This window comes from Thamnophis elegans, chromosome 1 (assembly GCF_009769535.1).
Source record: "Thamnophis elegans isolate rThaEle1 chromosome 1, rThaEle1.pri, whole genome shotgun sequence".
In the NCBI taxonomy this organism is placed as follows: Eukaryota; Metazoa; Chordata; class Lepidosauria; order Squamata; family Colubridae; genus Thamnophis; species Thamnophis elegans.
The window spans coordinates 166,318,327-166,389,771 of record NC_045541.1 but is presented as its reverse complement, the minus strand read 5'-3'; the positions used below and the strand labels follow the sequence as shown (position 1 = coordinate 166,389,771).

At 41.7% G+C, this 71,445-nt stretch overlaps 3 protein-coding genes across 4 annotated transcripts in view; 1 reads left to right on the top strand and 2 right to left on the bottom strand.

Moving 5' to 3' along the window:
- The window catches only part of LOC116523460 (zinc finger protein 414-like), a gene marked incomplete at its 5' end in the record, with an annotated part of 26,450 nt that extends 10,230 nt beyond the window's left edge, over nt 1-16,220 (bottom strand). Inside the window, 3 exons of the mRNA XM_032238580.1 lie at nt 225-332; nt 524-665; nt 16,089-16,220. Of these exons, the coding sequence (XP_032094471.1) occupies nt 225-332; nt 524-665; nt 16,089-16,220 (382 nt within the window). The remainder of the gene's footprint in view (nt 1-224; nt 333-523; nt 666-16,088) is intronic.
- A 5,772-nt stretch (nt 16,221-21,992) lies between these two features.
- Nucleotides 21,993-62,614, top strand: RANBP3 (RAN binding protein 3). Of its 2 annotated transcripts, XM_032238481.1 has the most exons (16): nt 22,001-22,192; nt 26,298-26,353; nt 38,655-38,691; nt 39,771-39,857; nt 40,812-40,877; nt 41,015-41,107; nt 42,911-43,017; nt 43,523-43,639; nt 46,896-46,999; nt 47,147-47,225; nt 49,021-49,123; nt 51,165-51,289; nt 53,693-53,813; nt 55,142-55,284; nt 57,842-58,022; nt 59,637-62,614. In XM_032238481.1, the coding sequence occupies exons 1-16, from the start codon at nt 22,171-22,173 to the stop codon at nt 59,678-59,680; spliced, it is 1,485 nt and encodes a 494-aa protein (XP_032094372.1). In that variant the 5' UTR covers nt 22,001-22,170; the 3' UTR covers nt 59,681-62,614. The 2 variants fall into 2 exon arrangements, with proteins under 2 accessions (XP_032094381.1, XP_032094372.1); XM_032238490.1 differs by lacking the exon at nt 43,523-43,639 and having other exon boundaries at nt 21,993-22,192.
- A 2,489-nt stretch (nt 62,615-65,103) lies between these two features.
- CAPS (calcyphosine) lies at nt 65,104-70,259 on the bottom strand. The gene is made up of 5 exons (XM_032220227.1): nt 70,106-70,259; nt 68,546-68,663; nt 67,906-68,083; nt 66,762-66,971; nt 65,104-65,750 (listed from the first exon to the last, which is right to left on the bottom strand). Exons 2-5 carry the CDS (start codon nt 68,629-68,631, stop codon nt 65,649-65,651), a joined length of 576 nt encoding a protein of 191 aa, XP_032076118.1. The 5' UTR covers nt 68,632-68,663; nt 70,106-70,259; the 3' UTR covers nt 65,104-65,648.
- Nucleotides 70,260-71,445: the final 1,186 nt, after the last annotated feature.

The window sequence follows — 71,445 nt, the reverse complement described above, 5'->3', positions numbered from 1 at the left end:
ACGAGATGAGCACTGCCCCCTAGAGTTGGCAATGACTAGCACATATGTGCGAGGGGAACCTTTACCTTAAGGAAACAATTTCACAACCAAACAAAGGCAGTCCCCTCTGGAGGCTGCCATTCGTGTCGTCAGGAGCCAAGAATCCTTCTCACCCTTTCAATGTCTCCCTACCAAAACAAGAGAGAGTGAAAATGACCGTAACAGAAGCGCAGCCACAAACGTACCTGTGGTAGGTCTGCGCTTTGGGAGCTGCAGATCCTGGTTTCGAATACTGCTACCCGCACTCCACGCTGGCTGTGTCTGGCTGCCCAAAAGCCCTGGATTGTTAGAACCTGGGGATGAAGAAAAGCAAAATAGAATAAGAGGAGGGCATTTTAAGCAAGGGGGTTGCAGCATCTTAAAAACTAGCCAGGTTTTACAAACCGCAATCGCCAGCTAAGGCTTTGAACCCACCATATTCTCTTATAGTAGCAGCTCAGTTCAGCCCTTTGTCTCTTTCCTTCCCTCTCCAACCGGTATTTACCCTCCGATGAAGACGCGGGAGATCTCACCGACGGCACTTCCTCCTTCTCAGCCAAGCTGTGGATGTGAGGGGGTGAATCTCTGAGCACATGGTTGGGCAGGGGAAGAGCAGTTAGGGCAGGCAGCGTTGAGGGTGGCTTCTCCTAGCAAGCGAGGAGGAGATGAAAACCTGTCAGCAAAGAACGTTACAGAAAAGCTCTGGTCTTTCAGCCTCGGGTTCCCCACTGGAAGAAGAAAATTTGAGAACACGTTGCTAAAGAACCCGGTTGTGGCTTGCATGGCCAAATCTCTGGTTTGTGCACTGATCTCTCACTGCAACTACCTCAACTTCCTTTGGTTCTCCTCTTCCACCCTTCCATTCTGATGGCAAAGTCATGCCTCTTGTAAAACGTTTGAAGAACGGCTGCAGGATTTGGGTTTGGCTGGTCTAAAGAAAAGAAGAATTAGGGGCGACATGATAACAGTATTCCAGTATTTGAGGGGCTGCTACAAAGAAGGGGGGGGGGAATGTCAAATTATTCTATAAAGTACTAGAAGGCAAGACAGGAAACAATGGTTGGAAACCAACCATAGAGAGAAGCAACCTGGAATTAAGGAGGAACTTCTAACAGTGAGGACAATTAATCAGTGGAATAGCTTGCCTCCTGAAATCGTGGGTTCTCCATCAGTGGAGGCTTTTAAGAAGAGACTAGACTGTCACTTATCTGACATAGTATAGATTCTCCTGCTTGAGCAGGGGGCTGGACTAGAAGACCTCCAAGGTCGCTTCCAGCTCTGCTCTATTCTATTCTACTCTACCCCTCTTTTTCTCTCCAATCCTTCCGTACTGAGACAAGCCATGTCCTATAACCTTTGTTCCTCTGGCTGCACCACCCACACTGTCACAACTAACTCTACTTCCAGAGATATTATCTCTTGCTGGTTCCCAGAATACAGGTGGTCCTCACCTAACGACCAACTACTTGGCCAACCATTCAAAGTTATGACAGACCCGAAAACAATACTTATGACCCAGACTTGGAAGTTCCAACATCTGCCCCTCCTCCTGGTCATGTGACTGCATTTTGGGCATTCAGCAATCAGCCTGCATTTAGGCTGTAGTGGGACCTGTAGTGTCCCAGAGTCATGTGACCATGATTTATGACATTCCCTCTCCGAAACAAGCACTTAATTCCAGTTTCCAGCAAAAAACACCCACTGCCAAAAAAGGTGCTAACATCAGGCACAGTCATGTGACAACCTGCTTAATGACTTGTGTGACATGACCACAATTACGGGCTCAATTATGGTTGTAAGTCAAAGACTGCCTGCATTTGCAAATATCTCCTAGAATATGTCTGTGAGGCTGCCTTTGTCCTGCGAAATCATTCCTCTGAATTTATCTTTTATTTTTATTATGTTAATTTAATAGCTGTTTGAGTGCAAAAGAAAGAGAGAATGGGCAGGAATGAGCAAAAAGAGATTTATGACTGTAAATTATGCAGCTCTACTGTATAAGCAAAAACATGTTTTATTCAAGGCTTTTGGCTCCTGCACTCTAAAAGAACTCGGCTGACAGCTGAACCTTGACATCGACAATGAAACAAGTCGGCTTCTTCCTAATTTACCATTCTTTTTCAACTTTCCTTCCTCTCTTGATCTCCCAAATCAAATGTTAGGTGGTTACGATCCTGAGGAAAAGCACTTGGATAATAAATAACACAAATTTATGCCATGTATATTATATAAATAGATTTACAAATGTTAATATTAATACCCACCCAATTAACTTGATAGGTACAAGATCCTTTGGGACTATTGTTGTCACTTCAAAGTTACTGAGTATTTTTCAGAGCTAAGGCTATAAAACACACACACACACACACACACACACACCTCTTAAGAAGAAATTGGAAATATATCCATAATCTCCTCTCTAGACCCAAGTCCCTTGTCTAGCATTGCTTCTCCAGATGCTTTACAGAAGCTCAGAAACAGAAGGGGGAAAAAGGGCTATAGCTTCAAGCAAAAATAGCGTCCATTTACATTTGTAAAATTATTTTACAATCCACAGCAAGGCACATCTAAATATGTGCAGCGTGGTTTGTAAAGTTTGTTATACCAAAGGTTAAGACAGGAGGAGGAGCTTTGTAAGATCTTCTGCAGACTACAGAAAAAACCAAAATGTTTTAAATCCGTTCTAATAGTAAAATAAATAAATATTGCAGCAGAGTGTCCCTTGTTTGGGCCTTTCATTAATTGGTAAGGTTTCGATTAGATCACAAATCTCAGAGCAAAGTCTAATCTACAAGGAAGAAGGCAGATGGCTGGATGTTTGGGGGGGTGGGTGTTATAAATTAAAATGCTCACAAGAGCAAAGCAGAGTATCCATCAATTGACTGGCTGGCTGCAAGGAAAGGGAGGGAAAGACAATGCGCTATTCATTTGGGTACCATTTCTATGCTCGCCTTCCAATAAATACATGACTGTAAGCAGACAGGTGGGAAAAGGGTGACTGACATACAGGCTTTCTGAATTCATTGATGGAAGGAAGGAAATGGAAGGTCCTAACAAGGCCTCCCTAATTCAAGTGCATTCACCAATATTCTATTTTGCGTTTTCCTGAGTGGATGCTGCCTCTGCATTACATTCTCGGGATCTTCTGGTATTGGCTACTATTGGGTTAAGGCCTCTTCTTGTTGTGTTTGGAGTATGTTCCTTTGGACTGATTTCTTCCAGATTTACATTCCATCCCCTTGACTCATAACCTACTTGGGGGTGATGGACACCATCCCTATGCGGGGATAGAGGAAAGCCAAACCATCCAGTTTTGAGGAACACCATGAACTGGGACTGACTACTATAACTCTTTCTCACAGGCAGTACCCACCGTCAGGGCAAAAGAGTGAGGCTTCCCTGCCTTGCTTCTGAAAATCTTCATCCAAAACAGTATCAAGATATGGGCTCCTGAGCTTGAAGCTCTTTTCTACCTGCTTGCCAAAAGTCCATGAAGCCTACTTCCTTCCTTGCCTTTGGTCTATATAGCAGGGGTGGGCAATTAATTTTCCCAAGGGGAGACTTGAATTGTTGTGGAAAGCCGAACCAATAGGCTTGTGAAGGTGTGTAAGCGTGCAAGTACATACCTAAACTGGGGGGGGGGGGGGGAGGAAGCAGCTGCCTTCAAAATAAAAGCAGTGTAGTTGTATTGCGTGCATAGTGTACACCTATTTACATTTGATTTCTAATTTCAAATTACCTCACGTGGGCCGGACAAGGATATTGTGGCCGAGGGGCTGTAAAAGAGCCTTCCCTATTCTTTAAAACAAAGTGTATCCTGCAAACTGCAAATTGTACCCCACATAAAATATTGAAGACTGCAATCAAAATTAGAAAATCTAATTTCAAGAAAGAAATTAGAAAAGAAATCCAGTTTGAGGTAGTAATTAAGGCAGGGGTGTCAAACTCGATTTCATTGAGGGGCACATCAGAGCTGTATTTGACCGGGGGGGGGGGGGTTGGGGGGGCATGGCCAGCATGACTTCACTCATGTCGGAGGGGAGGGTGACCCAAGTGCTCTGCCAGCAAAAATGGGCTCCTAGCCCACCTTTTCAGCCATGATGACCTCCCGCAGCCTTCTGCCAGCGAAAATGGAGCTTGGGAGCACCACTACCCTGAGCTCCGTTTTCGCAAGCAGAGAGCTGCAGGAGGCTGTCATGGCTAAAAACGGAGCCTGGAATAGCTGTGTGCAGCCCTCCCAAGCTCCATTTTTGTTGGCAGAGGCACCGCAGGCCGGTCCTTTGCTGTCTCCCCGTGAGCCAGGTTTACGCACCCCATGGGGTGGATGCGGCTCACAAGCCTTGAGTGATGCCCTGAGTTAAGGCATCAGTCTAGATTAGAACTTGAGTGACTATGGGTTCTAATCCCAGTTAAGGCACAAAGCTGGTTTAGTGATCCTGGGCCAATCATTTTCTCTCAGCCCTAGGAAAGAAGCAGTCTTTCTGCCAAAATCTTGCCAAAAATGCAGTACTTATCCAGACTATCAAGAATTAAGACTGACTGGAAGGCATGAATCAATTCAAGAAAACTCTAAATGAGGTATTCTCTGATCTACTGTATGTTAGCTATAGGGAGAAACGAAGAAGGGGAGAATAAACTTGCTTTTAACAACGGCTAATCCTAACCACATCAAGTAAGCTTCTGAAGGCATGGAAACAAGTAATGAAGGAGTTCAGAAAGAAAAAAACAAATCCTAATGCCATCCATCATTATTATTTTACAGTGGTACCTGGCTACTCATAGTTAATTGGTTCCAAGAGGCGGGATGAGTATCAAAAACGATGATGCTTCCCACAAGGAATAATGTAGTGAGTCACCAGTTCTAGCTGATATGTTGAGTACCAGACAAACTTTTTGCGTCAAAGTGCACCGAGTACCAAATTCAAGCAGTTTCAAAGCAGTTGAGTACCAAGGCACCACTGAATTTAGACTTTGTGCTTCACTGGGGTTTATAATTCAGTTTTGAAAATGTTGCACATTGCCCAGAATCCTTTGGGACTAGGTGGGTTACAAATGCTGTTTACAATGAATAAGAATTTAAATAATTCATCTAAGGCGCAGGCAGGGAGACAAGCAAATAGCAACACAGGATTCTTTCATATTGTGTGCCTGGGTTATTCCCCTTCATCTCTCTCTGTGCTTCCTCTTTTTGGGAGCCATGTAAACAAAGCAAAGCCCAACAGCAAAACACAGCACCTTCCCTCTCTCCCCATATCTTTAACAAAACTAGGACTAGAATTACCTCTGATCCTTAACCCGTAGATGGTTAGATTAACAAAAGGCAATATTGTAAGGTTACAACAGCAGAAGAAAACACAGCAAAGGTTAGATTTTATTCCTTGCTTACTTCCTTCAGTCATTCTGTTCTTCATGCTTTTTTAATTTTTATTTATTTATTTGGTGTTTTCAAGTTAACATTGTCTACTAGCAACTGGCTGGACTAGTTTCCTTGGCAAGGTTTTTCAGAAGTGCTTTACCATTGCTCTCTTTCTAGGGTTGAAAGAGGGCGACTGGCCCAGGTCATTCCACCCCACCCCAATGCTCTATGCCTTCAGGCACAACTCAGAGTTTCCCAATGTCTAGTCTGATGCCTCAACCATTGGACCAACCTGGATCTGTAGTTTCAGCTAGATAAAGGTTTCCCCAAAAATAGGAAATTTTAGTTGCATTGAAATTAAAACACCAATCTGCTCCTAGTTGTAAACTGCTCCTAATCTTGCAATACATTAAAATGAACAAATCAAAACTTAAGGACTTTCCTCTCTTTCCCATTCTTTTAAAATTTATTATCTATAACAGTTCTTTTCTTGACAAGACACTGAAAAAGTCATCTTTAAAAAAAGATTAAACATACAGATCACTTCTTGTAGTCAGTGGTATAGTAGAAACTTTGTCAGATTAATATCTATTTCCCTGTTATTACATCGGCATGTCTGAGTATAGAAAATAAGGTGAAGACCATATTTAATGCTACATCCACAGAATAGTTCAGTTTGAGTTTAAATATAAACAACATAAGCAAAATGGTTCTACCACAAAACTGCGGACGACAAAATCGCGGTTGACAAAAGCGCGTATGTGACATCATCACAGCGCGACGAAAAAGATTGAAAAAGATCGAAAAATGTAAAAATAAAGCTAAAACCTTCCCCTAACCCCCCCAAACCTAACCCTAAACCTAACCCTAAACCTAACCCTTAACCTAACCCTAAACCTAACCCTAAACCTAACCCTTAACGTAATGAAAAACCTAACGCTAACCCTTAACCTAACGCTAAACGTAACGCTAACGCTAACGCTCTAACCCTAACCCTAACCCTTAACCTAACCCTAACCCTAACCCTTACCTTTATGTGAATCGGCTTGCTGTAATTTAATTTTTATTTCAATTTTTCGATCTTTTTCGTCGCGTTGTGATGACGTCACACACGCGATTTCGTCGACCGCGCTTTTGTGGAACGCGCTTTTGACGGGTCACGAAGCAAAATGGCCATTTAGTGCTTAAAAATACTTGACAACATAATAATCTGGTTATGTAAGTTAATATTTAAAGTCCCCTCCCTCCAAAAAGCATAATCTCTATTTAGTTCCAAATTATTAGAATAAAACAGCTATTTCACCCTGGCACTTTGCTTTGCAATTCCTCCAGCAGGCAATGGCATTTTCCAGGTCAGCAATAAAGCAATTGAACATGTTCTCTTATTGGAATCTGCATAATGCTGTTTTGGTACTGGGCTGCATTATTATATGACACAACTCTGCATCTGGAGCAGTAGGGTTGGTAAAAGCATGTGTTTGTCTGTGTAAATATATACCACACCTCTCTGGGTGTGAATATAGGAACTAAAAAAAGATTTCCTGCCAAGTTGCCTGAACTCTCCAATTAAGCTTTAAGTTAAGTAGGTTAGATTTCATCAACCTGATGCCAACCAAATACATTGGACTTCAACTCCCATAAGCTTTAATGCAGTATGGCCAATGATGCAGAGTATAATGGGATTAATCAATACAGATGGAGGACACCCCATTGGACAAGGTTGCACATATTTATCCATAGTGATTGTCCAAGGAATTTTACATCATAAAACTCAAGCTAGGGTCAATAAAATGTCAAAAAACAAAACAAACCCAGCATCAGTAAGGGAAGAAAAAATGGCTCAGCAAATGATGACCAGAACTTTACAATTAGCAAAAGCGAATTAAAATTTCTATTGGCCTCTGGAGTCAAAGGAGCAGCACTCAAAGCCAGGCCAACTCTTCCACGGAAAGGAATGGAAGAAACACTGTGGCTAGTCGTTTATTCCCATCATTCAAATCAGTTCCAGCCACAAAGCTGTCTGCAAGCTGTTTCCTGAATTATTCAACTTGGAAAAGATTAAAGGGGGAAAAAACCCTCTTAACATCTTCCTGTTAACTCCTTATACCACAGACAAAGCTTTGCAAATTGTGATGAGTGTACCCCTATTGTCTCAACAGATTTCCCAAGATAAAAATTAAACGGAGCACAAATACAAATTTTTCACCAGCATGCAAAAACATTTTTTTAAAAAAAGCAAGCTGACCACCACCTTGTGAGATAAGAGGGCACATTCAGACACCAGCCGTGTTAAAAAAGGACAACTAATGTTGAATTTAGTCTCTAATAATTCAATGTTTCCTAACCTTGGTCCCTTTCAGATGGGTGGACTTCAACTCTTGGAAGAGTTTTCAGGCTGGGGAACTCTGGGAGTTGAAGTCCACCCATCTGAAAGGGACCAAGGTTAGGAAACATTGCTCTAATCTGGGCTATCCACACAAATGTAAATATCCTCCAACTGTTGCATCTGACTTCAGGGGAAGATCTCTCTTCTCTTCCGCCCTACCCCAGCGCGGCGAAACCTCCGAAGCCTTTTCTAGCCCAGCAATGTGCACCGAATCGGACCGAAAGAAGAAACAAGCCTGTTTCCGAAGCCGCCGCCGCGACCCTCTCCTCTTCCGGGCCTTTCAGGCAAATTTCCCCACGCAACAACTGCAAAAACCCCTGCCATACGATCGGGGCGAAATATGGGAAGCGTAGCTTGAATTTCAAATAAACAAACCAACCAAAATACACACACAAACACACACACACTTACACACAACCACAATGAAATGGGAGTTATGCTAGACCCAAGGAGGGACCTGGAGGGAGAGAGAGAAACCCTAAAAGACTACGGTCTTTTAAAAAGAATCACAAAACACGCACACGCACACAGACACACACACACCCCTTCGGCTTTGCCAAGAGCCCACCTACCATTTCTCCAGGGGGGAAGGGAGAGCTGTGCCGGGGTCTCGCTCAGACGTGGCTGCTTTTCCGAAAGAAGGATTAGATCTTGGAAGGGGGGAGGGGTTCAAAAGAAATCCTGGGGTCGGGGAAGGGGAGGGGGGGAGAGATCCGCCGCGACTCCAGCAGCATCAAAGGCGGAAAGAGGGTTACACTGTAGCCATTTTAACGCGGTCGCAGCTGTCGCGAGATCGGAAGTGCGGGGGGGGGAGAGAGAAAGGGGGGGAAGGGAGGGACGGGTTTTTTTTTCAAAGGGGAGGGAGCCGGCGTTAGAGGCTCCCCCTCCCCAGCGGTGCGAGAGGGGGGAGGGGGGAGAGAGTGTGGAGGATGAGAGTGACAGAGAGAAAGAGAGAGACACACAGAGAGTGTGACAGAGAAAGAGACAGAGTGGAGAGAGAGAGAGAAAGAGAGAAGGGAAGAGAAGGGGGAGAGAGAGGGACAGGGAGAGAGCAAAAGAGATAGAGGGGAAGAGAGATAAGAGAGACAGAGGGGGGAGAGACACAGAGAAAGAGACAGAGGGGAAAGAGAGAGGGGGGAGAGAAAGTGACAGAGGGAGAGAGAGGGACAGGGAGAGAGCAAAAGAGAGAGAAGGGAAGAGAGAGAGAGAGAGACTCAGAGGGGGGGAAGGACACAGAGAGAGTGACAGAGAAACGGGAGAGTGTGGGAGAAGAGAGAGACAGAGAGAGGGGAAGAGAGACAGAGGGGGGAAGAGAGACAATGCAGAAAGAGAGAGGGGAGAGAAAGAGGGAGGGACAGAGGGGAAGAAAGAAGGCCAAGGAGAGAGAGAAGAGACAGGGAGAGAGGGGGAGAGAAGGGGGGAGAGGGACAGAGAGACAGAGGGAGAGGGCAAAGGGACAGGGAGAGGGGGAAAGAGGGTAAAGGGGGAAAGAGTGACAGAGTGAGAGAGAGGGACACAGGGGGGAGAGAGGGAGGTACGGGAGAGGGAGAGAGACAGAGGTGAAGAGAGAAAGAGTGACAAGAGAGAGAGGGAGAGAGGCAGGGACGAAGGAGAGATAGAGCAACAGAGTGATAGAGACAGAAAAAAAGAGACAGAAGGGAGACAGAGAGGGGGAAAGAGAGAGAGAGACAGAGAGACAGGCGGTGGGGGGGGAGTGTCACCAGAAGCGGAGTTTTTAAGAATGAAGCTTCTTGAAACCTCCCTTGGCATGTCCTAAATATGCTTTGCTCAAACTTGGCAAAATAGATAAAATCCACACAGCCTATGACCACGCTCACAATCTCAGAAGCAGCCACACAAGAAAGGCATGTAAGAATCCATGTACTTCCACAGTGGGGAATGGAGATAGGATAGATATCCCAAAAGTTCTTTTTTTCCAAGAGGCAACGGATGGGGAATGGAAGGATTTATATTCCTTGCAGACAGCTGTCATTTGCATTCTTTTAGAGTGCAACATCCTGCAGAAAGCACAGCGCCACAACACAATCTTTTCAGCAGTTCCCAGAAGCTCCACACCCATTTGCATTGGGGGTGACCCTGAGGACACAGATAAACCTCCAAGTGGCTTTCTAAAAGAATCCAAATGTCCAGCTGTCTGCAAGGAATATAAACCATTCCCCACCATCCAGTCGGAGCTGAATAAGTTTCTTGGATGAGAAGCAAAATGTCTTCAAGGATAAAAACAAGGAAATCTTGTTGCCTCTTGAAAAAGCACCTTTGGAATTTAATCACTGAAACAACTTTTAAAGTTTATTTGTATACATACACAGTTATGTCTACAGTAAAGGAAAGTTACAGTGTTTTTTTTAAATTCAGTTCAGTTCCATCTGTAAGACTCTGCTTTATTTAAAACAAATGTGCCCACGATAATAGATATGGATATGTGTCAACCATTCCTTCTACTAGTAAATATCAGGAGGGGCATTAAAAAAACACCCACATGAAAACAAGAAGTGGGCAGTCGGACAGATAGCAGCACAGTCTCCTACATTCAACAAAAATATTTTTAAAAATAGGAATCATACAGACCCTCTACTGCCCTTCCTCCTGCCATGCTCTGTCAAATATTAGCACTGTATGTATGAGGGGGCCTGGAAAAATCAGGAAAGTGAAATCTGCAATGGCTGGAATGGCATGGCCTGTCAGGGCATAGCTGTTTAAACCCACATCTAAATCAGAACCATTCACACTGCAACAATATAAGGCTTATTTGCATATAGGTAAAACCTTCAAACTTGATTTTAATATAACTGCATAATGCACATGCTTATCATGTACCTATACAAAGAATAACGACCTTTCTTGTCTGAACTATAAACTGCTAATATATTCAAACCTACATACCCACCCACAAGAACCCAAGGCCGTATCCAAGCAGCTGCAGATATAAAAACAACCGCTTCATCAATTCATATATTTTGCAGAGGAAGCAAGAGAAAGGAATATATTTAAGGTTCGAACAAAGGAGCTTCGAATAGCAGATTGTATAGCTGTGCTTCTCAGCTGCGCTTTGATCACACATATCCCACAAATGGAAGTCTTTCTAAAAATTAGAATATGAACTTGCTGAATCAGCTGCAACAAAAGGTGAGATTTCACCCCTCCTCCTCCTCCTCCCCCCTCCCATTATTTCAGCTCTCTAATGCCATGAAGAACAAAAGAAAGTCCCCTGAGACAAAGGCAGGGAATGGCCAAAGGCTTGATATATGCCCGTGACAGGTGAAATGAAGAGCAGGGAATGGCACTTTCTCTCTCCTTTGGCATTAGCCCATTCATTTTTCACACCAGCTGTGGAGGATAGTAAATCTCCCCCAAAGCTCAAGGATGCAGGTGAAAGGACCTTCCCCAGCACCGGCAGAGGGGCTTTTTATGGCATGTTTGCTTCCCTGAGGCCTGCTGGATAAGCTACCTTTGGTTTGGTTCACAACACATCAAATAAATCACAGCTAGGTTTACCTAACACGCTAGATTGTAAGCTATGAGTTCTTTAAAGGGCTGAATTCACAAGCCTGGCCAAGCAAGCCGCACTGTTGGCTTGAACAGGCTGCGCATGTAAACCCAGTCATGGTTTTCAAAAGCTTTTTCTTGGATGGGGATCATTATGGCCCAGCCTCAACTAGAGGTAGTCCTCGACTTACAACAGTTCATTTAGTGACTGTTCACAGTCACTAATGGCACAGTGGCAAAGAAAATAGTGACTTATGACCATTTTTCACACTTATGACCATTGCAACATCCCCATGGCCACATGATCAGAATTCAGATGCTTGGCAACTGGCTCATATTTATGACGGTTGCAGTGTCCCGGGGTCATGCGATCAGCTTTTGCAACCTCCTGACAAGCAAAGTCAATGTGGAATCCAGATTCACTTAACAACCCTATTACTAATTTAACAACTGCAGCGATTCACTTAACAACTGTGGCAAGAAAATTCATAAAATGGGGCAAAATTCACTTAACGAATGTTTTCACCTAGCAACATAAATTTGGGGCTCAATTGTGGTTGAAACTTGAGGACTACCTGTATTTCTTTGTGAGTTTGATCAACTGGATTCCCTGTTGGATGGTGATTGGTCCCCAAGCCCACAAATAAAAGTTCTGTGCCCCCACAGAAAACAAATTGGGTTATAAGAAGGACTCTTGAAGATGAAAATAAGTATATTCCACTAATGATGCCAACCTCAGGTCACATGTCAACTCCTTTTGTTTTCCTTTAAGATAACTGAGTTAGAAATAAAAGTCAATACAGATAGACCTTGACAAATGAGTCCAACATGTCTGTTGTTAAGTAAGACATTTGTTAAGTGCATTTCCCCCCATTTTACAACTTTTCTTGCCACAATTACTAAGTGAATCATTGCAGTTGGTAAGTTAGTAACCCAGTTGTTAAGTGAATCTGGCTTCCCCATAGACTTTGCTCATCAGAAGGTTGCAAAATGGGATCACATGACCCCAGGATGCAGCAACGGTCATAAATATGGACCAGTTGCCAAACATCTGAAAAGGTGGTAACTGTAAAAAAAGATCATAAGCCACATTTTTCAGTGCCGCTGTAACTTTGAATGGTCACTAAACAAACTGTTATAAGTCGAGGACATATATATATGCCTTTTAGCATATGTAGGGATTACCGTATTTTTCGGAGTATAAGACACACCAGAGTATAAGACATACCAGAGTATAAGACGCACCTTAGTTTTGGGGGAGGAAAATAGGAGAAAAAAATTCTGCCTACCAGGTAATCTGGCTAGCATCCTTAGTATGGTCAGCTTCACCACATACGTTTGCTGGTTTTGAGCATGTGCACACACGCTTTTGATCCCTTGGTTGGGGATAAAAAACAGCTTCTAAAGCCCAGCTCATTGTCGGAGGAAGCAACAATGAGGGCAAAGCAAGGAAGTTTGCTTCACTTGTTAGCACCTCATTAGGACTGGAAATTTTTTTTGAAAAAGCTACATTCAGAGTATAAAACGCACCCAAATTTTCAGTCTCTTTTAGGGTGGGAGTGAGTCTTACACTCCGAAAAATACGGGATTTATTGCCTGCCTTTTCTCAAGGTGGTATGTATGGTTTCTATCTTTTACATCACAGCAGCTACCCTAAGGGGTAAATTGGGTTTAAAGGTTGTGTGACTGCCACTCAACAAACTCCATGAAATAAAGTGGGAACATGAAGTCAGGTTTTGCAACTCCCGGTCCAACATTCTACCCCATCATACTCTTTCCTGCAATTTGGACAACCATATCTCAAGTTTAGAGAGACTTTTGTACTTTTTGAAGAATTTATTGATCAGAACAGCATATACATGTAATAAATAAAAATACATGTATGTCCAGAACAGCACTTTTTAAAGCAGCTGGTTACATTAGTTATAGAAAGTAAACTACTCCCAAATAAGTAAACTACTTATTTACTCCCAAAAGCAGTAAAAAGTAGTTTACTGCCAAAAAAATAAACTATTACCAAATAAGAAGAGATTGTTCAACCATTTGTCTGAAATGGTAACGTGTTTCCTGCCTGAGCAGGGGGTTGGACTAGATCTCCATGGTCCCTTCCAACTTTGTTATTCTATTATTCTGTAAGTAGATAAGCCATTCCCCACATGCCAATTTCTCAAATAATGAGCCTCATAACCTAAGCAGAGAGACCCAGGAGGATGCATTGAATTCACTGCAATTTATATAAGCCAGTATAAGTCCATAGCTAGATTTCCTTTCCTTTCCACTAGGAAATCCCCAAGCTATAGAATAGAGTGGAAAGCTGGGGGGGGGGGGGGGGGGGAATATTTAATATTGTTGCCCAAAACTATACGGATGTCTGCATTTACTAATAGGAAACGAGTTCAACTTCAATGATGTTTACCTTTTTAAAAGACAAAAATGTTCATTTCTCTCTGATATCTCTTACCATCTGAACATAAAATGCAAACCTAATTAAAATTGTAAAGTGCTGAAGTACAGTGACTAGATTATCTTCTTTAAAACTCCATCCTTTTATTTGGTGAACCAAATAATATTTTGGGCAGAAGTAGCTCTGGAATGTGGTAGGTCAAAATTCAGTACTGCAGTAAAAGTAAACCACATTATTAAACACCTGAAAATTCACTAAACCGGTGACAGAGTTATTACATTTCTTATGTCATTTTGTTTAACATTAAACATCATATATGAGGTTTCCTCTCTGATTCCCCCATTTAAATCTCCTCTTTGCTAAGTGGATGAATGAATGAACTTGCAAGTGGCCTTCAGATGCTATTCTCTCTCAGCCAGGATATTTTTTAAAAGTCTAAAAAGAAGACTATGATGATTGAGATAGAAGCCCTTAGAACATCTGAAATGGAGCCAAAGGTATTAATGTGATTTCAACCACTGACCAGTGAAGGATTCATCGAAACACAGCTTTTAAAATCAAACCAAGATTTATTCAGCTACAGAAAATTAACCAAGGAACACAAAACAGTGGCAAATGGAGGAAAATGTTTTCCCACTTATAGAATCTCACTCAAAAGTGTATTAACAATTGGAACCAGCTTCATTCTGTATATATTACCAAGAAGCTGACCCCTTACCAACATCCCACTTTGAGTCACCAAATATTATTTAGGAACAAAACTGCTTTTTCTTCTTCACATTTTTTTCTGCTAGTGCAAAGTCTGCTTTTTTGCAGATCAACCAAGTGTTGATCCATTAGTTGCAACAGGAATTAACCAACTACCTTGTCACTCAGCCTAACATTATAGGCTGAAAGAGCACAACTAGTCTCAAATCACTCAGCAGTTTTTCATGCCTAAATTGGGACTAGAACTCATAGTCTCCCAGTTTCAAGCCAGGTGCCTTAACCACTAGAACAACAAAACTTTGTTGGCTTTCCAACAAATTGCATCTGGCATCTTAAATTGAAAATCCTACCCACTCTTCTGAAGATATTTTTAAAAAGCAACTAATAGGAGGAAGAGATTATACCCAAAGATGTCATAAATTCATTAAAATGGTTCTATGAAGGCTCATTCTGGCAGATTTGAGTCAGAGAAAAGGGGGGGAGCAGAGGGAAAAATAGATACGACGGTACTCCTAATCAAAATATGTTTCTCTCAGTTACTTCTCTATTTCAACCCAAAAATTTATTTTTGGTATCTTTCCAATAAGCTGCAAAACTGTAGACGTTCTTCAACCATTCCAGTAGAAAATGATTATGAGCTGCTTGCAAAGTCAGTGGCTTACAAAGTCAGTGGTTTTTAGTAAAAGTCAGTTTTGACTCCTACATGGCCTCTAGATAAGTCCTTGAAGTTTTCTTGGCAACATCTCCAGAAGTGGTTTGCCAGTTCCTTCTTCCTAGAGCTGAATGGGAATGATTGGCCCAAGAGTTGGCTTTGTGCCCAAGGCAAAACAAGAACAGTCTCCTGGTTTCTAGCCTAAGTCCTTAATTGCTACACCAACTGGCCTGTTTTTGATAAAGGGTGATTTTATCAATGGCATTTGAATTTATCAGTATTAAGGAGAAGGGCACACAATCTCCACCTCTACCAAAGAGGAAAACTTAACTGTTCTAGTCTCCACCAAAACAGAGAGGTCTGCAAACAACTAGTTTCAACTAAAGTAACAGGGACGAGAGAACCCCTAGTGGTTACAAAGGTATGGGATATACGTAGTTCAACTACATAATCCTCAGCTTTAAATCATATTTAGTCCACTGGGCCTTAAGATTGTTATCTAAAATGTCAACTGATCTTACACTTTTCACTGAGGAAGAGCTGTATGAAATTCTTCAGCTATTTCCATGAAGTGTGCAGGATCTTCAGTTATTGCAACAAAAAGAATAGGAATTCTAGCTCTCATATCCACAAACAGCTATCAAAAGTTGGAAGCAGTTGCTAATCAGAAAGATATCACTATTAAGGCATCCTGTCTAAGAATCAGCATTCCGAGGAATACATTTTGCATGAGACAGCCAAATTCTGCCAGTACTATCTCTTATTAAAAGGGAAAAACAGGTCTTGAAACTTCAGTCACCCTAGTTTTGTAGAATCAAATGCTTCCTTTTAATTTAAACTGGTGATGATGATGGTGGTGTTGCTAGGGATAGCAAATATATATTATAAAATTAAAATACTTCTCCATTCCTACCCCCTTTAAAGTATATTGTTCCCAAAATGCAACTCAATACGACACAGTACACTTGTACAGTTAAGAAAATAGAGAAAATTTGGGATGTTTGCCATAGCTCAAGATTCTATGGAAACAAGCCTTGGGCACTAGAAAAGGCCTTACCTGTGTTTTGTCCTTGGGACAAGGCACCAATACTTTGTGGACAAATACCAGATCCCAAAAGACTTTTCTCCATATCAGCTTGTAGGTAGCAGTAGTAAATGCGCTTGGGTAAAGAGTGGGGCTTTCAGGGAATCAGTTTCATTTTGGTTTCGATCAACTGCAAGAATCTCTTCATGATCTCTTTAAAATATCTTACCCGGTTTTCTGCAAAGTACTATTCACTGATACTTTGAAATATAGGCTAAATACTATAGACTTAAGCAACAAACTTCTGGAACCTAAGATCTGCAAATGATGCGGCAAGATTTGCCAATGTAGTAGGTGAGCCCATTCTGGCAGCTCCATGGGCCCAATGTTTCTTCCTTTTCCATGGCTTCTACCAACTTCATCTTGAAGTCCACATACGTCACTATCATGAAATCCTGGAGTTATTTTGAGTTTAGCTAACGATGCCAGTATTTATCTCAATGCTCTTGGACTTTTTTTTATCATTCGTAGTAGTGGGAGCAAACTTAGCAGTAGATGCTGCTATCTCTTTTTGTTCTTAAAGATGTTACATTGCTGCATCCACTGATAATGCCACCTGTTCATCGGATATCCACATATTCAGCATAGCTCTAGTGCTATTTGAACTCACTTCTGTAATGGAGCCAATAATGCCCAAATGTCATCTCAAGAAAGGCTGAATCATTTCAGTTTTGTGGGTCTTCAATCAAAATCTGCTACTGAATTGCTCTCCTTCAGCTTTCATGTCTGATCAGGTTCTGATGGTCATTTTGCTTCTGCTCCATACTCACTCATATGTCCATCATGGATCTGCTCCAAATGTAATTGGTTTTGAGTACTGAAGTCTCTAAAGGGTTCACACTCGTCTTTCTGCCTTGAGTTCACTGATTTCTGGTGAAATTATCCTGTTCTCTACAGCAGCTCCCACCCTTTTCTCCTCAGGCTTGACTGATGCTCCTTTTTGGGACACTCCACCTGCTACCAATTTCATTGTATTTATTTTGTACGATGACAATAAAGACTATACTACCACCTTCAAGTAACCCATGCTCCAATTCAGTACAGGCAGTCCTTGACTTATAACCACAATTGAGCCCAAAATGTATGTTGTTAAGTGAGACATCTGTTAAGTGAGTTCTGCCCCATTTTATGACTTTTCTGGCCAGTTGTTAAGTGAATACTGCAGTGGATAAGTAAGACAGTTGTTAAGTGAATCTGGCTTCCCCATTGACTGGCTTGTCAGGAAGTTGCAAAAGCTGATCACGTGACCCCAGGATACAGCAACGGTCATAAATATAAACTAGTTTTGCCAAGCATCTGAATTTTGATCATATGATGGTGGGGTTGGTGCAAAGGTCATAACTGTGAAAAACGGTCGTTAAGTCACTTTTTTTTAGTGCCGCTGTAACTTTGAACAGCCACTAAACAAACTGTTGAGCTTTATAGCTCTGGCTTCTGATGCAATTTTCTTAGGTCATTCTTGAGTTGTAGAGGATCGTGTGATTGCTGTGATGGGGCGGGCATTGCTATACTCTTATCTTAAGGCTGCTCTGATCCATTTACTTCCTATGGGAAGGCTGCTGGCATCCCTCCCTTCTTCTCTTTTACAGCTATTCCAACCCATTTTTCCTCAAATTCACCGTGAGTCCCGTTTCTACCTTGCCCGGCCTTCCTCTTAAAGGCTGCCCCCATCTACTTCCAGTGATCCCGTCCTTTGAGATTCGTGGCGCCACGGAGCCTCTTCCCTTTCCTTATGTCCGCCCTCGCATTCCAAAATTTCAAATGCCCTCGCATTCCTCCGAGACGTCACTTTCGCGGCGGGGCAAAGACTTCGCTCCTGGATGGAGAAAAAGACGGTGGGAACGGCGGAAGGAGCAGCGCGAGGGGCAACTAACCGCAGCCGCCCTCCCTTCCCTCCTTACGGGGGGGCCACGCCATCCCTTCTGGGTTCCCAAGGCGTTCTGCTTGCCTCCCGCCAGCGGCTCGCAGGGGCGTCTCTTGGGCGGAGGGAAAAGGAGTCAGTCCAGGGGCGTCCAGCCACCTCAGCCGAAAGCCCGCCAGTTTCGTTGCAGAAGTTGTGTGGTGGCCTCCGGAAGTAATTAACATCACTTCCCGGGCCGGTTCGCGGTTGCCGTAGAAACCGAGGATGCTTTCTTTCACAGCTATAGAGGTAGTGGCTAGAGCGGTAGCGTTGATCCTCTACTCCAGCGTTTCCCAGTCTGAGCAACTTTTCGCTTGTGTGGACACTTCAACTCCCAGAATTCCCCAGCCAGCATGCTAGTAGTTCGTCTATATAAGTTGCTGAGGGTGATAAACATTGCTCTACCCTATGGCATTTCTTTGTGTAGGTTTCCAGAATACATAAACATTTATACATATCTAAAATTCCAAATTTCCAAAACCACAGAGAAGGATTCCAGGAAGGAAAAGATAGGAGGCGTTCAAAAGGAAAATAATACAACTATGGAGCATTTCCATGGCTCCATCATTATTCAAATACATAGAAAAGTGTTTTTGCTCTACATACCACCACACTCACATATTCTGTGTGTGTGTCATGTCAATATTTCCAGGCTTTTTAGCTCCCCCCTCCCCCAATATTTACAAAGCACAGCTCAAATGGTGAGTTATAATTCCATAATTGCCAATAAAAATGCACTACAATTCCCATTATCCTCCCTTTAGACGTGCTGACAGTTGCCATCCAATATACATCAGAAGCACCAGATGGAAAGATTGTAAGGTATTTTTTCACATGCAATGGCTTTTTTTTGCAATGGCTTACATATTCAGTTTAGGATTATTGGTAGTGAACTAATACAATTTGGGGAAGGCTGTTCCAATTAATATATTATTTTCTACGTGCATAGATCTTCTCCTCCTCCACCTCCTCCTTCTTCTCCCTCTTTGGGTGTCTTGCCACTTTTATCTACTACACCAAGTAAGTTATTAATTTTTCAACAAAACAGATACCAGTAGCCCTCAACTTACAACCACAATGGAGCCCAAAATTCCTGTTGCTAAGTAAAGACAGTTAAGTGAGCTTTGCTCCCATTTTACAACTTTTCTTGCCACACTTGTTTAGTGAATCACTGCATTTAAGTTAGTAATATGTTTGTTAAGTGAATCTGGCTTCCTCCTTGACTTTTGCTTGTCAGAAGATCGCAAAAGGGGATCATATGACCTCAGGATACTGCAAACGTCAAATACGAATCAGTTGCCAAGCATTCGAATTTTGATCACATTATAATGGGGATGCTGCAACAATCATAAGTATGAAAAATGGTCATAAGTGACTATTTCCAGTGCTGTTGTAACTTTGGTCACTAAATGAGCTGTTGGAAGTCAAGGACTATCTGCATATGCTGCCTCAGTGACTTGAGTAGATTTAGTCTTTGATTTATGACCTCAATTCAACCCAAAAGTTCTGTTGTTATGCAAGGCCATTATTAAATGAGTTTTGCTCTATTTTACCACCTTTCTTGCCACAGTTATTAAGTAAATCATTGCAATTATTAAATTAGTAACATGATCGCTAAGTGACTCTGGCTTCCCCATTGATTTTGCTCATCAGAAGCTGGCAAGAGGGGATCACAGGATACGGTAACCATCATAAATGCATGCCAGTTGTCAAGTGCCTGAATTTTGATCACATGACCATGGGAATGCTGCAATGGTCATAAGTGTGAAAAACGGGCATAAGTCACATTTTTTTCAATGCCATTGTAACTTTGAATGGTCACTAAAATAATGGTTGTTGAGGACTACCTGCAACTCTGATCAGTTTATATAACACAGCTAACAAAACCATAACCAATTACCGTATACAGTTGATGCATATCAGGGATATAGGTAATACGGACCTAGCATCATCCCAGTCAACGGAGAAACTTTATTGTACATAGTTGATTCTATTTGAGACCTGGTTCCCGTCAGATCTATTGGGCCTGTAATTCAGCACACCCAGAAAACAAACTGACATGGCATTCTGGAAGGTTACATGTGGAAACCCCTGTTTGAGAAGCCTGCTTTAGCTCATTGTGATGAGAGCAAAGTGACTTGGCTGATGTGGTAAGGTTCCTTCATGTTTTATGCCCCTTGAGATGGAGAGAAGTTAAAACTCTCTGTGCTTTGTTAAAACACCAAGGCTGTGAAAGTGGGCAGTGACCCAGAAGGCAGCATGATGTCATCAATCCCACCTCCCCTTCCTTCATGACTCCACTCCTTTGTGAAGGTAAAGGTCAACCATTGCCATCATAGAGGGGGCACATGTGGGCAGATGCCCCAGCTCAGATAGCCAGGAGCAGGATAAACAGGGTTATGTTGGAGGAGAGGAGGATAACGTGGATATTCTGGGACACAGTGAGTAGACTGCTTTTTGCAGTCTGTCCACTCCTACAGATATCAAAAATCTGTCGGCAGCTTTGGAAGGTTGCTATCAGTCTGACAGGAGGTAATTGGACAACAATGTCTTCCTATGTTCTTAGGGAATTCTCATTGGTTGTCATCATGTCACAATACTTTGAATACTGATCAGATCTATGAAAAAATCTTTTCTCAAAGTAAATTGCTGTTTTGTTTTCAGTTTTGACTTTATAGCCACAACAACAGTGAATTTTAGTAATGATTTTGGGATTATAAAGTCCAGAACAAAATACCATCTGCTTTATTCTTGTGTAGGACTGTCATTATCTGACAGAGAGGCAAGACAGAAATTAATTGAACAGATATTGTTGTCCCCTCTGTTATTTTCTCTCTCTCATGCTGCGTGTGAATACATTACAGAATAATGAAAGCATAAAAATTAAAATTAAAACCTAAATAACACAAATATCATAGTGTGTTACAGCAATTGGAAAAGGAAAAATCTAATCCAGTTTCAGACTTGGAACCTCACTGAGTGACTTAAGACCAATTCCTCTCTTGACCAATCGTCACAAGTTGCAGTTGTGGGAAAAAGTAGAAGAAAGCAATGTATAAATAGGTCACCTTGAGTTCCTGAACTGAAAATGAGAAAAATATAATAAATTAATAAATGGTTACTAAAATGGAAATAGTATGTTGCTCTAATAAATCACTTTAATAAATAATTCCATTATCACCTGGGCATACTAAAGACACAAGCAAAACTATATATTTCATTAGCTCACATTTGTTGCGTTGTTGCTGTTAACTGTGATTGTACTATTTATATAAGATATATATTTTAAACATATGCTTCCCTTTATTTTTTCCGAGGGTGGATTACAATTATTATTTAGCATAATATAATTATAATTAATACTGTATTATAATTTGTTACATCAGGGGTGAAATATTGTTATTGAACACATATGCCACAATTCCTTTGTTCAATTAGTAAAATTTATTACAAATTATCATAGAAATGATATTAATAAACATGCATATATTTTGTAGATATAATTATATCTGGATAGATGATAGATAGATAGATAGATAGATAGATATCATTGTTAATGACGAATTAAACAACGCGCTAAGATTATTAGCAATGCAGCAGTTGGCACGACCCGACCATGTGCTCTATTGAAAATAAAGAGTAATACAACAGTTGCGCCTTTCGCCCATTGGAGCGGCCTCTTCTGTGACGGAACATTCTCCCATATACGCATGCGCCCGCCTCTTCCCACCGTGTGTTCGAGTTTTACGGGATACTGATAACAGGGTTGGCAGAAAGCAGTGCGCATGCGTGCCTGCGCATGAGCCGCCCCGCTCTCGCGCGCGCTCTCTCTCTCTCTCTCTCGTCCTTCGCCCGTCTACGTCCATGCCTAAGTCCTCTGCTGAGCCCGCAAAACCGTCCGTGGGCGGAGCCTTTTGAATTAAGATTTTAACGTTTAGCAAAGACGCACATGCGCAACGGGTCTTACTGTAGCGCCTCCTTTTTTTAATCCTACTCCCTTTTTGTCTTTTACAAGCGGTCTCCTTGCAACCCCCCCTGGTTTTGCGCATGCCTCTTGGCGTCCCCTGTCGCTCCTACGCGAGCGCGCATAGACCGGGCAGAGCGGCTTTGCCCGTCGTTGGCGCAGTGTATTGTGGGAGTGATTAAGGAAGTAAAATGGCGGACCTGGCCAACGAAGGTAGGTGGCCAGGACCGGGTGGGGGGATTGCGGTGGTAACAGTGATGGGAAAGAAGCGGCTAAGTGGAGCGAGAGGGAACGAGATGCTTTGGGACGGATGCTTTCCAGATCTTCAGTGGCCGTCTGGGGACCGCCCGGTTCACCAGAACTGGCGTGCGGGCTACGGCCAGGCCGGACAAAGGGAGCGGCCTCCCGGTCCCCTAGGTAGCGAAGATGAGGATGTCCTCTGAGCATAGGCAGAGGGCTTTCTCAAAAGTTCAGTCTCAGGCTGCTCCTTTCGCCATCCTTCGGGCTCTTTCCCTAGGGGCGAGAGTGCCTCTGAGCATTTGTGGAGTGCTGTGCTATAAGAATGAGGAGATTTCGCATCACCCAAAAGCAGAGTTCAACTCTGCTGGCTTTTCCTCCTTTCTTTCATTGACATAAAAGCTGTTATGTATGTGCATGCAGGCATGGCAGAAGCGGCTGCCTGGCAGAATGTACTAATCAATCCTGTTTATTCCTCTTATCTTATCTTGTCGTGTAAGTAGATGTGAAAGAATTGCCTCCGAACTTGGATTTGAACAGTTCAAGCTTGTAAAGTTTCCCAGTTCTGCCCATTATGCTGAATTGATACTGATATGCCTTAAGTTTCCCTAAGAAACGTCAGATGTGAGAGTCGTATCAGCTAAGGAGATTTAAGGCAATCAATTTAGGGAGATTGTAGCCAATCAATCACTAAGGCTGAAGGACCAGAGTGTGTCAGTTGAGAAGGAGCTATTGAGAGGGGACTTAATTCTGACTTTTCCCAGTCAACTCTTGTTATTACAAGAACTGAATATTTAGGCTACTTCTAGTAGTTTGGATATGGTAATTTATCTGGATGTATGTGGATAGATGGGAACATGGTGGCTCAGAGGCTAAGACGCTGAGCTTGTCGATCAGAAAGGTTGGCAGTTCAGCAGTTTGAATCCTTTAACGCCACGTAACCAAGTGAGCTCCCATTACTTGTCCCAGCTTCTCCCAACCTAGCAGTTTGAATGCATGTAAAAAATGCAAGTAGAAAAATAGGAACCACCTTTGGTGGGAAGGGTGTTCGGTGTGCCTTTGGCATTTAGTCATGCCGGCCACATGACCATGGAGACATCTTCGGACAGTGCTGGCTCTTCAGCTTAGAAATGGAGATGAGCACTGCCCCCTAGAGTCAGGAATGACTAGCACGTATGTGCGAGGGGAACTTTTACCTTTACCTTATGTGGATAGATTGGTAGGAAACACTACTGACTGCTAGAAATGAACAATGGTAAAAGCACTTCATTCATTGAGTGCTTAGCTGAGGTCCAGTAGCCCATTCTTTGCAATAACCTGCCCATAGTAGCTACGTCTCAAAATCAACGGGGATTAGTGAATTATAAAGATATTGAAGGGTTAACTAGCCCTGCATTCCTATTGACCCTTGGGCAGCAAAAAAGAGAAGAAAATAATGTCACAAATGTATATGTGCATGTGGAAATCTGCAAGCAGTATTTCCATTATGCTTGTTATAATAAACATCCCCAGGCAGTTTATAACATTTTAAAATTGGGTTTTTTAATCCAATGATGGCATATACATGTTTTTAAAAGTAGCAAAGTAAAGCATCTCAAATGAGGCTTGCTTCAATTCCAAGCATAACTGTTTTTCTGTCTGCTCTTTTTTTTTTTTGTTAACACATCTTAGACGATCTGAATAAAATATGAGTGCATCTGAGCAGGGGAAGAACAGTTATTTCTCTTTATAAATATAGAACAGCAGAACAGCCCGTGATAAAAATGGAATATGAAAATTATAAAGTCATTATTACAATGAGAGGGCCTGAAAATGTATATGAAAAATGCTTTTTTCCTCACATCTCATGTGAGTGAACAGTGCTTCCAGGCTACCACTGGTTGTATCTTTCTCCACTAATTTCTAGGACAAGCTCAAAGATGAGATGTATAGGAGTAAGTGGCTATCACCACAGCCTATCATGAAGCATGTAGAAGAATGCCTTGGAATTTATGCAAATTGCTTATTATTTTGCATGTTGGAGAAGAAGATAGATGTAGACCTAGACCAATCAGAATCGGAAAGAATTTATGATGGAGGAAGCCATTCTCATGAACTCTTAGATGAAGTAATAGGTTAGAATGGCTAAAACTGTGTAAAATAATAATAAAATAGAAGTGCCATAATGTTAGAAAAAATAGGAGTAGCCCAATCAGGAAGATCAGGTTCCAGATCTAAATTAAAGAATCTATAGGTGCTAATAATATCACACTTTTATTTATTTATTTGCTTACTAAAATATGCAGCACATTCACAAGCATCAATTTATATAATTAGCTTCTTTTCCCTATGTGCCTTCCACCCACCCGTGGATGCCATATCTATATAATGCAGATAGTCCTCAGCTTGCAATCAGAATTGAACCAAAAAGTTATGTTGCTGAGTGAAACAGTTAAGTGAGTTGTGCCTCTTTTATGACTTTTTTGCCGCAGCTGTTAAGCAAATCACTGCAGTTGTTAAGTGAATCATTTGGTTGTTAAGTGAATCTGGCTCCTCCTCCCCCCCCCCCTTGACTTTGCTTGTTGAAAGCTGACTGGGAAGGTTTCAAATGTGGATCACATGACCCTGGAACAGTGGAACTGTCATAAATACATGCCAGTTTCCAATTGCCCAAATTTTGATCACATTGGGGATGCTGCAACAGTTATGTGTGAAAACTAGTCCTACATCACTTTTTTCAGTGCTGCTGTAACTTTGGTCACTAAATGAATGGTTGTTAGTCAAGAAATACCTGTACTGTATAATTTTGGGATAATCAAAGCTTATCTATCTGGAAAATTAGGTGGTTTAAAGTTTTAAGCATAATAACATGTGCTTCAAGAAATCAGACACTTTTTGTCAGATCAATCCTAGAAGTTTGTCTAGCCTAGCCTCTTAGTTCCTTCAGTGACTATCAAATTACATTTAGGAAACAATCACTTTCTTCTGATTTCAGCCTTTAATATTTCAAGATAGGTTATGTCTGAAATTGGAGGTTCTGTAAATGGCTGTGATAGCATTGATAAATCTTATTAGTTTGTCCAAGTGTTTCATCATTAGTTGCGTTTACTTGTCATAGAATATTGTTCTTATTAGAACATAAGAAAAACTCTGCCATATCAATCCCACATCTGCTTCACAGAACAGTTAACCTGATGCCTCTACAAAACCCACTAGTAAAGCAAGAAAATAGTTGCTTCCAAGAAATTGATATTCAGAGTGCCTATAAATGTCATTTCATAAACAAGTGCATTTTATTATTACTGCCACAAATAGACGTTTACTCTTCCATGAATTTACCTTGTCTCTTTTTAGAGCTGTTGTTAATTAGGTTAAGTTATTATTGTTCCTCCTGAAATATTCGACACTTCTAAATAAACCTCTTATTTATGTCATTAGATTCATAACAGCTTTGATTGCTCTGGTATTCTGTAATGCTGCTAAAAGAGTCTGGGGATGATACCACAGATTATAATTTTGAAGTACTTCAAACATGATCCAGTAGAACAAAGTGCAATGGATACTAGACTTATTTATAAAATAGTGGTCACATTTTGGATGTTGTCTATCTACCTGAAATTAGACATCATTATTTTAAAATTCTGAAATCACTCAACTTCAAAGCCTTTAGAATTAAAAAGAAGAATAAATACTTTGATTACCCATTCCAAATATTCCTAAGACAATTTTCAGGACCAAATCCTTCAGAAGTAAAATATATAAAATTAAAGAAATTAGGCAGGATACATAAGTGAACATAGGAGGGCAGTTGCTTTACATTGCATTCATTCACTCAAGAAAATGTATTGGTTGAAAAGATGTTATCTTCTTCATTGCTATTACTGATATATCTAAGGAAACTGTAAGAGAATTCGGTAACAGTGAGATGAGCATCTTGCTTATCAGTTGACTTGTCTCTAAGAGTATTTTTCATCTACATCTGAATAGTGGTGGGAAAGATATGATGATTGAGTAAGCAGCATTGATTTCTTAGAGCAAGAACTGCATGTGATATGTTTCAATATTAGGCAATATAAGATCTCTTTTATTTATTTCTTCACAGAAAAGCCAGCCATTGCACCTCCTGTCTTTGTATTTCAGAAAGATAAAGCACAGAAGGTAAGGAAGGCTAATGAATTATTCTTGCTTATAAGTTGAGACAAGAGAATGTTGGGGTTTTTTTTCCAGGCTTCAGTGGAATAACTAAGAAGTTTTTTTTTCAAGACCTGTTCCTAATGGGAATAACATGATGTTGATTGATCTACTAAGGATTTTCTTTTGTATTACCGAGAAAACTGGGTCATGTTCCAAAATGTGTACTTTATTCTTAGGCCTCTTGTGCAGTGTCTCAACTTATACAACATCTAGGATGATCATATATGATCTGGATAAAGCAGACATCCTACCACTAGACAGCAGCAAAGAGATTGGGGGGGGGGGGGGGGAACCTCTCTTTGCTGCTGACATTTTTTTTCAATGCAGATATGGTTTCCCTAACTCCATCATCCCATATATGAGCATTAGAAGGGAAATTGGGTGCATGACTAACAGAAGAATCCCCCAGAAATCTGCTGGTTAAAAAACACAAAAGAATAGATTGATGAGACTTTCATATCCTTAGTAATAAACGTACATCTGCTCTTGAACAAGGGTGGTTTATAAATGGATTTTGTAAGACAAAATAATATTAATGACAAAAAATTATTGACTTGCCTCAAATGCTTTTGCCAATTAATCAGATTATTTGACTTTAAAAAATAAAATCCTATAAGAAACTCTCTTCTCCTTAATTTTGCAGTTCTATACTGAGTAGATTCTGCACTGTCCTATTTTAATTATCAGGGATTTTGAAGAATAATATTTTGCTGCTTTCTGAAGATACCACAGTCTATCATCTAAAAGAGAAGTCATTAAAATGTTCAGTTGCTAATCAGTAACGTATTACAGGCATTCTTCTTACATAAATGATTAAAATTCTACACATAAAGTAAACGTTAAAAATCCCAATACCTAAACATATCTAGAAACATAAACCTATAAATACACTAAACATCTGATTTAAAAATGTGTCAATTTTAGCTCTTCACTTTCCTTATAGATTCATTAACTATTATTATTTTATACCATTGTAATCACTATTTAAATTTTTCACTATCTCCCCTTATTTATGCTATTAAACCCTTTGCCATCAACCTATTTTTCTCTACTTTTATAATATAATCCATACACCAGCTCCATCTTTAATAAACGCCTCTATAGATTTCTCTGATATGATATGTCAGTTTTGTCACATCCACCAAGATTGAATATGGATTTAAATATCCAGTCTTGTAACAATTGAAGCTTATTTATTTTTCCTTTTCTCTGCATATAATAATCTTGCCCCAGTGATCACATACAACAATACCATGCTTTTTACTTAGTTCCTTCTTCCATAAACCCTAATAAGTACAGTTCTGATTTCATCTGAAAAGAGATTTATTTTCACCAATATCCTGTGATTCAATAACCAAACATTTTTGGCCAATTCACAAGTTCACCACATAGATTCTATTCTACTTTCCACATTTTCAACGTTTACTTCAAATGTTCTTTCTTATACATAGTTTCACAGATATCAAATGCCTCTGTACACCCCTTTCTCTTAAATTTTCCCTTAAATAATTGCACTGAGTAAAATTGCATTCGCCCTTCTTAAATGATAAGAATGAAAGCCTCTTAACACTTAGCAGTAGCATTTAGGCTTATATACTGCTCCATAGTGCTTTATAGCACTCTCAGAATGATTTACAAAGTCAGCATATTGTCTCCAACAATCTGGGTCCTCATTTTACTGACCTCAGAAGGTTGGAAGTCAACCTAGAGCCCATCAGGATTGAATTCCAGGCTGTGGGCAGAGTTAGCCTGAAATACTACAATCTAAGCACTGTGCCAACAGGGTTCTTCTAAGTTGCTACCGAACCTAACGGGAAATAAGCGTGCTTCTTGTTTCAGAAATAGTTTCTTGTATGCAGATTGAATGTGATTATTAAATCAGGTTATAAAGTTACTCACATGACCAATGAATGTTTTTTAATTAAGGGTGATTCTAATATTTTATAGGCTCTATGTTTTTGCATTATAACCCTGCAGTTGACAGGCCCAGGAAAATATGTCTGAATTTAGTATTATATGGCTTTTTGTGTTGCTCGTGGGTTAATTCTAATATCCTTTTGTTTTTTTTCCTCTTCCTCAAGTTGTTTCTGTGAGATTGCTGTCTGCTCTAATAAGAGCAGTGGTATACCTAAAGGGAAAGTTTTATTTCCTCACCTGTGCAATGAGGAGCTATATTTGTCATCTTCATTTATTTTCTAAACTTCATAGCAATTAGTTCTGCATGTACCGTATATAGTTCTGGATAAACCAAAATTTTAGATTACAAAATACACCACCCCCACCACCCCCATATTGGCTTTGGCTTTATGCGTAGACGGGCTTATTTATGTGTATACATGGTAATAATTTTTTAAAATACCCATATATATTCATGGATAAACCAAATCTCAAATTTCCAACCAAAATACTATGAAAAACAAAACATCCTCAGATAAGCCAATTGTGAAAATTTAAAACAGAATCTGTTTGGAAAACAACATTTATTGATTTGAAGTATTAGAGCAAAGTCCTTTAGAATATATTGGAAAAATGTACAAAAATTTCAAGGGTTGACCTATCTGCGGGTGGCATATTTTTCATAATAATGTGTTAAAAATGTGAGAGTCGGCTTACCTGCAAATGGTCTTACCTGCACGTTTGTGCAGTAATGAGCATAGCTTAATTTCTAAGTGTAGCTAAAGAAAGCTCAAAACTTCAGTTTTGGAATTTGAAAATTTCATAGATTTAAATAACTTCAAGTACTTTTACCATATTGAACAGTCATTCAATTGGATTGTTGTGCAAAACTTTCTCTGATCCTCCTTCTCTTTGGGAAATGAAATGCAGGCTTAAGTCTCATCTGAGTAGAAGGAAAAATTGATTGCCTGCATTAGCCCTGAAAGAAATCAGAAATTTCTCTCTATCTTGATGTTTGGGAAGGTGATATAACATAGCATAATGGTCAAAATCAAGGAATTTTATTTTGAATTTTCTTGTTAACAGTTTCTTGTTAATTTGGGGCATAGGGAATCTGGTTGGGTTAATAATTATATGTATGGGGTCAACATTGAGAAGATTTCATGCAGTGTCTCTCCTCCAACAGAAGTTTTCCTGCTGGTTGGTTCTTCAATTACACAAAATATATAAGTACAGAAAAGTGTGATGCAGCATGTCCTGTTTCATGTTTACTTTGTTTAATAGCCCCTCCATCATTTTGCCCAGGCTGGATTAGAAGAGAGAGGAAATCTAATAATAATTTGCAGAGATCTTTGTATTTCTTTGTCCTTACTTGTTCCATGATTAATCTCTTGAGCTGCTATCTCTTTTCCAAATAAGTGGGATGTTGCTTTGACTTTTGCCTAAAGTCCGATACATCGTATATGTCTCAGCTTTGGTATGCCTTGAGTGGGCTGGAAAATTGTGTGAATTGATTTTCATCTTTCCTTTAGTTGATGTATGCGAAAATTGAGGAAAAAGTGGCAGAATTAAGCTAGTATTCACCATCCATAATTTGGAAATGTATTTTCCTTCCTTCCTTCCTTCCTTCCTTCCTTCCTTCCTCATCTCTGCAGGAATTATCACCATCTTTCAAAGTACTATAACTTGACTTTGGTATTTTGGTCATTTATTTGATTGGTCATTTTTGAAAAACCTGGTCTCTTAAGTTTAAAATCCAGTTTTGGGGAACCTTGAGACTTGGTAGATCCATTTCCAGGAAATCAGGCAGTTTTGTAGGAGAGTGTCAAGAAACCTAGCTGGTGACATCTGGAAGCCTTTGCCAATCTGGCTGGAACCTGTGGAGCTTGTCCACTTGTGATTTAATAACAGGGAGAGTCTTCAAAGGTTATCAGTGTTGCTTGCAATTCACATAAAGCCAAAGATTTGTGGGGATAAAAGAGATGGAAGGATTGCACTGAGGCTGCTTGCCATGGGGTAGATGTGCTTGAATCCCAGCAGCTGCTGCTGTTACACCCATCAGTTTACAATAGTGACATAGACCCAATCTAGGAAGACAAGCCCTTAGTGGATCCTCCTCTGTCCTTTTGCTGCCTGGCACTGAAGGGCTGTTGTTCTTCTTTGCTCCCAGTCCCTTGCAGAGCAAAAAGGGCTGTCGGATTCAGGCGAGGACCCTCAGGGAGAAGCAGAATCTCCTCACCGGGCTATGGGTCACCCCAAATCAACCAGGGGTGCAACCTTGAGGCTCCTGCCCCCTCAGTTGCTTGTATCCGAGCTGCTTCCCGTATTGGCAGGGTAAGTCAGAACCTACCAAGGATTTCTGGTGAAACTCTGTGTTTTTTTTTTCCAAATTTTCTTTTTTTAGTGTTCCTTTCCTCCTCTCTAAAATGCCTATAGTTTAACTTGTCAGTTGTGAGACTTGCACTTGTAATTGCTTCCCACCTGCTTGGTTTCCTCTTTCTAAAATAATGGGAAGTATTTTCTCTGTAGCTGACACAACAGATCTTCTTTTAGACATAGAAGCTGTGTAAGCCAAAGAGTCTCATTTAGCTCAGTATTGTCTATGCACTGATTGGCAGTAGCACCTCAGGTTTTGGGAGAGATTTTCCCAATCCTGCTTAGAGACGTCAGCGTTTGAGCCTGTGATCTTTTGCATGTATGCAGTGTTTACTGAGCTACAGTCTTTATCCAGGGAATATTTTACAAAAGATAGTTTCTGAATTTCTTAGCCCATAGGAAATAACAGGAGGCAGCAGTAGAGAGGAAGAGAAATTGGCCTCCACCTTCACAAATGGAACAGGTGAGCCTTTTATGGAGAGCTTTTAAAGTCTCTAAGTAGTTACTCTTCTGATGAGGAGGCATATGATGATTAGAAAAAGGAATATGATGAGCATCTCAGACTACAGGAATGTAGTCTATAGCCGTGATGGCGAACCCATGGCACGTGTGCCCAAAGTGGCACATGAAGCCATGTGGCCCAGCACACGTGGCCTTGCCTGTTTTTCTTCTGGGTTTCTGGTGCGCATGCGTGCACAATGATCAGCTGTCCTTTGCGTGCATGGCAGTGCCGAAAACCAGTGTGCACATGCACACCGACTATCTGATTGTTGGGTGCACATGTGTGCCAGAACCTGGAAGTTCAGCTTTTCTGGGGCGCGATCCCTTTGCGCATGCAACAGTGCCGAAAACCGGCCTGCGCATCCACGCCACCCATCTGGTTGTTGGACGCGCATGCATGCTAGAACCCGGAAGTTTGGCTTTTCCGGAGCACAGCCCTGACAAGCACACGCCACAACATTTCCCTGCGGCCTTTTCGGTGCCGAGCCCATCACTGGTCTTTAGCAACATCATTTCTCATTCCTCTAATATTCACCCAAATGTGTATATGAAGCCAGATAACCCTTCATAAGAGAAGAGGTTTGAACTCTTCTTTTTCCTGTCTTCTTAATTATCCCAACTGCACCTTCCTGGAAGTAAGTCTTGCTGAATGCAGTGGGACCGAGATCCGGATAACCGTGCATTGTGTTTCTTTATGAAAAGTATTGTGAGCTAATCAAAGCAGGAAAAAAGAGAGCCTCTGAGCAAGCAAAAAAAAAAAGACTGTCAGTGGATGGAGGAGGCAGAGAGAACCGAAAGTGTGTCACCCAGTGTGATCCTTTGGAAGGAAGCTTTGGGATTTATAAGTGAAAGCTGCAGCTTTCTCTCGTTCTCTTTGGCGTCTCAGAAGGCAAGGCTTCCCCTCTCTCTGCGCTGGGGGTCGGGTGAGGATGTGATATATGACTAAATAGGGGTCTGATTTACATTATTGTAGAGTTTGAGGAAACATTGAATTTGAACCATTATGATATTAAGTAAGCCATGTGAGATAGGGGTGGATGAGTCTGCATGGATAAAAACTGCTTCATAGAAGGTTTATATTTCAAGTGTCCAAAAGTGGAGTGCATGAGGTATTCATTCAGCATACAGCCCAAATGATGTTAATGATAAATGTGATGCTATGGAGAATCTGTATAGCGCTTCGAATATATTTGGTTATATTAGCATCAGATTTCAAATTGACTCAGTCTCTTCCTCTCTCACTAAAGTTGCAGGGCAGCTGCTGCTAAAACTATGGTAGAATATCCTCAGTAAGTCAGAGATTATGTCCTTAGTAGTTTTATTTATATTTATTTGAGTTTTCATGATTATCACATACTGTCTTTAATTTTTTAAAAATACAACCTGGTTATTACTACCATATTTTTTTGAGTATAAGACGCACCTTTTTTCCTCAAAAAAGAGGCTGAAAATCTGGGTGTGTCTTATACACTGAATACAGCATTTTTGGCCTACTGAAACCCTGCCTCCTTTGCAAAAATGGATGTGTACAGGGTTTGGAAGGCCTGCAAAGTGCTCCGGAGGGCTAGGGAGGGCAAAAAGGAGCAAAAAACAGGCTGCTTGGGGGGGGGGGGCAGCCCCTAGGTGTACCCTAAGAGCCTCCCAAAGCTCTGCATGCCCTTTTTTTAAAAAAAAAACGGCCCGTTTTTGCAAAAATATGGGCCATTTTTTGCTTGTTTTTGGCCCTTCCAGCCACCAGGAGCACAAGCTTCCCAAAGCTCTGCATGCCCCCCCCCCTTTTTTTTTTTTTTTTACAAAAAAACAAGGCATGCAGAAGGTTTGGGAGGTCTGCAGAGTGCAAAAACTTTTTTAAAAAATTTATTTCTTCAAAATCATGTTGCGTCTTACACTCCAGTGCGTCTTATAGTCGGAAAAATACGGTAAATGGGTCTTTGCAATGCGCATAGAGGTTGCAGTGTTTGAGCATGCTGTGTGTTAAGAAGAATTATGCCTGGAAGCTTCAGGAGGAATCACTGAGTTTGGAGGGGATGAAAATCAATCAGTCGAATGAAAAAGCGGACATAGAAATAAAATGCGGAAATGAGGGGAGGGGCTTTGAGAGAGCCAGGTATGTGGTCATGTTTTGTTTAAAACAGTAGTAGTAATAATTCTGTTTTATAAGCTGCCTGACTCCTAATGACTCTGGGCAACTTACAACCCTTAAAATATTTAAAAACAAAGAATGAAAACACACACAAAGAATAGAATTTAAGGGGGGAGGGCATCAATCATCCTCTTCAATGGGATTAGAAGTGCAGAAAATAGTATATGGTATATTTGTTGGGTCACGTCTGAATCAAGGAGGAGAGGGAGGATAGGGAGGGGCAGTTTTCTTGATTGGCATAATACTATACCGTATTTGTAAATATTATCTAAGTCGGCTGCTGTGGTGCCAAAGTCTATGCTGATTGCCCATCATGTGAGGTCTAGAAGTAGAAAAGACACTTCTCTCTGTTACAGTGTTATAGAATTGAAAGGGCCACGTCTGAATCAAGGAGGAGAGGGAGGATAGGGAGGGGCAGTTTTCTTGATTGGCATAATACTATACCGTATTTGTAAATATTATCTAAGTCCGCTGCTGTGGTGCCAAAGTCTATGCTGATTGCCCATCATGTGAGGTCTAGAAGTAGAAAAGACACTTCTCTCTGTTACAGTGTTATAGAATTGAAAGGGCCATTTAGTGCAACCCCCTTCTCAGTTCAGTGAGTCAAAACATCCCATACAAGAAGACCTCTGGCCTCTGTTGCTTGATCACAGCCAGTGAAGGGAAGCCCACCATGGAATTTATTTTCCTATAACTTGAAATCATTGGTCCATATCCTACACTTTGGAGGGATGGCAGATAGATCTTCTTGAACATTCACATTATCTTGGCTATCTTTTGAGATATTTAAAGCAATCGGGACGCGGTGGCTCAGTGGCTGAGACGCTGAGCTTGTCGATCAGAAAGGTTGACAGTTCGAATCCCTAGCGCCGCATAACGGAGTGAGCTCCTGTTACTTGTCCCAGCTTCTGCCAACCTAGCAGTTCGAAAGCACGTTAAAAATTCAAGTAGAAAAATAGGGACCACCTTTGGTGGGAATGGAACAGTGTTCGGCATTTAGTCACGCCGGCCACATGACCACGGAGACGTCTTCGGACAGCGCTGGCTCTCCGTTTTTTCTAACGGAGATGAGCACCGTCCCCTAGAGTCGGGAACGACTAGCACATATGTGTGAGGGGAACCTTTACCTTTAAAGCAGTGGTACCCAACCTTTCTGGCACCAAGGACCAATTTCATGGAAGGCAATTTTTCCATGGACTGGAGGGGGGATGGTTTTGTGTGCAACCTACATCCTGTGCATGTGCAGATGAGATTTTGCTCACTCGCCTATCACTTGTGTGGCCCCATTCCTATCAGGCTACGGACCAGTACCGGACCACAGACCAAGGGTTGGGGACCCCTGATATATGTTCATAGCCCATCAGTCTTTTCTGGAGAAGAAAAACCCTTTCCAATTCCTTCAATCTCTCTTCGTAGGAGAGTTTCTAATCCATTGGTAATTCTTATTCTCTGAAATGGGTACTCTTCCTAAAACGTTTGCTCAAAACTGGTCCCAGTATTTGAAGTGGGGGAGGCATGTCTTCCATGAGTGGTTGCCTCAAGGGAATAAATTCTCACCACAGGCAGGAGGTGGTGCTGACATTAGAACTCAAGCTGGTCCTTTCCAAGTTCTAATGGAGGCTTCTTTTGGCCCAGAAGTTTGTGTGGATATATACGGATTCGACAAAACGGATGGAAAGAAATTGCTGTCTCGTCCTCTTCTCCGCTGTGAACATGAACATTTTTTGTGCATCGGGCTTGTGGCTTAATTATATTCAAACAAATTCGAATTAAACTTTTCTGTACGTAACATCTAGCAAAGAATTTTATGTACAAGGTTACTCCATAGTTTAGCATTATGCACACAAATGGCCTCAAGGAAACTGTAATACTGGAACATGCTGCCCCTTCTCTTTCTTTTTCCATGCAATTGCGAGAAGGAAAATGTGATTTGTGATTAAGACTAAGCTACAAAATATTTATACCATGTTTCCCCAAAAATAAGACAGGATCTTATTTTCTTTAGACCCCTGAAATAAGCGCTTGGCCTTATTTTCAGGGAAGTCTTATTATTTTTGAGGTGCAGGAGGCAGCAAGCATGGTCACCTCATGGCTGCTGCTGTGTCGCAATATTTTTGGGGAGAGTTTATTTTCGGAGGAGGGCTTATTTTAGCTCATGCACTCAAAAGCCCCATTGGGCTTACTGTCTGGAGAGATCATATTTTCAGGGAAACAGGGTATTATTACCTTATTATCTAATGAAGTCAGATTCAAATGTAGCATATAGTTATTGGTTTTAAAAAGCTGGAGTTTACTTTTAACCACAGTTGTCGGACTGTACATACGGTAGAAAATACAGGTAGTCCTCGACTTATATTTTGTTTAGTGACCACTCAAAGTTACAACAGCATTTTAAAAAGTGACTTACGACCATTTTTCACACTTGACCGCTGCAGCATCCCCCTGATCATGTGATCAAAATTCAGACGTTGGGAACTGGCTCATATTTATATTGGCTGGAGAGTTCTGGGGTCCTTTTTGCAACCTTCTGACAAATAGCCAATGTGGAAACCAGATTCACTTAACAACCATGTTGCTAACTTTATAACTGCAGTGATTCAACAACTGTGCAGGAAAGGTCATAAAATGAGGCAAAACTCACTTAGCAATAGAAATTTTGGACTCAGTTGTCATAAATTGAGGATTATTTGTAAAACAGGAAATGCTGAAAGAAAATGGGATTGTGGTTTATTTCTCAATCTACATAGAAGGAAGAAAAAATACTTTGTTCTGCATGTTTCGTCTGTAACAATGAGTCCTAGTTTATCATTGTTTGTAGAAACAGCTAATAATTGGACTCACACGTAACTTATTAGAGTAGTAATAGTGGTTTGTTGAAATACTGTAGTAGACTGACTTGCATTTCATGTTAATCCATTAATTACATTTATATCATAGTAATCCTAAATGTGACTTGGTGTTGTTACGTGTATACTTCGCTAACAAGGCTATGTAGAAAGAATATGCATTATGCTAATATTTTTATAATCTGAGTAGATGTCTATTTTTATGTAAGGTTAGTAAAACAACTTTTAAGTGATGGGGTGTCGTTTTAGTGTTTTTAATGGATTTAGTAGAACATTTTCTCTTGGCTAATAGATTGCTACTTTCTCTTTAATTATATTCATCTGAATTTTGTATGTGAACTCTCTTATTCATGATTATTTTCAGCTCCTTTCATTGGGGACAATTCATCTTCCTTACATGTTCTTTCTTACTAAAATAGACAAACAGCTTGTTTGAAGAATTGATCACATGAAAATTCTCTTAATTGATCAAATCTGCATGACAGGAAACATAGTTCTTGATAGAGAGAAACATTGATGCAGAAACATTTTGCAATAATATGTTTAAAGTGAAGGAGACCTTATTCTCTCACAAAAGAAATATTCCATTTTGAAGGGGAAACCTGCAGCAGCACTTGTGTGCACTAAGTAAAAATGTAAACCCTTTTGACACATATCCTTATAAAAACTGAAGACACCAGGCATAATCTTATGTTCTTAAGTAGAGAAGAACACCTAAATTTGATTCACTATGACAGAATGGAGCACAATTAATTGATTTTAGAAGAATTTAGAGGACTTTTAAAAACAATGGACTCAAAACATAAAATTGTCTGCTGCCATGGATAAACTGGATTTAAAATAGGCTGTAGAAAAAGAACAAGTATTATTGGACAAAACTGATGCTGATTTGAATGTAGATTTAAAAATGACAAATTATAAGAATTATTTGGGAAAAATGGCACACCGGTTATGCCAATGACATTGGCTGATGTCTTAATAATTAAAAGATATATATCTCCAAGAATGACTTGGATATAATTCTTTAACATTAGATTTACAAAAAAAATTCTTAAGGTTTCAAAATATATTCCAAGAAGAGACAAAGAGAAAATGAAAAGAAATCAAGTTCTGTGGCATTATTCAAAGGGATTAAAGATCAGAATCAAAACGAAGGAATATAAAGTTGGTTTATTTGATCAAGGCTAAAATATGCATGTTGTTGTTTCTGGTAACCCTTAATGGATTTTTACTGACCAGTACCAAACAACATGGCTTTGAAGATTTGGAAAAAGAGGTTTTCTGCCATGTTTTTAGAGCAAATGATAAACAGTTGTGTTAAAATAGATGGAAGAAATATAAAGTTGGTTTATTTGGTTATATTTAAAATACATGTGTTATTTTCTGATAATTATTAAGTCTTTTTCTGATTTAAACCTGAATTATAGACTATAAGAATTTGTTTATACATAAATGAATATGGGAAAAATATATTTTGTACTGGTGAGGAAGGGAGAAGACAATTTTAAATCCATTTATTTTCTTTTTATTATACTCTTATTTTTCCTTTTCTATTTCGCTTTGTATTTTCTTTTCTGTATTTTCTATCCCTCTTTTTTCATTCTTTTTAAAAATATTTTAGTTTGTATTGATCTTTTATCTTTGTAACTGCAAACTTCAATAAAATTATATACTAAAAAAAGAAGCACTCTGTTCTTTCCACAGGAGGGAGCCTGTCTTCTAAGATGATGTATACCATTTACAATTTGTCTCTAGTCCAAGAGCTTTAAAATATAAACAAAGTTTCTGTTGCTCAGTTATTGGAGATACCTTTTGGATTAATTCAGCTTTAATTGATTGACTAGTTTTCTCCACATAGTCAAAAAGGTTTAGCTTTGACTTTTCCCCCTTTTGGTTTCTTACTCGATACCATTTTGCTGTCATCAGTTAAGAACAGTGTTGCCCAAACAACTTTCTTTCCTTTCCAATTTTTGATTTATTGTTATAAACCCTTTAAATTGAAAGCAAAGATTATTTTGCATCTAATCTACATTTATTAAGAGTTGGTACAGTTCATAGATTATTGAGAAAAAAGTGTTTCCAGAGCCCATTAAGCATGAGTCAATTAGCATCTAATTGCTATTTAGGTGTTTTTCAAGCTTCCCAACAAACTGGGGGAAAAGTTGCAGCTGCTCTAAGAATTTGACTCAATAAAGATTATGTGATTCTTAAGGTTCGACATCCAAAGTCTTTTTTCTGAATTATTTTTGAAGCAGGCTCAGACTTATTACTTGGCAGTGCACCACATTAAGATGTAATACAGGGTGTCTAACTGGTGGGCCCCAAGCCCAATGCGTCATGTGCAGGGCACACCCACTCCAGCTCCGTGAAGGGGGGAAATGTCGCGAAATGTCACGTGATGGCAACGTAACGCCATGAGTTTGATACCCGTGATGTAACTTATGCAAAAAAAAGGTAGCATTATGTTTTGTGATACAGTCTGATTTGTATGTATTTGTTGCAGAGATCAGCAGATGAGTCAAGTCCAGAAGATGGGGAAGGTGAGGAAGCTCATTCCACTTGCCTAAAGAATCCAGAAAAGTCCCTGAATACAAGTTGATACATTTCCCCCCTGCCTAGCTGTTTATGGGTGTAAATCAGTGGTGGGATACAATTGGTACGCCCCGATAGGGGCGTACCGGTGCCTGTTGGGAGCACCAGATTCCGATACGGTGCTCTGGAGGGCCCGCCTGCTCTCCTTACCTCTATTTGAGCCGACTGGGGCATTTGCGCAGGGGCATGAGGCGTATGACGCCTGTGCGATGCTCCTCCGAGCAGCTGGAGCATCGCAGGCAGTGGGTACACATGCGTGTGCTGTGCACGAGGTGGACGCCTGGCTTCGTTGCAGCGTACCGGTTGCAACGGGAGCCGGAACCCACCACTGGTGTAAATGCATTTATTTTGCAAAGGAATTCCAGTAGCTGATCTCCATGTTTTAAGAGTGTTGACCTCTCATGTCAAAACAGACCCCATAATCTAATGCAAAGTACATTTTAAAAGCACCACTAACTGTGAGCAAAGCCCAGCAGTATTTTTCTAGCATTGGTTAGCTTAACAAAGAATAGTTTTCACACCCATAGTGTTTTCTTGGATTGGACTAGTCATGAAGTATTTAGAGCAGGGGTCTCCGAAGTTGGCATCTTTAAGACTTGTGGACTTCAGCTCCCAGAATTCTTCAGCCTGTCATGCTGCTGGGAGTTCTGGCAACAGGCCTTTTAAAGTTGCCAAATCTTGAGAACCTGACTTAGAGAAAGAACATCTCTGAATAGGGAAATCCCATTTAATCTACCTGGATAGTTGGCTTCAGTAAAACCAATTAGTAGGAATTGCTATAAGTTAATTGTACACTGATGTAAAGGAAGGATGTAGCAATGCTGACCTTTGAAGTAAGTTAAAGACAGAGTTCCTCTGTGGATAAATAGCTATGAAATGGCCTTGTCTTTGAAAACACAATCAGTCAATGAGAATTTATCTATTGCAGGCCTATTTAGCTGAGTTCCATTTGAGGGGTGAGAATCCAATCAGAATTACCTGCCAGGGCTATATTTCTACTTCTTCTGTTTACTGACTTTCCCTACAGAATCTGACCGAGAAGATGGGGGTTACTGTCCTCCTGTAAAGCGGGAAAGAACGTCTTCATTAACACAGTTCCCTTCTTCACAGACAGGTAAAGAAAAAATAATTTCCTCTCCCCCCTCCCCATTCCTGTTGTCCAGCTTTGCTTGAGAAAGGAATGCATGTTTAAACCATGCCTTGTGGAACATTAGAGGTAATAGGGACATACAACCATTAGGTATATTGTACCTTTAGATATCAGTTCATAATTACATAAACCTGAATGAGAAGAAGGGATTGAATCAGTGGCCTTTTACAGAAAGTGTTTACTGTAAGACACATTACTCAGAAAAGTGCTGTATAAAATAATTAGGATTCTTGGCATTAGTCTAATAATATTGACTGGTTCTGGTTAGTTTTAACTCTGCATGTTTTTATTTATTTTATTTCTTTACTAGCTGATAACCCCTGGTGTTGCCCAGGTATTTATTTATCGTAATCCTGTATTAGACAGGAAAAGGAATGTATTATATCTATAGTGTCGCGTGACACCCCCCCCCAATCCCCACTCCCTTGCATGCCGCACGACACCACCACCACCCCCTCCTGGGAGCAAAAATGGGCTGCGGAGGGGGGGCTCACCCGCATCCCCATGTGCTCCCCTCAGGCATGCATGCGCAACCCCTGCGCATGTGCGGTGGAGTTGAGCTAAGGCGACAGCTTGCAGAGAGGGCTGTGCATGCCACTTGCCTGCCAGGACACACACACACACCCCAAGGGGTGTTGGGGTGACTTACAGTATTCTTTTCCAGAAAGTAAGTCATCTGCGTACCAAGTTTGGTTGAATTTGCTGGAGGCCGGTTTTCATGCCTTAGGCCACTACAACAAACTAGCTCTCTTTACATTATCATTAACCTTTCGGTTTCTTATCTTTTAATTTTGGGGTCTTTTTCCTTTTGAAAAAATAACAACACTGGGCAAAAATATTATGAATCTTGGCCATTGCCTCTCGCATTGCACAGCTTGTGTAATTATCTTATTTTTAAAACATTCTTTTCCACTACAGAGGAAAAGAGCTCTGGCTTTAGATTGAAGCCACCCACTCTAATCCACGGCCAGGCACCAAGTGCAGGTAAGCAATGGCTTTGTGTGAAATGGAGGGGAAACAAAGATACCAGATAGTAGAGGATTTGTTTTGCTGAATTTTTCTCACTACCAATGCGAACAGTGCTAAGGGTCAAAGAAATAAAAGCTTGCTTTCATTTTCAGGAGTCCCAAGTCAAAAACCGAAGGAACAGCAGCGAAGTGTCTTGCGCCCAGCAGTATTGCAAGCTCCCCAGCCAAAAGCTTTTTCACAAACAGGCAAGTTAGCCTCTCCAATCGCTGCATTCAGCATGATAAATGTCAAGCTGGCAAGACCTTACAAAGGAGTAAATGCCTTAAGTGTTTCTAGGAGTCTAGGATATTTTCAAATTCTATCCACTATTTCGGTGGATTATCCTAGCAACTGGATGATAGTATTTTAGAGGGTAAAAATAAATTTGCACAAATTGTGATTCATATAGGGAAGGTGAAGTATGCAGCGTAGCATACACCACCTTTGACACCCAGGCAGATAGATAGATAGATAGATAGATAGATAGATAGATAGATAGATAGATAGATAGATAGATAGATAGGAAAGAATAAGGGGTTAAACAGAATATTATAGATATAATATATACAGATTATACAGATTTTATTAAAAAAACAATTTATTAGGATCTGGAAGGATTATATTCATTTTATAAATATTTTATTTCATTTTTTATCCCGCCTTTATTATTTTTTATAAATAAGTGAAGACTATGAACATATTGCTTCTTCCTATTTTTCCCACAACAACCACCCTGTGAGGTGGGTTGGGCTGAAAGAGTGACAGGTCCAAAGTCACCAAGTCCACTTTCATGTCTAAGGAGTGGACTAGAACTCACAGGCTCCTGGTGTCTCACCTGATGCCTTAATGCCAGACCAAACTGACTCTTTAATAAGCCTTCTGTCAATGCACAGGATATGTGGAAAATTTAATACAGTTCTGTGATGGTGAATGGCACGCGTGCCAGAGGTAATATACAAAGCCCTCTCTATGGGCACGCGCACCATCACCAGCTGCTCTTTTTGTTTCTGGCATACGCTGGCCAGCTGGTCTTCGTGCATGCTGGCCAGCTGGTCTTTGGTTTTCCTGCGCATGTGCACGCATGCACTCGTTCCGGTTTGGGCACTGGGTGCCAAAAAGGTTCGCCATCACTGGTATAGTTTATAATAAGACTGGAAAGCAAATTAGTCTTTTGGATGCAGGTAATAGGAAAGATCTCTAAAAATCACAGTACGCTAGTTATTTTATTTTATAAGATGAAATTAATTGACTGTGCATAGAACAGCTTGCTTTTCAGTCCATGAAACAGCCTGCAGAGCGACTCACAAAACAATCAATCTCAATTTCTAAGTATCCAAGTGTAAATTCCCCCCAAGCAGAATGTCGCGTGTTTATTTAAAGTTGTATGTGTGTACCTGTGAGTGCGTGTGGTGTGTGTCAAGTCACAGATGATTGATAAATATATACAAACGAAATCTGGGTTATGGAAGTGTGTGCAAGGCTGCTCGAACCATGTTATCCGGTACTGAGGAAATATGGGATGTGTCGTTTTATACTTCTGAAAAAGAGAAGCATTGATCTTCTTAAAGGGAGCATGCTGAAGTATATAATAGAAGCTGGAGCTGAGGAACAGAACTGAGTTTTCCTCACTTCCTCATTTTTGAGGACTGAGAAAGACGTAACTTCTTTGGGGCTGGAAATGGCATCAAGTTATCGAAAGTCTTACCACTTTGGAAAAAAAAATTAGTGGAAAGTGAATCCTTTGCAAAAAGCTTTTCAGGTAATCTTGGCATGTCCTGTGTACGGGTTTTTTTTTTTATATGTATATATTCATCTGACCGATCCAATAAGGGAAAGAATGCTAGAATAGAAAGTTCCACTGCAAATTCATCTTACTGAGCTCTGCTTACTTATTACATTTAACAGTGTTACATACTAACCGCTCCACCTACTAATGTTCGATTTACTGCAGTATCAAAAAATAAAAAATGCTGCAGCCTTTACATCTGGCATGTTGTTTCTTGTCGCAGTTCCAAGCAGTGGAACCAATGGTGTAAGTATCCCTCCAGATCCTCTGGCTGCTACATTTGAACCCACAACTAATACCATACCGAAAAGTCCCGATTCAGAAGAAATGGTGAGTCTGTGGATGGCATTTGGGAAATAGATGGAATCTGGGAAGGAGGGTTGGGGTGTGTGTTTGTGTGTTGCTCTTTTTACTCCAGCACAGGGGTGTTTGTGTTGTTTGGGGACATCTGGTAAAGTCTTTTTCGAGACAAGCTGGATTCCCGATGGCTTCGTGGACATTTGTGCTTGTTCTTTCCCATGAAATATGAAAACAGCATTTTCTCTCCACTGATTATCCCATACCCCAGATTCCTTTGCTCTTCTGGCACAGTGGATTCCAGATAAACCAGTGAGGCACAGTGGCTTGAATGCTTGACCTGTGAAGTCTGGCTTCAAGCCCGTGCTAAGCCATGAGGTTCTTAGTGTGACCCTGGACCAGTCACGTACACCCAGCATAGCCCAAATTGTTTTAATGGATTGAAGGGGAGGGGAAATTACATTTCTAGTTTTTCTTCACTGGTTTCCTTCTCTTGTGGTTATGTTCTCCCTTCCTTCCCCCTTTCTCTCTTGTTTAGGAGAACCCATGTCAGAAAAATAAACCCAACAATGCTTCACACACTGAAAAATGTGACAAAGAGCAGAACGCACAGCAATCCTTTGTGTTTGGGCAAAACCTAAGAGACAGAGTGAAGGTATTTTTTCCAGTTTGGGTCCAAGTACTGCTGGTAAACGTTAAGGGGGCATTAGCTGAATGGCAGTGCCCATGTTGTAGGCAGCACCTTCAACTCCTGATGCCTTAGTTCTATATTCTTGGGTGGCTCGTGGCGGGATTCTCTGATTTAGCCTCCAGAGAGCTGTTGCCATTCGTAGCCAAACAATGCGCTAGATGAAGGATGTGCAAGTTCTGTTCGATTTCTTTCGATTCCCCTCTTCAGGTTAATCATGCGCAGACATTCCTGCAGAGGGCGGTGATGATTTGAAAAATTGTGCACGATCTGCAGGTAGTCCTCGACTTACTGCAGTTCATTTAGTGACCATTACAACGGCATTGAAAAAAGTCACTTATGATCGCTTTTCACACTTACAGTACGGCCTTTGCAGCATCCCCATGGTCACCTGATCAAAATTCAGACGCTTGAGAACTGGTTTGCATTTGTGACCGTTGCAGTGTCCTGGGGTCCTGGGGTCCCCTCTTGCGACGTTCTGACAAGCAAAGTCAATGGGAAAACCAAATTCACTTAACAACTGCAGTGATTCGCTTAACAACTGTGGCAAGAAAGGTGGTAAAACGGAGCAAAATTCACTTAACAAATGTTTCACTTAGCCACAAAAATTTGGGGCTCAATTGTCGTAGATCGAGGATTACCTGTATTATCATTCTGCAAATTTGCAGTCAATGAACAACCCTCATTCTGTAAATTTCTGCCAATCAGAAATCGGGGAATGCTTTCCATGGGTCCTTATTTGTTATTAGCCACTTGAATGCTGTTATTAGACACCAACATGAAGCAACTTTTACTTAGCTCAGGCTTAGACTACTTGTGACCCTACCACATTAACAAGAGGTGGGGGCTAATGATCTTTCGAAATCTCTGGTATTGACTCCTACATAACACAGGATTGGAGGCCACTGAAGTATTTCTCCACCCCTGATAGATAGAAGTGAATCATAAGCATTATTCTTTCAGGAACTGGGTATGTCTAGTTTAATGAAAATAAGGATGAGGGCAGACATGATAGCAGTGTTCCAATATCTCAGGGGCTGCTACAAAGAAGAGGGAGTCAAACCAATGTTCCCTCTAATTTTTTTTCAGTGTGAGCAGAAAAGTATAGTGTTTGAGCGGCATATTTTCATGCCTGAGCACCTGAATTTTTTTCACAGATGTCACCTAAGACAACAACGAAATCAGTATTATTTGAAACTCAAAGTTATGTTTATTCAAGGTACCCGCTTAATTAAAAGTTATATAATATCAGTATCACTTAACAACGGTCCTGCTTAGCAACCAAAATGTTGACTCAGAAACTCTGGTATTGAAGCATGCAAGTCTTAAAGCTGTCAAGTTACACCCCTAACCCTTTAGGGGAAAAAAACCCAGGGGTCTTTAAACCTGACAGCTTTAAGATTTGTGGACTTCAACTCCCAGAATTCCTCCTCCAGTCATGTTGGCTCAGGAACTCTGGCATTGAAGCATGCAAGTCTTAAAGCTGTCAAGTTACAAGGCCCTTGCACCCCTAACCCTTTAGGGGAAAAAACCCAGGGGTCTTCAAACCTGACAGCTTTAAGATTTGTGGACTTCAACTCCCAGAATTCCTCCTCCAGTCATGTTGGCTCAGGAACTCTGACATTGAAGCATGCAAGTCTTAAAGCTGTCAAGTTACAAGACCCTTGCACCCCTAACCCTTTAGGGGAAAAAACCCAGGGGTCTTCAAACCTGACAGCTTTAAGATTTGTGGACTTCAACTCCCAGAATTCCTCCTCCAGTCATGTTGCAGCAACGTCATCTGCGTGGATCTACTCCATCTTCGGTTTTTTTCACAGGGGGCAGGGCTGCCGTTGAAGATGCCAACGAGCCCCCGCCGCCACTAGAATAGCTGCTGCCACCTCCTCCTCCAACAGCACCAACATATTTGCTGCCCAGCGCTGCAGCCGAGGTGAAGCCTCCAAAGTTCCCGCAGGCGCCCCCGCCCATGGCAGCGGCGGCGGTGCCTCCCCCTCCACTCGGAGCACCTCAGCTGGGCTCTGGGTTACCCCTGCCGCTGCCTCCACCTCCGTCGTGCTTTTGAGAAGCCATGAGGCCTTTTTTCCTGCTCCCGCCCCCTCCGCGCCTTCCTACTAGCTCCCGCGGCCAAATGGCTCCTCAAAAGCACAGCGGAGGAGGAAGGGGGAGGGATAATGCGGGGGCCAGCTCAGGTGCGAGAGGCACCACTGCCACGGGCAGAGGTGCTAACGGGAGCTTTGGCAGCTTCACCTCAGCTGCAGCATTGGCGGCAAATCCGGCAGTGCTGTTGGAGGAGGAGGAGGCGGCAGCAGATATTCCCCTCAGCTTCTGGAGCCTGTGACAGAAATCACTGCGCGCAGTTAGAAACAGCTGCACGGTGTTTTCTTGCCACGTGCACGGCCGCGCAGCCGCGCACCTTAGAGGGAACAGTGAGTCAAACTATTCTCCAAGGCACCTGAGGGTAGGACAAGAAGCAATGGATGGAAACTAATCAAGGAGAGAATCAACTTAGAACTGAGGAGAAATTTCTGGACAGTTAATCAGTGGAACAGCTTGTCTCCAGAAGTTGTGAATGCTCCAACACTTGAACTTTTTAAGAAGAGATTGGACAACCATTTGTCTGAAGTGGTGTAGGGTTTCCTGCCTAGTCATGGGGTTGGAATAGAAGACCTCCAAGATCCCTTCCAACTCTGTTATTCTATTCCATTCTATTCTATTCTTAGAACTAAAGATTATATATGCATGACTTGCTTTCTTCCTACAGAACTTCAGGCTCAGTATCCACCCTTGATTTTGAGCACCAAGTTTAATTGAAGTGTTTTTCTTTTTCTGTCCAGGAGTGATATTCTAAAACAATCTTCCTTCATTCCAGCTATTTCATAAATCAGAGTCTGTGTGAGAGAGACAGCAGAATGAAAGGTGGGGTGGGGAGTAAATCTATCTCTTTCTCTCGGCATAACTGAAGAGAAGTTGTTTGCAGAGTGGTGTAGCCTATACAGAATTTCCATCTCTAGAGCTCTGGAAACTCCCTTTCAAGGCTGTTGGGAGCCTTTTAGAGTAGGTGGAATCCCTTCAGAGCAGCTTCCAATCAGAGGATCCAGTACTAATGTTAAGACGGACCAATTATCTGACTAATCCAAAGCAGTTTCCTGTGTTTTATATGCACTTGTGCTTTGTGTTGTTCTCTGGACCTTACCCAATCTCAGTGCCACCCATCTTATCCCAGCTAGGAGATGAAGGGGATGAATCAGCTGATGTGCAAAACACCTGGCTCCCAAGCTCTGAGATGCCTTCTGCTACAAACTACTTCCTGCAGTATATCAGCTCCAGGTGGGGGAGAAAGTCAGCCACTTTCTCGCTTTCCTTGCTTTTCACTGCTCCTTCCTTCAAGCAAGGTGGCAGCGGGACGGCGGGTATAAAAAGGCAGGGTCGGCTTTCTTGCCACCAAATGGTAAAGAGTTATTTTTCTCCTTCCAGCATAGAAAACTCTACACACAGTGTCGATACTTCCAGCAACAAATTTGTATTTGGGCAGAATATGAGCGAAAGAGTACTGGTAAGCGCTTGCCCAGCTTTGGAGGGCTTTGATGGCTTTAGATATATTTTTGCTCTGGTCAATGAAGCTGCACTAAGTCTGTAAGGCTACAGTTCGTTCATTCCTGATTTATATTTTTGCAAACCTGCAATGATGCTGTGCAGCTACAGCAACATACATAATTACTCTCCTGCCTATTATCTTTTCCAAACCCATATATTACATTCAGAATAAGGGTGACAAGCCAAGATCATTTTCCAGTCGAGTAAGGATTTGAGCCAATCTCTAAGTAACTGCTGGTACTTTGTGATAGAATTCTGGAGTGGCTGCTCTCGGCTACCTGATTGCAGAGAACCCAAGATGAGATGATATTGTCTCTTGGGGTCAGGTTGCAATCTAATGGCAGGATGGAATTAGCACTCACCCATAGGTGCACATATGCCTGTAGATGTTCATTGGTCACTCGTACAGATATTAGGTAGAGAATAGTAGGATAAGTATTGAAGCAAAGGCTACGCTGTAAATCAGTAAACGTGTGTTCTTCACATTTAGTGTTGCTTCATCTTTGTGTCAGGAGCTTAGGTGGCAAATGTTTCAGTTTCACAGATAGCTCATCATCATCTTCTTCAAGCCCACCAAAATCAACTCTCAGTTACAGATGGCACCTGGCACCAACAAGGTTAGCTAAAATCTTAACAAATGCCTCCCCAAAATGTTGGAAATGTGAATCAATACACGGAACATATTACCATTTCTGGTGGACCTGTGAGGAGGCTAAATTTTTTGGGAAAAGGATTAAAAATTGGCTGGAGGTAATAACGGGGATTAAAATTGAATGGAAACCTGAAGTTTTTTTTATTAGGAATAATGTCTGCAAAATATAAAAAATAAATCCAGTATTTAATGCTACATATAATTACAGCGGCAAGGATTGCCTTTGCCCAGAAATGGAAAAACAAATTAATTCCAAGTTAAGATGAAATAAGAAAGGTTATGGATTGTGCTGAAATGGACAAACTAACTAAAGAAATCCAGGGAAAAGAAATATCAGAATTCTACCAGATATGGGATAAATGGTATAGGTGGATGGAGGAAAGAAACAAGAATCAATGAAGGAATATAACAAAACTCAAAAAATAATAGTTATGAGTAAAATAAGAGGGTTAAGAATGGTGAAATCCAAATGAAATACAATAGAAGGGGAAATAATATAAGGTGAGCGGTATCGATTGATAATTGCTATTAGAAAGAACAGGAAGCTCCTGTTTGTATTGTATTGTGTAAATGTGGTATGCTTCTAAGTTTTGTGTGTGTGTATTTTCTGAGGTGGGTAAAATGAGGACCCAGATTGTTGGGGGCAATAGGCTGACTCTATAAACCACTTAGAGAGGGCTGTAAAAGCACTGTGAAGCGGTATATAAGTCTAAGTGCTATTGCTATCCCCAGTCCTGCCACACTGTGTCAGTCACCCCCAGGCCCTCCCCACACCCAACAATAGCCACTTGACAGCCTGCATGCAAACTGCCTGAGACTTGCAATTTTCTACTGGCTTCCCCCTGACTTTGGTTGTAGAAAGTTACTAAGAAATTCTCACTTAGTAACGACCTGTGATCCTCGCTTAACGTGGCAATGGGAACTGCCAAGTTTTGATGGAACTTTATGACTGCATTGCTTAGCGATGGAACTTCCAGTCCCAATGAACCTTCTTAACCAAGAACTGCCTGTATGTTACAGACCAATAATCTAAAATATTGCCTTAAGCCCAAAATGTTGGTACTGGTTTTAGGTCTTGTTCTTTTCCTTTTTTTTTTTGTAGAGTCCACCCAAATCAAATGAGGTCAGCACAGACAGTAACAAGGAAAACACCACTGGTGACTCTGGCTCTGAATCTTCATCACAGGAAGCGACACCAGAAAAAGGTAAAACAAACAACTTTGCTATTCCAGTAAATGTATTTATGGCCGCCCACTCCAGAAGACTGGATAGGTTTAAAAAATCCACATTTATAATTAAAAACATTTACAGACGCATGTTTTTTTGTAACACTAGTTGGATTCCTCGGCTGGAATATGTCCTGGATATTTACCATCGCAGCAAAAAGACTGGCTATTCATTAGTTTGGTGCTCAAATAGCGGTTTTATTGAAGCCATTTCTGCTGCTGGGGGGCAGAATGTTGGTGTAGATTGGCTAAGTGGGCTAATTGTTGCTCCATGGTTCTTTTTGCTGCATTTAATTCATTTTAAACAGAATATACATTTATTTCTACAGTATAACAAATTTAGTAACTAAATTTCATGGGCAAAGGTTACTTTGTGTGTGGGGTTTTGTATCTTCTATTCATCCAAGCTGTGCATGAATGGATACAGGTGGTTCTCGACTTGTGGCTGCAATTGAGCTCAGAATTAACAGTCATTAGCCATGCCAGCTAAGTGAATCACCGTGTGACCACACCTGACTTTATGACATTTTTTTCCCTCTGTCAATAAGCAAACCTATTTTATTCAATGGGTATTTTTTATTCGGAACAGGAAATAAATGTGGGAAACTGGCAAAAATGTCTAAATTGCAGACATGTGACCACAGGATGCTACAAATGGCTGCATAAGTGAATTGTTTGCAAAATGTGATCACATGACTGTGGGGGAGGGAGCTGTCGGAACTCCAGAACTCATAAATAGCTTTGGGGAGATTCATTGTAACTTTGAATGGTCACTAAGCAATTGCGTCACTAAGGTAGAACTATCAGTATGAAAGAAGTGCCCACAGTCATAATACTGTTTTTTCTCCTAATTGATCACACTAGGTTTATTTTGATTTCTAAAAAGTTTTGTTCGCTCTATGTGGAAATGCACAAACGGTTTTCGAAGTCAAGGCTTCCCGCATGTTCTGACTTAGGCTTCCCCAGCAGCACAAAGCCCAGTCTTCTTTTATTTAATTTATAGTGAATTCCTCTCCAGCAAAGTCCCGGCCCACAGTCTTTCAAGATAGTTCACAATTACTTTCTCAGGCTTGGAGAGTGGCCAGGCCGATATCTTTCAGATGCCCGCAATACTTGGCAAGAATGCAGGAATGAACTTAATTGTCTTCTGCAAACACCTCTCCCCTTTCACCCCTCTTTTATTCCCTATGGGAGGGGCCTTTCACCATCCACTTATGGCCTTACTCTCAAGTCAACCCTTGTTCCTTAGCTGCCCCCTTTGTCTGGCAACTCTGCACATGCGCACATTGGAAACAGGCTCCAGCTGTTCCTCTGCCTCACTGATGTCTGACTCTGAAGGCAGCTGATAACTGTCATATGGCTCTGGCCCCCACTCTGCCTCCGACACAGAGCCCTCATCAGAGCCTTCCCCAGACTCCAAGACTGGCCCATGTTCCTCCCCAACCTCCTCAGTTTCCGAATCTGCTGCCAGCTCTGCTGGCTGCTGGCGGGCCACAACCGTGACCCGTCAAAACCGTGGACGACAAAAGCGCGGTCGACGAAAGTGCATAACTGATGTCATCAGCAGCGCGACGAAAAAAATTAAAAAATAAATTAAATTAAAATTAAAATAAAATTGAAGCAAGCCGATTCACATAAAGGTAAGGGTTAGGGTTAGGGTTAGGGTTAGGGTTAGGTTAAGGGTTAGGGTTAGGTTAAGGGTTAGGGTTAGGGTTAGGGTTAGGGTTAGGGTTAGGGTTACGTTAAGCGTTAGGATTAGGTTTAGCGTTAGGTTTAGGGTTAGCGTTAGGTTTAGCGTTAGGTTAAGGGTTAGGTTTAGGGTTAGGTTTAGGGTTAGGTTTGGGGGGGTTAGGGTAAGGTTTTCGCTTTAATTTTAAATTTTACGATCACAGCGCGATGTTTTCGTCGTGCTGTGATGACGTCACGTACGCGCTTTCGTCGAGTGCGATTTTGTCATCCGCGGTTTTGTGGTGGAACCGGCCACAACACCACCCATTAACCTTCTTCCATTTCTTTCCAGCCAATAATATATCAGAATCGCTCGCTGAGTCCGCTGCAGCCTATACAAAAGCAACAGCCAGGAAATGTCTCCTGGAGAAGGTAGAAGTAATCACAGGAGAGGAGGCTGAGAGTAATGTGCTACAGGTGAGTAGGATTTGCAGAAGTCTGCACTCAGCTTGTGCAACTCCCAGGATGTTTGCTTTACTTGGTCTTGCTTGCCAGGAGGGTGAGTGTATGCTGTGGAGAAAACTTGCACGCGCGCACACACACACACACGCACACACTTGGGAGGTTTACAAGCACAAGCCTGAAGCATCTTCTCTCAGCCAATCTTCAGAACAGGCACAGCCTTGAATCTGGCAAAAACTTCAGGGAGTTAAAATTGTTAGTTTTTTTTTCTTTCTTTCAAAGGTTCTACGTATTAAAACTCTGCTTGGTACGGCATACAGTTACTCCTCGACTTAACAATTGAGTCCAAAATTTATGTGGCTAAGTGAGACAGTTGTTAAGTGAGTTTTGGTCCGTTTTACAAGCTTTCTTGCCACCCCGGTTGTTAAGTGAATCACTGCAATTGCTAAGTTAGTAACACGGTCTCATGAAGTGAATCTGGCTTCCCCATTGACACTGCTTGTCAGAAGGTCACAAAAGGAGATTCCCATGACCTCAGGACACTGCAACCGTCATAAATATGAGCCAGTTGCCAAATGTCCGAATGTTGACCATAGGGATGCTGCAACAATTGTGTGAAAAACAGTGAGGTCACTTTTTTTCAGTGCTGCTGTATCTTTAAACAGTCATTAAACAAATGGTTATAAGTAGAGGACTATCTGTACCATCCCATGCTTTAAATGCTAAGCCTTGCCCTCTTGTTCCTTGGACCAACAGAAAAATTGTCCTTCTTTTTCCAGCCTTAATGTTGGTGCTTCTGCTCCACATTCATTCATGCTTCTGCTCTGCTCTGTAACACTGGTCAGTTAGATGCTCTATGCAAGGATATCCCTCCCAGTACATCAGTGTGTGATGACCCGCGTGTATATATTCCAAATAGCATCCCATAGCCAACTTTTCTTTTGGATCTTTGGCCTGCCACCGGGGGCACGGCACAGAGGCAATAAAGGCAGCTGACAGTTCAAACCACCCCTTTAGTGCTCCAAATTGCCCCAAATGCTTCCATGTTTCTGGTAAGTCCCAAAGCAAAGTGATCACACACACACACACACATACACACCCCTCCAGCAGCCTCTGACTGAAAGTAGTTCAGCACAATGGCTGCAAAGCAAGAAATCCAGCAGGGCAAGTCGAGGAGTCCAGGAAGCAAAGGAGCAAGGCAATTAATCCAGAAAGCCTGAAAGAATGCAAGGAATCCAGGAAAGTTCAAACGTCGGCACTCAACACTCGATGAATTCAGCATTTGTTCTGACAAATGCCCCTCCCCACAGCGTCTCCTTAAGTCTCAGTCCCCATATGTGTCTTGTGAAGAGAGGCAGGGTGCTCCTCCCTCCCCGAGTAGTCAGCTCAGTCTGCGCTGTTCTCGCCTTCTCTCCACTCTCTGCACTTGAGGATCAGGAGGAGGTGGTCCTTGCTTATCGCCTGAGTTCTGTCTCTTATGTTCACTGCTTAGCCTCTTTTGGTCATCTTGCTTTCCCTTTTTCCCTGCTTACAAGATTTCCCAATCCTAAAAGGCCTTTGCCTGACTGGGCCTGGTCCTCTCCATTTTGCAATGAAGCCGCCCCCTCAATCTCCAGTTCCAGCTCGTCTTCCCCAGCAGATTCAGGCTCCGATGGGGGCATGGCACTTTGCTGAATCAGACCCAGAGCCCCCTACTCCAGCATTTGGTTTGCAGTTGTGATTAGCCAGTTGTTTCTGGGGGTCTCCCAAGTGGGGTGTGAAGTTGTGTTCCTCTTGTTTATGTCTGAGGTTCACACCTCACTCTCAGCTGTAATATGTGTTGCTTGTTTGTAGTTTATCCGTACATCACAAGTAGACAAATTATGAATTAGCAGAGTTATAATGTTTCTCAACCGCAGCAATTTGAAGATGTGTGGACTTCAACTTCCATAATTCTTCACATCTTAAAGTTGCTCAGGTTGAAAAACTCTGCTGTAAGCTGACCATACAGAGGTTACATTTAGATCTGTCCACTGAGGCTTGACAGAGTCATGTAAACAATATCAATAATTAATTCTGCTGGATGAGACCAAAGGCTCACGTAATTCAGAATACTGTTCTACGACTTGCCTGTTGCTTCTAAAAAAATCCTCTTTTTATTGTATCTAATATCTGTTGTTAACTGAATGTAGAAGTACCATTTTTTTACAATTTCTGTTTGATTTATCTCCTTTATTTTGCCTGCTTCAAATGCTACTTTATCTGATACATAGATGAGAGGGATCACGTTTCCATCTTTCTTATTAGGGAGAAATAATACTTTTGAATTTGGGGAGAGCACGAAAATCCAATTTTTCAAATGCGTTGGCGGCTTTGTGGTTTGTGATCTCCTCGTTTGCTGCCTTCTTTAAAGTTCTCCAGCTAATGTTTCTGTTACAGATTCAATGCAAGTTGTTTGTCTTTGATAAGAGCTCCCAGTCCTGGGTGGAAAGAGGCCGAGGGCTTCTGAGGCTGAATGACATGGCGTCTACAGATGATGGGACATTGCAGTCACGGCTGGGTAAGACGAAAAAACGCCAGAACCTAACCAACCAACCACTGCAGGAAAACTAGATTGCAGTTTGGATCTAATGTAGCCCTGGATCCATTTCCATGCCACCAGTTATGTCATGGATGGCATACCAACATAGACATTTGTAGCTTGCAGGAGTAGCCTGTGGCATCAGGTGCCCTTGTGATTAAGGCTTGTTGGTAGACAATGTATTTATCCACATCCTGCCGTAATAGTCAAGCTGCCAGGCTCCAAGTAACACCCCAACAAAAGAAGACTCCGAGGCTTGATTTTCTTCAGAGTTCCATTTTATTAGAGATGTCCTATTGGCACATCTGGGAAAACCCGAATCTGAAAGCCTTGAGGTTTTGCCCACCCAAATGAAAGTCCAAGTCCCTGCCCAGCACCCACGTGTCCATCACATGGCCCAGTCAGACCCCGTTCCAAACTGGCAGCGTTTCTCAAGCACACCCATTCAGGCGTAGGGCAAGTTGTCCTTGGCTTCCTGAGAAAGGAATTTAATTTTGACTACGTATCACCCATACTCCATACAATCTCTACTCCCATTTTCCCACAGTAGAAAAATGTGGCAGGCTTGAAAGGCCAATGTAAAGATGGCTTTCAGGCCTGACGCAAGCATTTTTAGGGTATCAGTCTTGTAAAAGAAATAAAGAGGATGTGGGGGAGGAATCAGCTTTCCACAACGTCAGTTATGCAAGAATACGTGAAACTGGTTTCTCCTCTGACTGCGATTGTTGAACGATATCAGCCACTTTATCTCAGCAATTTTAAGACGTCCGGACTTCAACTCCCAATCCACGTCTTACAGTTGCTGAGGTTGCGAAACATTGTTCCAAGTCCTAAAATAAAATATAGCACACTTAAAAGCATAATCACTCCTCCAGAAAATTTGAAAAGTTCAACCAACTGCAACCCTCTGTAAAATGTTAAGTGTGATGATCTTTGCCTGCCCCGATGATTGAGGAGAATGAAGTACCTTGGCGATGTCATGGGGTTGACCTTGGTGGAGACACAGCATCGGCTGCTTTTGAATGCACACAAACATCCGCTAGGACGGACAATTACTTAAGCAAAGCTAAGAAGAAGGAACCCATCAAGTTTAGTACTATGTCTTGAACAATCTTCCAACAAATGCTTCTTTGGGGTTGTGGGAATGCCATCTTCCTGATGGAAGAACTGCCAATTCAGGGGGTTGTACCACAAAGGTTTGTGGATTTGGATTTACACAAGTGCTGTAGTTACTGTTTTTGAATGCAGACATTTTCAAAAATAATAGTTGACCATGTCTCTTTCATCTCCGTGGCACTTTCAATTAGTAATGAGAACACAAGGCAGTCTGCGGTTAATCCTGAACACCAAACTCTGGGCTCAGATGCAGATTGATAAAGCCAGTGAGAAAAGCATCCGAATCACCGCCATGGACACCGAAGACCAAGGAGTCAAAGTATTTCTTATATTGGTAAGGCCACAGATTGAGTAACTGGGTATATTTGAGAGGACATTATGGGAAGTCTTGCATCATAATTGCAACTGGAGGTTACACTCCATCATAATTATCCATTTACCAGAATGCTGTCTGGCACATCCTTCTGTAGGGCAGTCCCTAGCACCCTGTTTCTTTTTGCCTTTTTTCTTAGCCGGTGGGTACATTTGCAATCTAAACACTGATGGGCAACCACCACTTTATTCTTCAATTAGATTTAAATCCAACCTTTATTTTCAGTTAGCTGAAGGCCACAAGCATACCTCATGCCCCCCAGCTCCTACTTTTCAACAGCCATTCTACAAGGTGGGTTGGACTGAAAATGAGGGAGGGATCACCAAAACCACCCAAGACATCTTTCATGCCTAAGGAAGGAAGAGCCTCCCAGATTCTAGACCACTAACTTAACTACTATACCAGACTGCCTCTCCTGATTTTCTTAGAAAGCTTGCAGGGGCCAGGGTCAAGAGCCATGATGAGGCTTGACCCTAAGCTTTGCAGCGTGCCTCTTTCTCGTTTTTTTTTTTAAACAAAGCAAATCTTATTTTCAGAGCACAAAACTCATTTGTCAAAAAGCACAACAGGCACCAAGTGAAGTGTCCACATGCGCATGAGGAGCTCCAATGTATAATAACAGAAAGAATAAACCCAGATGTTGTGGCTGATTAGTTACAGGTTAGGGAAACAGGCCACTATGATTTGTTTAATAACAGATTAAAACAGATTGTAGTAAGCCACTTTGTGTCAACCCAGGTAAGGTGTCTGCCTGTGACATTCCTTTTGAACGTTAACTAACCAAATGCTTCCCTATAATCAAGGCAAAGAAGAGTATCCTCCAGCTAGGATATAGAATTTAGACTTCCTTTGAAAATAGAGATCCTGCAGAGACCCCATTTTTATTCATTAATCTAACCACCTCTGCTTCAGTTTGAACAAATAAGAATAAAAATAAATAACCTGCAAGAGCATCATAGGATTCCAGTTGGAAGGCTTTCTGGTTTACCACTAGATGGTGATGGATGGATGGGTGGATGGATGATGATTGATAGACAGAGAGACTCCCTAACTGTTTGCAGAATCTAGCATTTCTAGCATGTTACTGTCAGCCTGTCAGCGTTCCAAATATCATCTAAAATTAAATCGGAGTCCAAAGCAGAGCTTTTCTTAGGCTTCCAATTTATTAAGAGAGACATGTTGGTACATCTGTGGAAACCCGAATCTGAAAACTTCCTGGGGTTCCCACCCAGTTGAAAGTTCATGATCTTGCCCCACACCCACAAGTCCATCACATGGTCCAATCTTCCACTGCCACGCTGGCATTTCCATCCATCTAGTTTCGGTCAGGTGCAGAGGTGCGGAGACAAAGAATGACCTTGGAATGTTTTATTTTGACAACAACACATTCTACAATTCTACTCCTTGCTGTTCCCCCTCCCAATTACCCCACTAATGAAACAGCATAGTAAAATAAGAGAGGGTGTGGCAGGCCAAAGATCCTAAAAGGAAAATGACTGCAGGCCTGACACAGCTTTTATCTCAAGGGAAACCCCCAACTCCATAGATAATTAGTTTCATGTTGAATTGCCCTTACTTGTTAGAAAGTTTTCTGATTTGCAGTCTACCACTTTGTCACCCAAATCAGTTATTTGTATTCTCTTTAGACCTGGCTTTGCCGGCAGGCCTGGGGGTGATGAGTTCCCTCCCCTCTCGACATGTATGGTTGTGCGACTGTTGTTTACTTTTATTATTTGTATTTTGTTTTTTATGTTCCCCTTTCTCCCCCTTGAATTGTTCACCGCCCTGAGTCCTCCCGGAGAAGGGCGGCATACAAATAATAAAATTCTAATCTATTCTATTCTATTCTCTGGGTTGATAGAAACAGATTGTGACCTAATTCTGTGTATCCTATGCAAAGAGCCCCCATCTGGTTTTCTAAGAGTGACCTCACGAAACGATGCTTTTGAATACGATGTGGCGATTCCATTCCTCTCCACTGTTAATAGCTGCTTTCATGCTTCCTCTTCCTGTCCTGCATTGATTTGGCGAGTCTCATTGTGAAAGCCTTTCAGATGCACATATGTCACCATTGAGTTCTTTAGCAATCAGATCATATTTTTGGCTAAACGGACAAAGGAGGCGCGATGGCTCAGCAGTTAAAGAAGCTGAGCTTGCCAGCTGCAAAGGTGACAGCCTGGGTTCGAGACCCAGCACCATGGACGGGGTGACCTCCCATTACCTGCCCCAGCTCCTGCCCACCTAGCAGCTTGAAAGCATGCAAATGTGAGTAGATTAATAAGTGCCATTTCAGTGGGAAGGTAATTGTGTTCCATTCACTTTTGGTGTATAGCCATGCTGGCCACCTGACCATGGAAAATGTCTTTGGACAACGCTGGCTCCCTCGGCTAATAAAAAGAGATGAGCACTGCCCCCTAGAGACCCAGCATACCTGGGCAGGGGAAACCTACTTGGACAAGTGACTTGTCAGTTTGCAGCCCTTTTAATGAGAGAGTTACTGATTCTCTCTGAACTTTAGGCAAGCTCTAAAGACACAGGACAGTTGTATGCAGCTTTGCACCATCGGATCCTGGCTTTGCGGAGTCGTGTAGAGCAAGAGCAAGAAGCCAAAAGTGCAGCACCAGTGCCGGAAGTGACACAGTCCAACGAGGAAGACAGCGACGACGATGGTCTTGCCCCTTCGGGATCACCTGGAAGTGGTAAGCAGTTTTCGGGGATACAGGTAGCCCTCGAATTACCACCACGATGGAGCCCAAAATGTCCCAAAATTGATAAACAAGACAGTTAAGTTAACTTTGCTCATCAGAAGGTCGCAAAAGCTGATCAGGTGATCCTTAGACCAGTGATGGCGAACCTTTTCGGCACCAAATGCCCAAACTGGAACTCATATGCATGTGCGTGCCCGCGCTGGAGTACTGTAAATCTGAAGACCAGCTGGCCAGTTAGCACATGCCTGTTTTTTGGCAGTTTTTGGCCATTTTTTGGGCCATTTTGGACCCCGAAAATGCCCGAAAAACACCCTGGGTTTTTTGGCCGTTTTGAGGCCGTTTTCCGGTGCCTGTGAAGACCAGCTGGCCAACGTGCATGTGGGCACCGGAAACCAGAAGAGCAGCTGGCGATGGTGCGCACGCCCATAGAGAGGGCTCTGCATGCCACCTCTGGCGCACGGGCCACAGTTTCGCTAGCACGGCCTTAGACAGTGCAACTGTCATAACTGTGAGTCAGTTGCCAAGCGTCTGGATTCTGAGCATGTGACTGTGGGGATGCTGCCATGATCATAAGCAAGGATGGGTTCCAGCAGCCACTACAGCCACACACACGCAGTACAATACAAATTGTTTTGCGCATGCACAGAAGCCAAAAACAAGATTGTGGCACCTATGCCGCTGCCAAGAGAACCGGTTTGTGGGGTCTTGGCAGGCCAGAGTGGCTGCTGGTTCCAGCGACCCAGGCCGGTGAACCACTACCAGTTCGGCTGAACCAATAGGAACCCACCACTGATCATTCATGTGAAAAATGGTCATAAGTCACTTTTTCCCCAGTACCCGTTGTAAGTTGAAGGCTACCTGTATCCTGTTCAGAACAATTGATGGGGATGCCGCCAGTCTTGGGATCCTTCTGATATTATTTCCCTGATGAAATGTCCAAAGCACGTCTCAACCATGAATAACAGTTTGCAGGATGTTATCACCCTGGTAGGTCTCTGTCCTCAAGAACCCGCATAGCCAATTTTGACTCAAGACGTGGGAATGGAAACAAAGCTAATCATGGGAAGACATTGTTGTTGTTTTTTTTAATTCCAGTTTTACATTATTGAGCCTAGTTATTTTAAGGCTGGCATTTGTTCAGAGGTGATTTAAATATATGCCTTTACATTTGAGAACAAAATGTAAAGAGATTTTAAAACAACCCTAGATGTGGGTTTAAATGCATTGCAGCCTTATATAATATTTCTGCTAGTGTTTTCCCAATAGGTCTGGGATCAGAATGTCCTGTCAGCATACGTATTGGGCAGGGTAACAGCAGTTTGGAAAGTTAATGGTTTGGAGTTTCTTTTTGAACTCTTTGCAGATCAGTGCACCTGCCCAGTTAACCTGATTTGCTTAAATTAGTGTTTAAAAAAACTCGCATTATGTTTTGTTGATTTGGATTTAATATTGAAAAAGTAGACTATAAATTGCTTAATCAAGAATGAATTAGTAGAATGGAAATAAAAACTGCCTGGACTAATGGAGGAAATTGATTCCCATTGCGACTAAGCAATGGTTCTACAGCCCTGCTTTGAACACGAACCTCCCTGTTTCGTCTTGCAGGTCCCACCGATGAAGTGGATGGGCAAACAACCAGCAGTACATAGCGGCCACGATCCAGACCACTTGGAAGAGCAGCTGCCAGAAACCCCCTTCCACAGGGCCAAGATTTGTGAGACTCATGCCCCCGGCCATCTCTTGCTCTGGACAGCAACAGAGGCTCTGAGAATTTAAGAACTCTGCATCCCTGTTCTGGGTTTTTTTTTTCTCTGTGTGTGTGTTGAATTTTTTTCAGGGGGGCTGGATCAGTTGATTCCATATTAAACAAAAAAAAAAAAACACAGCAGACTTTGGACAAAACTGGCTGAATGTGATTTTGGGACATTTAATTGTTCATCATATTGATGAGCAGGGAGAAAAAGAGTACCATTTCTCTCCTCCCCCTCCCTCTCCCAACTTGTGATTCATTGTAGGGGGCAGGTTCACCGAGACTTGCCGTAGCTTGCCTGTGGCACCTCTTTGTCTTGCCACACCCATTCATCCTCCGTCCCCCAACTCCAGTAGCTGAACGGCCTTTGCCACGGACCCTTCCGACACCGTCTCTTCTTGCCTAAAAATCCCCATCGCCCACTCTGCTTCTGGCCTCTCCCACCGTTCCAGAAGAAAAGTCGGATTTCAACTGGAAGACCTTTTCTTTATAAAAATACTACTACTAATAATAATAACAACAACAATTTTTGGCCCCCTTGGAAGCTTTGCTGACAACAGTGTGGCTTGTCTGAGAGGCATCTCTTTGGGGATTTAATTTTTTTTTTCCATCCTGGAAGTTAAAAACAACACAATAAGACTTTTGCTGAGTTTGTGGATGGGGCGGAAACACTTTAAGCTCTGGAGTGGGAAAGGGGGTGTTTTTTTTTTTAAATAATTCTTGTTCTTTTGCTAACAACTTCCTCTGGTTATCATTATTGTTGTCATTTTGGGACTTCAAATGTGGCGATAACTTTTTTTTTTTTTTTTTTTAGATTTTAATAAGATATTCTTGTGTGTTGACCAAGCGGCCCCCTTCTGTTTTGTACTGTTATGTTTCTGTTACTATTTAAAGGAGAGTGAAGCCACTGTGTAAATAGACATCCCGACACAGGCACACACGTGTACATATATAACAGGTATTCATATACCAGGTTGTTTTTAATCCTTTCAAATAACCTTTTATTTCCTTCTTGCCTTGCCAAGGTGCTTAACAGCTGATTAGGAAACAGCTGCCTTGTTTTCCTGAAAACAGGAGGGCTGCTCTTCCGATCTTGGCCAACTACTAAAATATATAAATATATATATATATATATATAGGTATTGCTTTGGGCACTTTCTCTTGGTCGGTAAGCATCTTCAGTTTGTGCCTAAACTCACATTACCTAAGTATCAACCTGGGCTGCCACTGGCTCTGTGGGTTTGTTTGATTGAGATGTGTCCAGAGAGGGCCCTGCTGAAGTGGGAAATCTCTTTGAATAAGATCGGCTAAAAAAGGACTGTTTCTGGCTTTAGCTGGAGTGTGATTATAAGTAAGTTGGGCTACGACATCTTTGGGCAAAGACCATAAAGACTTGGAATGCTTTGGTGACTTCCTGTTGAGGACTCTGGAGTGGCACATCTATCAGAACAGGAGGTTTTCACCAGCTCCATAGAAGAATCGGTGGCCTTCTCCCACCCCCTCTTGGTCTTGATGGGACCACTACTCGGTTGAACTCCCAAATCTGAGCCATTTGGAATGAAGATGGTGACACAACAGAGTCGGGACAAGGCACAGTCTGATTCCGTCTGAGGTGGTTGAGAAGGAAAAAGGCGGCCTTCTTTTCATCTTGTCAAAAATGGGAGCCCAGAAACCAAGAAGAGAGTGGAAGCCTATTTTTTTCAATTCTGTCCACTGTGGAAAACAAGGAGGACATTGTAATATGAAGTTGCTGAGTGACAGAAACAACTGGGATGCCTAGGCAGGTTTTACACTCTGCCTCCTCAGCGTGATGGATGGAAATTCTCATCGGGTCTCAGAAGTCTGTCCTTGAGTCGTCCCGTCTTTCTCACTTTTGGAAGAGCTTCAGGCTGACAAAAGTTTCTTCTCACTCTCCCTTCCTGGGAGAGAAAGCAGATGGCCATGCAGGTGCGCAGCCTTCTCCAGATTTATTTTTTTTACCTTAACCTTTCTTCCTCTCCCTTTACGTTTCAGTTCTCAAATGCACCAGATATGTATATACCAACCGCCTACTGAATAACACTGAAGACTGATAACGATTGTAACTCTTGGGCAATTGTGCTGCTTTGAGGGAGAATAATTTTCCACTTTGTGTTACGAAGACACTTCCCCCTCACCCTTTTAAGACAGTTAATTAGAACAGTGGATGCACATCTGGTGTTTTTTTTTTTTTTTAAGTTACTTTGGCATAACCGGAACGAATGGGATAGGAATAGGGTATAATTTTATTCGCCTTTGTTAAACATCTGGAGCTAAGAGGATCCTGCCATTGGTATGCATGGGATTGTGTGAAAGAGCTGGGTGGGTTTGTGTGTGTGACATTTGAAGGAGGCACCCAACGTCGTCCAGGGTAAGAGGGCTGGCTGGTTTCTCTAGAAGCGTTAATATTGAATGGAATGTTTAAACAGTTACCCACAGAGTTCATTTTTTAAAAAACAAAAAATCTGGCAGCTATTTATGGACACAGTGGTTTGGATTCGAGTGATTTGCCGTGGCAAAAGAGAAGGAGATTCTACGTTTCATTCTAGGCCAGCCACAGGCTGTATTCCTTGCACAGTGACTGTCTGGAAACGCATTTTGGGCGCTTTCCTGAGATGGAGAGTTGGCTGGGCCAGACACAGACTTTATAAATTTGTTTTCTTCTTCAAGCCGTTAGCCAATTAGTGATAAGTAAAAGAAAACAAACAAAAACAAAAACAACAACCAGACAACACCCATGTGTTTTGGAAGATTTCTGTACAATTGTCATATCAGATGTATTTGGAAATTACATTAAAAAAACTTGTAACAAAAAGTCCTGCTTTGTGTAATTCTGTGATACAAGGAGAACAGCAGAGGAGCATGGTTTCATTTCTTGTGGAAATGTGTGATTGTGTGGCAAGGCTCTTAAGTGAGGAAGTCTCTGCCATCTTACGGCCACTAATAAAAGTTCCTCCAAAAAGAGCACGAAATTCAGAAATGAGGCGATGGGTCTGATTTTTGGTTTGATTTGTGGAAAAAAAGAACACCAATTTGTTATAGAAATGACATTCACGTCTGGAAAGCTGAAAATATGGAAAAGAAATTTGGAACAATTCCACTTTGTGTTAGATAGACGTTGAAGCTTTGACGGGCTTTCAAGACTGATGTCAGCCCTTTGAGATAGGCAAGATCGGAGAAACAAGAATTGCCAGAAACCTTGAAATGTACTTTCATGCAGTGCTTCTCAACCTTGGCGACTTCAAGATGAATGTAGTTCAATTCCCAGAATTCTATGCTGGCTGGGGAATTCTAGGAGTTGAAATAGTTAATGCTCGGTGGCTTTCTTGGAAATAACTCTTTAGTCATTTCAGGCAACAAATTCTGTTTTTGTCCCTGTCTGAAACAGGGATTGCTATTAACAGAACAGCAGCAATTAAGTTTATTTAAAACAATAAAAGGTCCTTTAAGAACAAAGTTAAAGTGGCTATGTAGAATCTAATTTCTTGCCAGTCATTTCTGTGTCCTTTGTCCATTTCTCCTTTGGAACATTCAGAATAGAATAGCAGAATAACAGAGTTGGAAGGGACCTTGGAGGTCTTCTAGTCCAACCCCCTGCTTAAGCAGGAAACCCTACACCATTTGGCTATTTCCTTTTATAAACAGGAAGCTGGATTTAGAAATATACTGGGATCAGATGTGGTTATATTGTTTCAGACACAATGAGACTTTGTTACTGAGGTACTCTTAGATTTTTAAGGACATTTTCTAACATTTGTAAAATGCATTCTGTTTAAGAGCAGCTTTTTAAAACAAAAATTAAAAATCACTTGGTGGTGTTAAAGCGTTTAGGTCTTGCTGAGGTAGGCATCAGATTGGCTACTGTCAAAATAATTGAGCTAGTTGAGACTTGGAGCTCATCTAATGGGGACATGTCCATAAGAGGGGAGACATTCCAGAACTGGTTTCATTTCAGATTAGTTGGCTTCATGCTAAACTCTAAAATAATTTTAAGCTAAAGGTGTTAGGCTAAATCCAGTGAATTGCAATTAACCAAACCTTGGTTTAATATATATGAAAATAGCATTCTATACTGGACCACTTGAGTATTTTTGTTAAATGAAATTCCTTGTTGGATCCAGACCAAAATCTGGTATACGGTAGATCATGCTAAACTATAATGAGGTTTACTTCGGTCTAACTTAGCACACAAACCAGTCCAAGGATGGATGATTCAATAAACTACCTAAAATACAGCGTAGTAGGATGTATGGATCCAATTTTACCTCCTATTGCCCGTCTACAACCCTAAACGTCAGTTTGGGATGTGCTGGGGCTAAAAGCTTGACCAAAGTTTCTCATATGTTCTCATTTCTTGACCAAAATGAGCTTTTGGGCTTGTGTGTGTTATTCTTGGAATTAAGTATTAACATCCCAGATGCATTCACAAAGATAAAATCTGAATCACTCATTTTTTTTGGGGGGGGGAGTATGGGAGGAAAGGACCAGGAAGTGAAGTTAGCTTGTCCCTCTGCTTTACCAAAAAAAAAAAAAAAAAAACCCAAACATACAATTTACCTTTCAGGCTGACCAAATTTTGCCACCACTGTAGAAGTTTGACACTTGTTTCAGTCTAACTTCATTTTAACTCTTTCCAGTTTGGGAAGTCATAGGAGAAATGCCTGCAGTACTACTGCTAGACAGCTAGATGAATCTTCTTCCCAACTGCCTATGTTAGCACGTAGTACCTGGCCAGTCTTGGCTGGATGAACAGGATTTGACTCGGTTCTATACTATATAGGAGACTTTCAGGAAAGGCCAGAGTTTTGGTTAGATTGGAAAATAGAAATTAAAAAAAATAAAAAACAGTGGAAAACGACTTTCAAATTATTGCAAAAAAGCCCTCTATATTCATTAAGTTATCAAGAATTGACATGAGGATGGCGCCTTTTCCATTATAATTACTAATCAAACTATTAATTAAAGAATATTCTCTGTGGTTAGTTGTAAAAGGTTAAAATATTAAAGTGGACGCTGGGCTGCTTCATGGGGTGGGGACAAGGGATGGTTCTGGGGTGGCAGCATATGCAATGGTGAGAGAGGTCAGAAGGTGTCTTTTAGAAATTTTTTAAAAAGCAGGAGTAGTGATAACTTTAGTCTCTGAATCTCTGGGAATCTAATTCCTGACCATAAGGCGAACTTCTTAAGCTGATGGTATTGCCATTTCTCCATCCTTACTATGTACCCTCTTTTACCACCCTACTGGATATTAACAAGCAACCAAGTTGGAGTTGGGGAATCATTTACTCAGGAGAAAATCCAGAAGAGAGTATAAAAGTTTTATTATTCTGGTCTATGCCTAACAAGGATATAGAATCCTGCACTGATAGACAAACTCATAGCACTCAGTTGGAAAATGTTAAATGTTCTTCTGTGTAGAGACTGATAAATCCACAGGAACTTGTGTCTCTCCAGATTGCTGACAAACTACAGCTCCCAGCAAATCCCAGCCATTGTGGCTAGTAGGGATCTTGGAAGTTGAATGCTTTTATTTGTCCAGCTTTAGTTGGAAGTTACAGCTTAGTGACTTCCAAAAAGGCCAAACTTCCCTTCAGTAGGAAACTCAGAAAGAAAAAGGAGGAAAGGCGGGAAAACCAGATTCCCTTCTGCTATAGTTAGCTTTCTATTGCAGCATCCTAATTATGGACAATTTAAAGGAACCTCTTTTTTAATCATGTGTCTACTGGACTCTCATTAGTCGAAGTCCTAACCCTACTTTGCACTAGACTAGAAGGTCCCAGGAATGTCGTATTGAATATGTGGTACTAAGTTGCCTACGCTTCAGAAGGGAATGCCAACTCTCGACCCCACTACAGCTTCCATGCAGCTTTCATCATGTCCACAAAATATTCATCACTGTCAATAGAAGCGCTGACTCCACTGTAGTAATTCAGGAATTCCTCATTCGTGATCTGTAGAGAAATACAAAGTAGATAAATTTTAACGTTTGTCCCTAATGACAGTACCTGATGTTTTATTGATGGTTCAATATACTTGGACAAAGCAGTTCTTTTTACTGCAAAACTAAAACTATCAGTTAAAAACAAACCAATCAATTCAAATATTTGGGATTGGCAAAAATAGTAGTATTAGGCCATTCACCTTAATAGAAGAAAAGCACAGTATGGAAAAGGATGTGATGTGAAGAAAAGCAGCATTCACAAGTTCTGAACTACCTTCAAGCAGCATTTTCCAACCTTGGTCACCTGAAGATGTATGGACTTCAACTCCCAGAATTCCCCAGCCAGCAGGGGGAATCTTTAAGTGGCCAAGATTGGGAAGCACTGCCTTTGAGTTCTAAAAGGGCCCTGCACAATAATAATTTATGATCTGCAAATATAGTAAAATCTTGGTTTAACAGATTTTCATTCATGGGTTTTGGATCCAATGAGCAACATTTGTTCTAGTTCCCTCCTCCCAAAATGCACCGAATCCATTTTATCCAAAATTGTTCAAATAATTCACTTGAATGTATTTATTCATTCAATTTATCTAGCCGCCCATCTCAAACAAATGACTGGATGGTGAGAAATTATAGAACAATTAAAAACAGTTACAGTACAATACAAAATCATATATAAGCCAGCTAATGTATTTAAAATACTATCAATTTATGTCATTTTCATCCTGACATGTTCTGAAATGGTCCAATTTATATATCAACTCATGTCATTTGCAAACACAATGAATTGGCCCAACATTTAAATTCAAATGTAATGGACATTTGGAAACAACACACATACTAACATCTATCCTAATGGTCTATTAATTCAAGGTTTTATTGTATATCTTAGATCAGCTTTCTCCAAATGAGTGCCTTCAAATACCCACCAAATGTGTGTCTTTTTAAGTTTGATTAAAAAAAATAATCTGCAACCACAATTATTAGAATGCCACACTAAGAAATCATTCTGGCTGTTTACCTTCCCATCCTTATCATCAGGAGAGTCAAAGCTCTCCAGAAAGGCACTGAAAACCTGATCTTCTGTCCACTCTCCACTCTTGAACTTGGGGTGGGATCGGCTGTTGTAGACCCCATGAAGATCCTCTACCGTCACCAATCCATCACCAGTCCTGTCCAACTTCTGGAATGCTTTTGCAATGATCTCTTTCCTGGTGTTGGACATAGGAGGCTAAAGAAAAGTAGTGAGAAGTCAAGCATGTTAGAGCTCCCTTATTATTATTATTTTGCAAGATTAATGGTTGAGCCGAGGTGGCGCAGTGGTTAAATGCAGCACTGCAGGCTACTGTAGTTCTGCAGTTCGGCTGTTCAAATCTCACCGGCTCAGGGTTGACTCAGCCTTCCATCCTTCCGAGGTGGGTAAAATGAGGACCCGGATTGTTGTTGGGGGCAATATGCTGACTCTGTAAACCGCTTAGAGAGGGCTGAAAGCCCTATGAAGCGGTATATAAGTCTAACTGCTATTGCTATTGCTCTCGGCACCTTTAGTGTTGGAAGAAAGCCTTTGTGGCTTTTCTGTGGCAATGTGGGAGACATACTGAAAAATTAGATGAAGGGTCATCTAAACTGCCATGGGTCTTCTAGACAAAGAGATATGTTGATTCACACCAAAGAAGCACCTCACAATTTACATTTGTAAAGATTAAATAGAAAGAGTGGGGGAGGGATATGGACTTAGTCAAGGCCCTGGGTCTTGGCTGGTGGGCAAGATTAAGCCAGGTATTCCCCATATCTGTTAAAATGATGAGACTAGTACATTAGCAGCTATTAGTTGGAAAGAGAGTCTTCATATATGGGAAGAATATATCACAGAAATAACAACGCTGAATTAGTTCCGATTTTCAGGATTCCGAATCGCCCATTGATGGAGTTAACTATCAGTTAAAAATCAGATGCTACATTAGTTAGGTCCCTAGCCACATTTAATAAGCATTTCCTATGTTTTTTTCAGGGTAATTATCTCTGAATACCAGTTTCTGAGGAAAGGGGAGGAGAACAAATAACAGGAGAAACTATGGCTTCTAATGACCACTTGTCTTCCTCATGTGCCTTCAGTGCCAGCTCAGCCTGCCAATTCAAATGTAGAAGTGGATTGTTTTATTTACCCTCAGGGCTTGCAGGAATTCAGTGAAGTCCAGGGTACCATTCTTATTTTTGTCACAGAAGCTGAAAATCTCTTCTGCTTCACCCCTTTCCAAAGGGACCCCAGCATCCTGGAGACCCTTCACAAATTCCTCCAGATCCAAAGATTTGCTGCCGTTATCATCCATGATGCGGAAAAATCTGCAAACAATGCAATGTAATATAGGCATGTGAGTGAGTGCTTTGTGCGTGTGTGTGTGTGTGTGTGTGTGTGTGTGAGAGAGAGAGAGAGAGAGAGAGAGAGAGAGAGAGAGAGAGAGAGAGAGAGAGACACTGAGAGGGAGATGTTTACGGAGAAGCTCAGCCTGTATTTTTCCTTGTAGTATTCACTTCCCTAAATGCTAACAATAAAAGTTAGTTAGTTTAATGGTTGATAAAGTAACCCTGAATTTAGAAGCCATCGTACTATTTTCCATTGGGGACTGAATATATTGAAGTTTTCTGCAGCACCTTGTCTCAGTCAAGCAAATGAAGCAAAATAATTAAAAAGAAAAAGAAAAGAAAAGGAAGAAAAGAGGTAGGAGAGATGGAGGAGGGGAAAACCATTTGAATAATCTGAATGAAATTATTTCCAGAAAATATGTATAATCTCATACGTTGTACCTGCCAAGTCCCTTAATCCCAGAAGCTCCTCTTTCCAAGCACTTTGCTCTGAGTTTGGCAATGCTTCCAGTACCTTTTCCTTCCATGCTGCAGGTAATTGTTAGGATGGAAAAATGATCTAAAAAGGATGAAGCAAAAAGGAAGGTCAGGTATGCTGTATTCTTCCCACTTCTTCAGTCCTCAAAGACTTCCATCTGACATAATTAATACTATTACAGTCATAAATCAATAGCAATAGCAATAGCAGTTAGACTTATATACCGCTTCATAGGGCTTTCAGCCCTCTCTAAGCGGTTTACAGAGTCAGCATATTGCCCCCAACAACAATCTGGGTCCTCATTTTACCCACCTCGGAAGGATGGAAGGCTGAGTCAACCCTGAGCCAGTGAGATTTGAACCGCCGAACTGCAGTCAGCTGAAGTAGCCTGCAGTGCTGCATTTAACCACTGCGCCACCTCAAGCCCCAGTGTTGGTTCAAAAGCAAGCAAAGCAGGTATTTCAGCACAATGTCCTCTTCCAGGGCTTCCTTGACACCACTGAGGATTGGTCTGGGAATGTGTTCTCAATGCCAATTACATACAGTGTATTATTGTAACACACTCTGTCAGATCCCTAAAAGTGATACTGCCATTCTATTGGGAGGGGGGGAGCCTCGGAGTTAAATCATTAGCTACATCTCAAACAACTGAGTTTTACAACTTTACAACTGGTTTCCTGTCACCGGGAGACTGAAGGTCCCAACATCTCTGGAGGGATGTTTATGAGAGCCATGTGGGATATATAACTTTGACGTCTAACTAGAGATAGCCGTGGGAACGTGTGCTTTATTGACTCCCAGGGCAGAAGAGTTAAGGAAGCATCTTCACACTTGTGTATTGGTCAGAATCTGCATTCGGACAAAGGGGAGGGGATCATTATCAGCTTAATCCCATTTGCATGGCCTAAAGGTTTTCAGATGCTGCTTTGCTTCTCATAGTTTCCATCCTGACTGATTAAAGGTTCCTTTTGAAATAATCCGTTTCAAGAGACTTTACTTTCTCAAGTTAGGAGAGAAGCCATTACACACTCCATCTTAGCTCAGATCAGTGATAGACAACGTGCATCTGAAATATACCGCACAAAGCAGCCTATAATTGAGGGGCAGACTGGTCTTGGTTCCTACTAATTCCAGAGTATAAATGGCATGTGACAAAGAGGTATCTTTATATCAAAGAGAGAAGGAAAGTTAATTTCTAGCTCCGTTGCTCTAGCTTTGCATGCTGCGTTGGGAAGCCTCTTCTGATCATATTACCTGTATTTATGCTTCCTTTTGTTTTGTTTTTTTAATGAGTAGGTCCTTTTAGTTAATCAAGGTGGGAAAAAAAATCCTGAGACAACTGGACAACGAAATATAAGAGGCCACAAAACTTTTGTTCATTTAATTTCCGTCCATTTTAGTAAACAGACAGTGGAGGATGGGGGGAAAAAACTTTTCGTTCCTTCTCTCTTCTGTATAATCCACCCTCCATCCCTCAAACCAGACTGCTGGAGTTTTTTCCATCAATGTTGATGAATTCCTACCTGCAACTGTTGCTTCTTTGCTTGCTTTTTCTCGCCAACCGGGGAAGTTAGTTTGACTGTCGTGGTGGCTTGTGTTGAGCTGTTCCCTGTCTCTATAGCAATCGGTTGCTCTGTTGCCAGGAGGGCCTCGCCAAGGGAAAGCTCCGGTGTGCTGGAAAGCTCTCAGAGGAAGTGACACAGAGCAAATAGGAAGGTAGAAGGAGGAGCCAGAACCCTGCATGGCTCATCTTAACGTAGAGCTGCTAGAGAGAGGGGGGGGGGGGGACACATTGGCAATAAAAATCAGAACATCAAATACAAGCTGGGTGGAAACGATCTAAACGATGACCCACTCCTCTGTCAAAGACCTAGGAGTACTCATTTCGAAAGATCTAAGCCCCAGAGCTCATTGTAGCAACATTGCCAAAAAGGCATTCAGAGTTGTCAACCTTATTTTACGAAGTTTTCTCTCTGGTAATGCTATACTGCTAACTAGGGCATATAAAACCTTTGCCAGACCTATCCTTGAATACAGGGGTGGGTTTCTCGCCCCGTTCTAACCGGTTTGGTTGGAACAGGGCCGGCGGCGTCCTCGTGCACGCGCGCGGTGCACGCACGCGTACTAGCGTCTACGCGACGCTCCAGCTGCTCCTGGAGGATCGCGCAGGCGCTGTATGCATCCTGTGCATGCGTAGAAGCGCAGAACTCGTCAAAACCGGGTAAGGAGCGCGGGTGGGCGGGTGGCCCTTTGCCATTCCCGGAAGTTACTTACTTCCGGGTTCGCCGACCAACCGGTTCGCAGGGACCGCCGCGAACCAGTTGAAACCCACCCCTGCTTGAATACTGCTCACCTGCCTGGAACCCACACTGTATTTTGGACATTAAAGCATTAGAGAGGGTCCAGAGGTTTTTTACAAGAAGAGTATTCAACTCCTCTGCCCGTAATAAAATTCCTTCTACTACCAGGCTTGAAATTTTAGGCCTGGATAACCTTGAACTACACCATCTACGTTCTCACCTGATCTTACTGCACAAGATAATCTGCCATAACGTCCTACCTGTTAAGGACTACTTTAATTTAATGAGCCGAGGTGGCGCAGTGGTTAAGAGTGCAGCACTGTAGACTACTTCAGCTGACTGCAGTTCGGCTGTTCAAATCTCACCGGCTCAAGGTTGACTCAGCCTTCCATCCTTCCGAGGTGGGTAAAATGAGGACCCGGATTGTTGTTGGGGGCGATATGCTGACTCTGTAAACCGCTTAGAGAGGGCTGAAAGCCCTACGAAGCGGTATATAAGTCTAACTGCTATTGCTATTGCTAATTTCAACCCCAATAACACAAAGGCTATCAATAGATACAAAT

Bases quoted from the DNA above. Each gene is read 5' to 3' on its own strand.
- RANBP3 (XM_032238481.1), top strand. From the start codon at position 22,171: ATGGCGGACCTGGCCAACGAAG. The intron at 51,290-53,692 runs GTGAGTAGGATT...TTTCTGTTACAG, and splicing joins CTGAGAGTAATGTGCTACAG to ATTCAATGCAAGTTGTTTGT. The intron at 58,023-59,636 runs GTAAGCAGTTTT...TTCGTCTTGCAG, and splicing joins TTCGGGATCACCTGGAAGTG to GTCCCACCGATGAAGTGGAT.
- CAPS (XM_032220227.1), bottom strand. From the start codon at position 68,631: ATGGAAGGAAAAGGTACTGGAAGCATTGCCAAACTCAGAGCAAAGTGC. The intron at 68,084-68,545 runs GTACAACGTATG...CATTGTTTGCAG, and splicing joins GGGATTAAGGGACTTGGCAG to ATTTTTCCGCATCATGGATG. The intron at 65,751-66,761 runs GTAAACAGCCAG...ATTTCTCTACAG, and splicing joins CTGATGATAAGGATGGGAAG to ATCACGAATGAGGAATTCCT.